This window comes from Gossypium hirsutum, chromosome A11 (assembly GCF_007990345.1).
Source record: "Gossypium hirsutum isolate 1008001.06 chromosome A11, Gossypium_hirsutum_v2.1, whole genome shotgun sequence".
Taxonomy (NCBI): domain Eukaryota; kingdom Viridiplantae; phylum Streptophyta; class Magnoliopsida; order Malvales; family Malvaceae; genus Gossypium; species Gossypium hirsutum.
In genome coordinates, this window is record NC_053434.1 from 95,731,112 (window position 1) to 95,802,168 (window position 71,057).

General features: G+C 32.9%; 6 protein-coding genes, 1 non-coding gene and 1 pseudogene across 13 annotated transcripts; 4 read left to right on the plus strand and 4 right to left on the minus strand.

Annotated features, from left to right (window-relative positions):
• Window positions 1-16,613: 16,613 nt before the first annotated feature.
• Window positions 16,614-20,534, plus strand: LOC107891673 (beta-glucosidase BoGH3B-like; annotated as a pseudogene).
• Window positions 20,535-24,132: 3,598 nt separating this feature from the next.
• LOC107891680 (beta-glucosidase BoGH3B) lies at window positions 24,133-27,431 on the plus strand. Its single transcript, XM_016816538.2, has 10 exons — window positions 24,133-24,291; window positions 24,685-24,937; window positions 25,029-25,233; window positions 25,306-25,396; window positions 25,479-25,624; window positions 25,717-25,960; window positions 26,033-26,137; window positions 26,211-26,393; window positions 26,482-26,686; window positions 26,774-27,431. The coding sequence occupies exons 2-10, from the start codon at window positions 24,706-24,708 to the stop codon at window positions 27,259-27,261; spliced, it is 1,899 nt and encodes a 632-aa protein (XP_016672027.1). The 5' UTR covers window positions 24,133-24,291; window positions 24,685-24,705; the 3' UTR covers window positions 27,262-27,431.
• On the minus strand, window positions 26,688-30,459 carry LOC107891689 (uncharacterized). 2 transcript variants are annotated; one of them, XM_041081735.1, is made up of 4 exons: window positions 30,307-30,459; window positions 29,690-29,803; window positions 27,784-29,283; window positions 26,688-27,152 (listed from the first exon to the last, which is right to left on the minus strand). In XM_041081735.1, the coding sequence occupies exons 1-3, from the start codon at window positions 30,396-30,398 to the stop codon at window positions 28,965-28,967; spliced, it is 525 nt and encodes a 174-aa protein (XP_040937669.1). In that variant the 5' UTR covers window positions 30,399-30,459; the 3' UTR covers window positions 26,688-27,152; window positions 27,784-28,964. The 2 variants fall into 2 exon arrangements, 1 of the variants encoding a protein (XP_040937669.1); XR_001682281.2 differs by lacking the exon at window positions 26,688-27,152 and having other exon boundaries at window positions 27,514-29,273.
• Window positions 30,460-31,127: 668 nt separating this feature from the next.
• Window positions 31,128-34,933, minus strand: LOC121209878 (DNA ligase 1). Of its 4 annotated transcripts, none has more exons than XM_041081739.1 (2): window positions 34,561-34,933; window positions 31,128-33,073 (listed from the first exon to the last, which is right to left on the minus strand). In XM_041081739.1, exon 2 carries the CDS (start codon window positions 32,978-32,980, stop codon window positions 31,358-31,360), a length of 1,623 nt encoding a protein of 540 aa, XP_040937673.1. In that variant the 5' UTR covers window positions 32,981-33,073; window positions 34,561-34,933; the 3' UTR covers window positions 31,128-31,357. The 4 variants fall into 4 exon arrangements, with proteins under 4 accessions (XP_040937673.1, XP_040937672.1, XP_040937670.1 ...); XM_041081738.1 differs by having other exon boundaries at window positions 31,128-33,129; window positions 34,561-34,850; XM_041081736.1 differs by having other exon boundaries at window positions 31,128-33,129; window positions 34,667-34,845.
• Window positions 34,934-40,271: 5,338 nt separating this feature from the next.
• LOC107957212 (nucleolar protein 58-like) lies at window positions 40,272-41,613 on the minus strand. 2 transcript variants are annotated; one of them, XM_041081741.1, is made up of 2 exons: window positions 41,439-41,613; window positions 40,272-41,042 (listed from the first exon to the last, which is right to left on the minus strand). In XM_041081741.1, the coding sequence occupies exon 2, from the start codon at window positions 40,950-40,952 to the stop codon at window positions 40,455-40,457; it is 498 nt and encodes a 165-aa protein (XP_040937675.1). In that variant the 5' UTR covers window positions 40,953-41,042; window positions 41,439-41,613; the 3' UTR covers window positions 40,272-40,454. The 2 variants fall into 2 exon arrangements, with proteins under 2 accessions (XP_040937675.1, XP_040937674.1); XM_041081740.1 differs by having other exon boundaries at window positions 40,272-41,054; window positions 41,439-41,580.
• Window positions 41,614-42,553: 940 nt separating this feature from the next.
• LOC107891693 (syntaxin-132) lies at window positions 42,554-47,276 on the plus strand. Of its 2 annotated transcripts, none has more exons than XR_001682286.2 (13): window positions 42,554-42,859; window positions 43,454-43,555; window positions 43,734-43,790; window positions 44,301-44,349; window positions 44,560-44,648; window positions 44,748-44,821; window positions 45,523-45,565; window positions 45,642-45,702; window positions 45,793-45,818; window positions 45,899-45,976; window positions 46,301-46,381; window positions 46,661-46,830; window positions 46,930-47,096. XR_001682286.2 is itself a non-coding variant. In XM_016816561.2 (13 exons), the coding sequence occupies exons 1-13, from the start codon at window positions 42,842-42,844 to the stop codon at window positions 47,113-47,115; spliced, it is 930 nt and encodes a 309-aa protein (XP_016672050.1). In that variant the 5' UTR covers window positions 42,554-42,841; the 3' UTR covers window positions 47,116-47,276. The 2 variants fall into 2 exon arrangements, 1 of the variants encoding a protein (XP_016672050.1); XM_016816561.2 differs by having other exon boundaries at window positions 46,765-46,830; window positions 46,930-47,276.
• Window positions 47,277-47,587: 311 nt separating this feature from the next.
• On the minus strand, window positions 47,588-52,974 carry LOC107891707 (protein EMBRYO SAC DEVELOPMENT ARREST 30). The gene is made up of 11 exons (XM_016816576.2): window positions 52,549-52,974; window positions 52,221-52,441; window positions 52,014-52,098; window positions 51,354-51,424; window positions 51,185-51,273; window positions 50,860-51,103; window positions 50,554-50,666; window positions 50,261-50,351; window positions 49,993-50,121; window positions 48,686-49,239; window positions 47,588-48,531 (listed from the first exon to the last, which is right to left on the minus strand). Exons 2-11 carry the CDS (start codon window positions 52,383-52,385, stop codon window positions 48,105-48,107), a joined length of 1,968 nt encoding a protein of 655 aa, XP_016672065.1. The 5' UTR covers window positions 52,386-52,441; window positions 52,549-52,974; the 3' UTR covers window positions 47,588-48,104.
• Window positions 52,975-68,502: 15,528 nt separating this feature from the next.
• On the plus strand, window positions 68,503-68,609 carry LOC121210454 (small nucleolar RNA R71). The gene has a single exon (XR_005905571.1). It is a non-coding gene; the product is annotated as a small nucleolar RNA R71 (small nucleolar RNA).
• Window positions 68,610-71,057: the final 2,448 nt, after the last annotated feature.

Consider the following 71,057-nt stretch of genomic DNA (forward strand, 5'->3'; position numbering starts at 1 on the left):
GTAGCATTTTACCGTAAAAAAGGTGAGCTTTGAGATTGTCTTTTCTCTTTTTGCACCAAACTGCTTCAGATTTAGAAAAAATATGTAAGTTTAGCATATAAAAGTTTAAAAATGGAGATTTGTTATTAATTTCTTCCATGTCTATAATTTTATAATAAAATCACAGAATTTGTTGTAGAAATACTCAAAATTTGCATGAATTACTAGTCAGAATATGCTAAAAAAGTCTATATAATTTAGATTTATCACCGACCCCACTACAAAACAGATATTTGACTGTGTGCATAACATTGCATACATTAGACTTCGTACTATCGAAGCATAATGAACCTTTCTTATGTTCTCTTTTCTTCCACTTTCTTAGGACAATCCTTCAAAGAGAGATGAAATCTCAATAAGGAAGATTGATTTACTTCTTCAAATCTATCATTGCATAATGCTCTAATATCTTGTCTATGTGATCTGCCACAAATTGATGTGGCAAATTAGGCTTTTCCGATGCACTTAAGGAGTTTTTTCTCGAACAAAGTAGCTTCTTTAGTGTAGTTTTTTTTATTTTCATATTTTAGGTTAATAAGTGGAAATGTTTCATTTTTTGATCATTTTCTAACCTAAATTGGCCAATAGTTCCATTGAGAGGCCTAACATGTCATTAAGTGATATAATGACGTGTTGGAGGTCGAAAATAAGCGAGAATGGCACCAAGGCAAAGGGTATCGCAATATCCACTCCTTGGAATCACAATACCTCAAATAGTATAGGAGAGTGAAGACTCCCTTCAGTTGTATCATGATATCCTCTTTAGGTATTGTGATAGCCACCTTCCAAGGAAGACTCCAAGGCTCAAAACTACCCAAGGTATCGCAATATCCTCTTCTGGGCACCGTGATACCACCTTTGTTAGGGAGACAAACTTGGACATAAAGGGTTGTCTTTGTCTACCCAGACCACCAACCACACAAGGCTCGTGTGGGGGCATTTTTGGCAATGAAAAGTCACCCGAATACACTTCAAAACAGTCAAAATTTACTAAGAAGGAGAGACACACAGATTAGCTTAGTTTTAGGTTTAGTTTTTTCTAGGTTTTCTTTATTTTTTTTCTCTGCACTTTTCTAGGGTTTTTATTTTTCTCTTCTTCTACCTTAGTTTAGGTTTTATTTTCTGCATTTATTACAACTAAGGTTTATTTACATTTACAGTTCATGTACTTTACTTTCAAAACTCTTAAAGCTTTAGTTTAATGTATTTCAGTTTATTTGACTTTAAATCTGTTAAAGTTTGTTCCTTTTATGTTATTTACTTCAGATTTTCTTGTTGAATGCCTTTAAGTTTTCTTGCACAAAAATCTCAACAATTATCTTTTCCTTAAGCTTTACTTTCATAGCCACTTTGTTTTCCATTTCCATATTTATTTCCTTCACTTCGAGTATGAGTATTTAAACCTTGAAGGAGGTTGGTTGATGGAAATGTGGGTAAACTAAAATCTTTGGACCAATGACTAAATCGTAATAAATTGGACTAAATCAAATAGAACTAAGAACTTAAGTAATAAATTGGACTAAATCGAATATAACTAAGAACTTAGGTAATAAATTGAACCAAGGACTAAATCGTAATAAATTGGATAAAATTTTAATAAACCAATCCCCATTAATTATTTTCTAGATAGTCCCTTAATTTTACATTTCTAGCAATTTAGTCCTTAGAATAGAATATTTAATCTTCTTGCAAATTCTTCTTGTTATGGATCGTCGTACAATAAAATCGTGCTAGTAACCGCTTAGACTCTATTGTGAATGCTAGCTATTGCTCAATTGCCTCTTCCTTTGGGTTCGAACTCTTGGAATACTTCATGTTCCATCGGAACTATAAATATTACAATTGACAATGTACATTTGCAATAAACTAGGCTTTAAAAATAGCTTTATAAATTTAGTGTTTTAATGCGTATGCGTGCTGCCAATCACTATGTATGAAGCCTGAGACAGTGCTATCACTTTTTTCTTTGGATCCCTTAGTATTTGAATGCTTAGGACAAAATTAGTTTCTCCTAAGTCCTTCATTCTAAACTGTTGGGTTAACCACAACTTAACTGATGACAATGTCCCTACATAAATTCCAATGAGTAGAATGCCATCGACATATGAACGAGAAAGACCACATTTCCATCCCCTAAACGTTTATAAACACAAGGTTTATCTACGTTTTGCTCAAATCCAAAAGTCTTGATTGCTTGATCAAATCTTTGATTCCATAAGTGGGATGCTTGCTTAAGTCCATATATGGATCTAAGTAGTTTGCAAACTTTATGCTCATTTCCTTTAGCTATATATCCGATGGATTGCATCATCTAGATGCTATCTTAAAGACAGTCATTCAGAAATGCTATCTTGACATCCATTTTCTAGATCTCGTAATTAAGAGCCACAACAATAGATAACAGTATACAGACAGACTTGAATGTGGCAACTGGAAAGAAGGTTTCTTCGTAACTGATACCTTCTTTTTTAGTATAACCTTTTGCCACAAGTCTGGCCTTATAAGTTTCCATTTTTCCATCCATATTTATTTTATTTTTATAGATCTATTTACACCCTATAGGTTTTAACCTTTTCGATAAGTCTACAAGTTCCACCACTGAGTTTGAATACGTAGAATCCATCTCAGCTTTCATAGTTATGTGCCAGATCTTGGAATTAACACTTGGCATCCCTTCATCATACTTGAGCGGGTCATCATCTTCTTGTTCGATAGACTCAATGTTAAAAACACTCCCGCCAGATTGAAAGAACTCAGGCCTACGACAGACCCTCCCACTGCAACAAGGCACCTTATGCTACTGATGTTTGCAGGTCTAATATTAGGAGTTGGTTCTGGAACTGTTTCTGTAAGGTTTTGTATATTTCTGGAAAGTTCCCCGAGTACCTCTTTAGTTCGAGGTTTGAAGTCATTCATATAACTTTCTTCAAGAAAAGTAGCATGAGTTGAAACTATTATAGTTTTCTCTTTCGGGTTATAAAACAAACCACATTTTGTTCCCTTTGGATATACTACAAATATGCATAATTTTGTCCATGAGTCCAACTTCCTTGCATTTTTGTCTGATATGTGAGCTAGGCATCCCCAAATTCTTAAGTAATAAGATTCAGCTTCTTGCTGTTCCATAATTCATATGGAGTTTTCGATATTGCCTTAGTAGGCACATCATTCAGAATATAGCAAGCCATTCGTACTGCATATCCCCAAAAAGAGATTGACAGCTTTAAATAACTTAACATCGAAGTACCACTTCTATCAATGTTTGATTCCTAATCTAGCCACGCCATTCTGTTGTGGAGCACCCGGCAAGTTCTATAAGGATAAAATCTTATTCTCTATGAGGTATCCTAAAAACTCATCGAATAAATATCCCTCACCTAAATTAGACCGAAGTACCTTTATGGGTAAACCTAGATTTTTCTCCACTTTCGTACGAACTCTTTGCATTTATCAAAGGTTTCATTCTTGTTGTGCATTAGGTACACATACCCATATTTAGAAGAATAATCAATAAATGTTACATAATATTCATAATCACTTCTTGCACTGAAACTCATAAGGCCACACAGCAGTGAGCACAAGTTCTAAGGGGTTTTATGACCCTCGTTTCTTTTGCATTAAAAGACCACTTGGTCATCTTTCCTTTCAAGCAAGATTCACATTGTGGAATTTTGATTTTTTTAAAGCAAACTTAAGTCTTTGTCTTTCAGAAGTCTAGTGATTCTTTCTTGGTTAATATGACTACGTCTCAAATGTCAAATTTACACTTCAATAGAGAGAGATTTTTCAGTTTCTTATTCGATATTCAGTCTCAAGCAGTGTGTACATCTTTGGTTTAATAAAATAGAGATTATTTGACATCCATCCATTACAGATAAGATTTCGATTTCTAAATATTGTAACATTATTAAAATTCACAATCAAGTCGCATTTATATAAACTTACAATTGAAACTAAGTTTCTTTTGAAACTTTGCTCATAGAAAATGAATTTAAAAATAATCTTCCTAAAATTATCAAAGTATAGATGTACATCTCCCACTACTTCAGCTGTCACAATTGTCCTGTTTCCAGCCCATAACGAGATATTCTTATCTCTAAGATCTTTCGTCTCTTCGAACCCCTTTGCCTTTGGTGGCTAGGTTTTCCTTCCACTTTCTACAACTGGTCTTAAGATGCCCTTTATTACTGCAAAAGAAGCATTTAGACTTAGATAAGTCTTTAAGCATTTTGGTTCTCTTCTTTCTACTTGTGGTAGCCTGGAGACCTTATTCTTTGTAGTAGCTTAGAGACCTTATTCTTTCCTCTCTTAGCGCGCTTTCCCATCCCTTTTGAGAAAGAAGCTATAGTTATATTTGCTTATGCTTTTCGAACCGACTGACTATCATTTAACATAAACTCATAGGATTGTAACTCCTTCATGAGTTGTGTAAGCATCAGATTTTTGTTGCCAAGGTTATATGCATCCCGAAAGCTAGCCAAGTCCTTGGATAAACCCTTGAACACCATCTCAATTTGAGTGTTCTGGTCTAAATTGGCCTCATTGTCCATGGCCTTAACAAAGTATCCCATAAGAGTTAGCTAAACTCCTTTGATTGCATGTTTATATTTTAGGAATTGCTTAATCACTGAATCTTTTAGGTTTGACCCTTCGAATATCTCGGTGTTCTATTAGGTAATATAAATATTAAAATTGACACCTGCATTGCTTGTTCACATAAAAACAAATAATTTTGTAAAATAATTTTAAAAAATGGTTTTAATTGCAAACGGACAGTGTCAGTTGTAATATTTATATTGTCCAATAGAACACAAGAGTGTTCCAAGGGTTAAACCTAAAAGAGTCGAAGATTAAGCAATTCATAAACTATAAACATGTAATCAAAGGAGTCTAACTAAATACTCATTAAGTACTAAATTATAATAGGCCATTCACAAGTTTAATTACACTAATTAATTACTTTAAAAACAATGAAGGACTAAATTGTAAATAAACAAAATATTAAACTAACAAATACAAAAAAAATATGATAATAGATAGTGGTTGGTTGATTTTCATGGGATTGGTTGATCTTCAAATTAGGGATCTAAATTGCTATTAGTTCTAAATTGGTTCAATTTTATCTCTACGCCTCAACTTTACCAATTTTGACAAATTAGTCTGATTTATCTCTCGACCTCACCAAACTAACCCGAGACTATCAACTTGATGCTCGATAAGATCTCCTCTCAGTCTCACTTATGTTAGTTTTCTCTAGGATCGTCAATCATAAGTTTTGAAGTCTATTCGATTTAGTTTAATTTTTACGATTTAGTCCATGAACCCAAAAATCAATTACCCATCATTTCCATCAACCATCCACTTAGGATTTAGCTGTTCATGTTTATATTTGAACTTATTAACAACAAGGAATTAAGTAGAAACACAATTAACTTAACATAAAAAAATTAATAAATACTCAAGCTTCCTTACAAAAGCTTGAGGAACACAATAATGGTAACAAAAAAGGAAAATAAAAACACCCAAGATAAGATTTTTAATAGAGGAAACGTAACAGAGCGGAATGATATTGATTTAATTGGTTAAAGTTCAAATACAAGAAAGTTTGAAGGGCTTAACAAGTAAATAAATCATAGCTACAGTAATAACTAGCTTAACTACCATAAAATAAACTAAGAAAAACAAGAGATGAACAAAAGAATAAACCCTAAGCTATGAAGAAGAAGAAATAAACCCTAAAAGATAAAGAGAAAAATGTAAAACTAGTTAATGTGAAGTGTGTTTGCTCTCTCAGCCAATTTTGGCCAAGTTTAGCATTTTTTCTAACCCAACATTTATGCCTAAAATGTCTCTTAGTGTGTTTTTTATTAGTGCTGAAGTTGGACAAGGTCTTTCCTTGCAATCATTTTTTGTCTCTTCTCATTAAGGGTATTGCGATACCCATGGTTTGGTATTGTGATACATATGTTAGAATTGACTTGGGGGAATCCTACAATACTTAACTCTTTAATTGAGTCAATTAAAGAGTTAAAGATACCCCCTTCTAGGTGATATTTTCACTCATGTTCAGGCCTTCGATGACTTTCTACAACACTTAATCAACCTTTAGGTTTCTTATGGTGCATTTGGCCAGTTCGGCCTCAAAAGTGGCATAAAACTCATTATTTCGCTTATTAAGGCAAATAAATAACACTAAATAAAAACACAAAAAAATATAAATTACTCGGAAACAAGCTCTTTCAGCGTAATGGGAGCCTAATTTGACATATCAAATTACAACATAACGAAAAACGAATATACTACACTTAGGGAACCAGATCCAACATTGAGATCATCTACAAGCAACACATTCTTCAATTGAGGCATGCCAGGAACATTCAAGATGCCTTTACCAAGTATATGACATTTCTTTCCACACCAAAAGTCACTTTTCCAACAAGATAAATCTTCAAGGTTAGTGAGATATGTCTGGTTACTTGTCATTTTTCATGAACAACCACTATCAAAATACCAAATTCCATTAAAAGTGGAATTTAAGGAACAATGAGAAACTAGCAAGCATTTAGCTTCTTTCTTCACCCATACTCTTTTTTGCACTATTCTAGTTCTAGTGCTAGGGGGAGTAGGCACTGTCTTAGGCACTAAACTCCTCCATCTTAAATCATGTAGCATCTTAAAGAAATGTGGTCCTATATGACTAGGGGCACCATAATAGTGTCAAATCACTTATGGGAATGAACATTATTCTTGGATGACTTGAATAACATTAGTTTAGAACTTTCACCATCTTCTTTTACACCAGTTTCTTCAACAAAGACTATGGGGCTTTCCATTACAACTTTTCCTTTATCAACAAAGCCTAGACCTCCCCTGCCTAAATCTCTTCTTCTTCTTACTAAAATCTCATCAAGCTTGTTGCTACTGGTAGTGAACTTTTTTTAGCATAAGCTTGGTCTCTTAAGTTTTTTTTTTATCTTCATAAGATTATCTAGCTCCATTGTAAGAAGAGCTTTTTTTAGCAATAATTTGTTTAATCAACACAATGTTTTCATCCTTTAATTTATTGTTTCTTATGATAGCTAAATGTTGATTTCATAGACTTGTCCCCATTTTCTTAATATCTCTCTATATGTCTTCAGAAATTCTTCACCTGAGCTAACATCCAAATCATTATCAAAATTGTCATCATTAATAGCACTAGCAACAAAAGCAACAAAATTGTAATGATCCTTTACTAAGTAAAATCCACTAGATGATTCCTCATCACTCTAAGATACATGTATTGACTTTTTCTTCTTTTTTAGAGTATTAACATACTCAAATTGGATATGACCATATCCTTGGCACTCAAAGCATTGCACCCCTTCTTTTTGTCCTTATCATGTTCCTCCTTGATAACTATTCCCTTTGACTTATTTTTGGGAATATTAACACTAGCTTCTAACCTATTTCTTGAAAGCCTTACTGAAATTCTTAGTAAGTAAAGCTATTTGTTCTTAAAGGTCTTCAATGGTAGCTGGTTGGGGAGTTGGCACTACCTCATTTACTTAAAGGGCAATATTTCTGTCCTCCTTTACTTTATTATGTTTAGCGTTATCAAAATTCATTTCAAAGGTTTGTAGGGAACCAATAAGCTCATCAATGGCCAACCTTTCAATATCATTAGCCTCTTCAATGGTTGTGATCTTAATGGAAAATCTCTTAGGAAGAGACCGTAATACCTTCCTAACTAGCTTGCCATTAGAATACTGTTCACCTAAGGCAAAAAGCCTGAGTCGATAAGTCGCAAAACTTAGCATATAATTCCCCAATTGTTTCTAATTCTTGTATCCTTAGGCTCTCAAACTTCAAAGTTAACATCTGCATCTTTAACTGCTTGATAGTGGATGTTCTCTTTATGTGCAATCTTTAAAATATCCCAAGTAGTCTTAGCAATTGTGTATTTTACCATTCTCTTAAACTCTTGCATGTCAATTTCACAAAATATTGCATATAAAGCTTTTGAGTTAACATTTGCCAACTTCTCTTCCTCAGTGGTCCAATGTGCTTCGAGCTTAACAACCTTCCACTTTCAATATCCATTTTGGGTAGTTCCCATCTAGTCAACATAGCACACCATGACCTATCGTCAATAGACTTAATGTGAGCCTCCATACGAGCTTTCCAATAAGCATAATTTCCAACCTCTAGCATAGAGGGTCTTAAAGTAAAAGAACCTTCTGTAGCTTGAATCTAGCAACACCAGGGATCTCCATTAACTACTTTAAGTGGCAAGCTTTGATAGCGATTGAAGCTTTAAAATCGTTGCTGAAATAAAAGCTATAAACCATGGAGGAGTGACAAGGGAATTGACACTCCTTCACCGCAGCAAGAAAAATAGTAAACAAACAAAAGACACAATAGTTGTTTACACAGTTCAGTTTTCCTACGTCCGCAGAGCCTAACTTTGTGAGAAATATCCACTATCTTTAAAACTTACAACAAGTGTGTAAAATAAAAATAAAATAAAATAAAATAAAGAACACACAGATTTTATGTGGAAACCCTTTCGGGGAAAAAACAACGGGCAGATGAGAAGAAAATTCACTATGTCGAATTCGAATAATTACAAGAGGAATAGATTGTGTCTATTTATAGGCTTCTAAAGCCATATTCTAGTAAGATTGAAACACCTTATTCTAATCAATATAAAATAGATGGAGTTTAATAAGGTTTAAAAAACCTTATTCTAAAATAAAATAAAAGAAGTGTAGTTCTATATGAATTTTTCTTTTATTTTATTTTATCACTGTATTTTATTTAAATAAAGATTCGTGTCATTTAATTCTAACAATCTCCACCTTGACACAAATTCTCAATGAACAAGTTCTTCATCGCAAACTCTTAATGAACAAGTTCTCCACCTCTTCCATACAACCCCCTAAGGGTTTAACTTCAACAATGAACACCAACCAAGTCTAAGCAATGCTTAAACTTGATTATAGGAAGTGACTTAGTCATCATATCTACAGGATTTTCATGAGTACTAATTTTGCTCACAACAATATCACTACGAGCAATAATATCACCAACAAAATGATACCGAACATCAATGTGTTTTGTTCTCTCATGAAACATTTGATCTTTTGTAAGGAAGATTATACTCTAACTATCACAAAATATTGTACTGATTTGAAGGTCTTCATTGAGTTCACTAAAGAGTCCCTTCAACCAAATAGCTTCTTTACAAGCCTTAGTAATCGCCATGTACTCAGCTTCAGTGGTAGACAAAGCGACTATAGTTTGAAAAGTGGCTTTCCAATTGATTGCACAACCTCCGATTGTAAAGACATAACCTGTAAGAGATCTTCTTCTATTAAGGTCTCTAGAAAAATCAGTATCAACATACCCTATGACTCCATCTCTAGTTATTCCAAACTGTAAGCAGACATCAGTAGTACCTCGTGCATATCTTAAAATCCACTGAACTACTTTCCAATGTTCTTTATCGGGATTCGCCATATATCTGCTAACTGTACTGACTGCATATGATAAATCTGGACGTGAACAAACCATAGCATACATGAGAGATCCCACTACACTAGAGTATGGAACATGTGACATGTACTCAATCTCATCATCTGATTGTGGAGACAAAGCCAATGAAAGTCTGAAATGGGCTGCTAAAGGAGTACTAACAGGCTTAGCACTCTGCATATTGAACCTGCAAAGAACTTTCTCAATGTACCCCTTCTAACTTAGGTAAAATTTACTTGCTTTTCTATCTCTGAGAATCTCTATACCAAGTATCTTCTTTGCTGGTCTGAAATCTTTCATCTCAAATTCTTCACTTAGTTGGCTTTTAACCTTTCTTATCTCTCCTTTATCTTTTGCTGCTATCAACATGTCATCAACATAAAGAAGTAGATACACAAAAGAACCATCACTGTTTTTCTTAAAATAAACACAACTGTCAAAACTACTTCTTTTGAAATTATGAGAAGTCATAAAGGAATCAAGCCTCTTATACCACTGTCTTGGTGACTGTTTCAAACTATAAAGGGACTTTTTCAGCAAGCAAACATAGTCCTCTTTTTCTAAAACTGTAAAACCCTCTGGTTGTTGCATGTAAATGTCCTCCTCAAGTTCTCCATGCAAAAATATAGTTTTTACATCTAACTGCTCAAGCTCCAAATCATGCATGGCCACAATATCAAGTAAAACTCGAATCGAACTATGCTTCACAACTGGGGAGAACACATCTGTGAAGTCCACTTTTGGAATTTGACTGTAACCCTTTGCAACAAGCCTTGCTTTATATCAGGGTTCTTCAGCTCCTGGAGTCCCTTCTTTCTTTTTAAATACCCATTTACAACGAACAGCCTTTTTACCTTTAGGAAGTTTCACAAGATCCCATGTTCTATTTTTGTGAAGTGATTCCATCTCCTCTTGCATAACAAACATCAACTTTTCTGAGTCTTCACAGCTAATTGCCTCAAAATAATTAGATGGCTTTCGGTTTGCATCTATATCTTTAGCCACATTTAAAGCATAAGCAACTAGATCAGCCTCGGTATACTTCTTTGGAGGTTTAATTTCTCTTCTAGTTCTATTTTTGGCAATAAAGTATTATGGTAAAGAAGCAACTCTATTCTCAATTTTTATACTGGCTTGAGGAGTTGACTCTGTATTAATCTGATGCTCCACCTGCTTTTGATTTTCTTTATTGAAAGAGTCTTTAAGAGATAAGTTAGGTAACATAACAGTTTCATCAAAAACGATAACTCTGCTAATCACAACTTTTTTATTTTCAGGATACCATAACTTATGCCTTTTTACACCGGCTTTATAACTAAGAAAAACACATTTAATAGATCTTAGTTCCAATTTTCCATTATTAACATGAGCATACGCAGGACATCGAAAGATTTTTAAGTCAGAATAATTAGCAGGATTACCAGACTATACCTCTTGTGGAGTCTTTTTCTCAATAGCAACGGATGGAGATCGGTTGATCAACAAACATGCAGTAGAGGCTGCTTCTGCCCAAAACGACTTTGGTAAGTTGGCATTTGACAACATACATCGAACCTTTTCTATGATCGTTCTGTTTATTTGTTCTGCAACACCGGTTTGCTATGGAGTATGACGAACTGTCAAGTGTCTCACGATCCCTTCTGACTTGCACAGTCTATTAAACTCATCAGAACAGAACTCTAAGCCATTGTCTGTGCTAAGGTATTTTCTTCATTTTCCCATCTGTTTTTCAATCATAGGTTTCCAAAACTTAAATGCGAAAAACACATCACTTTTCTACTTTAGGAAAAATGCCCAAACTTTTCTGGAAAAATCATCAATAAAAATTAGCATATAATTAGCTCCACCTCTCGAAGGCACTCTAGATGGCCTCCACAGATCAGAATGAATATACTCTAACGTTCCCTTCATGTTATGGATTCCTCTGGTGAATCAAACTCTCTTTTGCTTCCCAAAAACACAGTGCTCACAGAAATTCAGTTTGCAAATTCCTTACCCATCAAGAAGTTCTCTTTTGCTTAATTTTTCCATGCCATTCTCACTCATATGCCCTAGGCATCATCATTTGACAAGGAAGAGGAAGCAACAGCTACACCAGTAACAGTAGAACCCTGTAAAACATATAGGCAGTCTTTCTCTGCCCTTTCATCACGACAAGGGAACCTTTGGAAATCTTTAAAACTCCACTTTTAGCTGTATATCTGTACCCTTTTGAATCAAGAGTACTTAATAAAATTAAATTTCTCTTCAATTCTGGAACATGTCGTACGTCACTAAGTGTTTTGACAACTCCATCAAACATCATAACTTTAATTGTTCCAACACCTAGGATTTTACACGAAGCATTATTTCCCATCAAAACAACACCTTCAGACACTGTTTCGTAAGTTGTAAACTAATCCCGATTAGGACTCATGTGGAAAGTGCAGCATGAATGAAGTATCCACTCCTTGTTTACTTTAGAATCATTAACAGAAGCGACTAGAAGTTCCCATCGCTGTAGTCTTCTACAACATCAGCTTCACCGAAATTTTCTGGTTGTTTTCCCTTTTGATTCGCAACCTCCCTTTTAATCTTGTTCTGTAGCTTATAGCACTCATGTTTAATGTGCCATTTCTTCGTGCTGAAGTTACAAGTTTTACCTCTGTTTAAAGATTTACCGCGAGGATTTCGTTCCTGTGTCCTTCCACGATCATCATCAGCATTCTGATCTTGTCTCCCACAAACAATGAGACCCTCTCCCTGAGAGTCGAGTTTAACCACGAGATGCTCCATCTTATCATACGAGGTTAAAGAATCATAAACCTCATCAACTGTGAGAGACTCGCGGCTATATAAAATAGTGTCTCTAAAGGTTGAATAAGACGGGGGCAACAAACAAAATAGAATCAACCCTAGATCTTCCTTATCATATTGAACCTCCATGGCCTCCAAGTTTGAGAGAATTTCTTTAAACACTGTTAAGTGTTCGTGTACAGACGCACCTTCCTCCAAACGATGAGCATAAAGACGTTGCTTCATATGCAACTTGCTTGTTAGAGTTTTCGACATACATATTTGTTCTAGCCTCTTCCATAATGCAACGGCGGTCTTCTTCTTCATCACATCCTTCAAAATTTTGTTGGACAAATGCAGAAGTAATTGTGTTAACGCCTTTCGATCCTTACGCTTCTTCTCTTCATCTGTTAATGTTGAAGGCATCTTATCTATCCCTAGCAGGGCATCTTCTAGATCCATCTGCGCAAGAACTGCTTGCATCTTAATCTGCCCACAATGCAAATCTGGTGTTGTGATCCAACAACTGAATTTCATACTTCAAAGACGCCATTTTCGTGATCGAGATGAACTACCCGGAAGCTCGGATACCAATTTGTGAAAAATAAAAAAATAAAATAAAGAACACATAGATTTTACGTGGAAACCCTTTCGGGAAACAACAATGGGCAGATGAGAAGAAAATTTACTATGTTGAATTCAAATAATTACAAGGAATAGATTGTGTCTATTTATAGGCTTGTAAAGCCATATTCTAGTAAGATTGAAACACTTTATTCTAATCAATATAAAATAGATGGGGTTTAATAAGGTTTAAAAAACCTTATTCTAAAATAAAATAAAATAAGTGTAGTTCTATATGAATTTTACTTTTATTTTATTTTACCACTGTATTTTATTTAAATAAGGATTCGTGTTATTTAATTCTAACAACAAGTGATCCTAATCTATCACACACTAGTAACAATTTCCTCACCTTTACACATTGAAGAATGATACTCTCAAATAGCAAAAGAATAAGTTGAATACAATATAATAATAAAGTACAAAGCAAACATGAACTCTTGACAGCTAAGCAATCAGTGTTTCAACTCAATCCAATATCTATGATCCAATGGATTAAATAAAGTGATCCAATTCGATCCAATCTCCAATATATGTTTCTCCAAGTTATATGATCTTTAATAGTGGACTAGATAACATCCACATAATCAGCATAGCCCATAAATATCGTTAAATAAGTTGTCAATATTTCAAATATGAAAACTATCTTAAATAGCTCTAGTGGTAAGGGACTCGACACTCCCTTGACACTCAAATGTGATTTTCATATTTTTCAACCATTTTGCTTTTTATTAGTGATCAGATATTCGAAAATAAATAGCTTAGATTAATTTGTTTAATGTTTGATTTCTGTGGTTGATGGTTCAACGTGGATAATGTTAACAAAAGAAATCAGGTTAATATAGTGCGCAACATCACAACAATATAAAATATTTTTTCCCCCAACAAAAGAAATATATATAAATGTTAGAAAATTATGTTTCTTAAAAAGGAAGAAAAGACGTGGAGAAAAATATATAAAATATGTAAGAACATAACAAGTGGACGGATTTGATAGATCTTGAAATCAAAACGTATGGGCCAATTCTGTTTTATAATTAATTTATATTCTCCTATCACCTTGGTTGTGCATCTTAAGTTAATAACATCAATTATTTTTAAAAAATTTAATAAGTTTTTTTCTTTTTTAAGAAAAAGACCATTAATAAATTAAAAATTAATGTAATTAAAAATATTTAATTAATTTAATTATAAAAATAATTAATATTAAAATTCATCATGATTTAAATATTAAATCCAATTATTAATAATTTATTACGGATTATTTATTTTATATATATGAGATTCAATTTTTAATGTTAAAATTGTTAGTAGGAAAACGTATAGGGCGTATCAGCAATCCTGTCTACTTTTTCATTTTTTTATTTAAAAGAGACAAAGTTATGTTCATCATGTTGATCACTATTTGCATATAGTAAGAAAAGGAAAAATACAAAAGTAAGACTATGGCCAAAAATACAAAAGCAATCCTGTCTTTCCAAAAGCTAATTTGGTAATATTTTTTAAAAGTGTTTTTCAGAAGTGTTTTTAAAAAATTTAGTTTAAAATTTGAGTATTTAATATTGTTAAAAAGTATTTTTAAGAAAGAAAATATTTATTTTAAATATGTTATTATCAAGTAACAAATATGCATTTAAATAATATTTAAATTAATTAATATTATATTTTAGTAAGAATATAAAAAATTTATTATAACTTGTTGTTAATATTTTAATTTATGAAATATAAATTTGAAATATTTTTAAGCAATAAATATTAATTATTTATAAAATTTAATTAGAATATATAAATTATATTTTAAATATTTAAATATAACCATTAAATATTTATAATTAGTATTTTAAAAAATAATTTTTTATTTTTAATTATGATTTTAACACATTTGTAATTAAACACCAAGAAGAAAAAATGGTAAAATACTATGTTATCAGAGAGGTGAAAAAGTAATTAAGCACTAAAAGTGTTTTTTAAAGAGGGAAAATTAAAAATTTTAGTTTCTCCTTCTTAAAAGTGTTTTTGAAAAATACTTTTGAAAAACTAAAAATTTCAGTGAAAAGTAATTTGTTTAGCACAGCTTTTCTTGTACAAGCACTTTTAGAGTCAGAAGTATTTTTTTAAGCACTGCACAACATGCCCTAAGACAATTGGAAAAACCTCATCTATATTTCTACTTTAAGAATTTTACCAATCTATCCATCATTAATCTTTAATTAGCTATAATATACTTTTCAGAAAATCCCAGGAGCTTGTGGACTTTATCCTAAACTTAAAATGCTTGTTAGTAAAATTCTATTATTAAATGAAAATTCTTGTTATTAGATTTAGTCATAGATAACAATTATTCCTTACAATAACAATTATTTTATTTAGTTTTTCAAAAGGTTACAAATATATGTATCAATAATTACGAGTATCAAATTATTATAATACAAACAGATTAAGAATTAGAATAATCTAAACAAAAGTTGATAAATTAAACTAAACTAAAACTCACACGTGCTAAGCATATAATAACTAAATTTTGTTCAAGACTAAAAATAAATAAATAAAATCTAGTGCTTTATAATTTTCTTACAAAATATATATTTTTTTATATAATCATAGGTGTTTTCGCTCGTTTTAATGTTTGAAGCTAATCTTATTCGAGAATGAGGTAACATCTAGGTAAAGCCATTCCAACAATGACTAAAATCAACAAACTGAATTAAAACTCACATATGTCAAATAATTAAATTTTGTAAATAAATAAATAAATTAGTAAAAAGACCTTTTCAGTCCCTCTCAATTTCAAAATTAAGCAAATAGGTCCCTCTAAAAAATCGGAGCAATTTAATTCCTGTCAATTATGAAAGTGACCAAGTAAGGACAATTAATCAAGAAGCCAATGTCTTCCTTTCAATTGTACATAATTTTGATTGGTATAATAACAAATTTAGCCCTTGATGTTTACATATTTGTCAATTTAATTTTTATTCTAAAAATTAACAAAGTTAGCCTCAACATTTACACGTTTGTACAAATGGTGTGGGTTAAATTTGTTAAATCAAGACAAATTTGAAAGAACCTATAAACTTTTAAAGCTAAATTTATTATTAAACCAATCAAATTTATGTACAATCGATAAAAAATATTAATATCGTGATTAATTGCACGCTTTTAAAATTGACAATGATTAAATTGTTTAATTTTTTTTTAAAGAGGCCAATTTAGTTAATATTAAAATTGAGAGACACTAGAGTGATGATTTATCAAATAAATTTTAGCACTTCATAATTTTCTTACAAAATATATTTTGAATCATACATGTCCTCGTCCGATTTACAATTCACTTATCGTTAAAGTCACGGAAACTAAGAGAAACATAAACTATAATAGAAAATTATTTAAAAAAATTATGAAAATTTCTTAAAAGATAATGATGATGATTTGGGTTATATGATATGCTGGCGCCATTAAAATACTTTATTTTCGATTTGATTACCTGCGGTTCTGAGTCACATCTCCATTTTTCCTTTTCATGATTTCAACAATTTTTATTTATTTATTTTTATTTTCTAAGGAAATAAAAAATAAGCAACTGTTTGGAGTTTTGACTTTGATGTACGATCACATAAGATAAAAATATATTCAATGCACGAAACTGTTCAAATCCGAGTGAATTCTTAATCACTAAATATGGGAGTTGGACTTTTGATGGAGGTTGGAAGCAATCATTTTATAAATACCACCTTTTCCAAGTTTGATTTCCCAAAGAGTGAGCAACATGACATTTTGATTTGTCTCTTTCTTAATCTTTCTGTTTGTGTCTCTTTCCAAGGAGCAGAAGCCATTGGAATTCTGGGTTTTCTGTATGTTCTTCTAACTTATGAACTCTCTTCATTTTCACTTTGCATGATAATTTGTTTGCATTGTGTTTGATATTTCGCTACGCCGTCTTGTCAAAATCCAAGAAAATATTCATGTGTACTTGCAAATATTATCACATAGAAAACAACCCTCAGAACTTCAACTACTTATGATTGAATTGCTTTTGCTCAAGTCAAGATGTAGTTTCCATTGCAGTTTTTGGGTTATTTTGAGCTATTTCATAAATGGGTTCTCTGCAATTCTTGGTCCCACTGTTTCAAGTACTTATAATTGAATGTTTTGAGCTGTTCCATATATTACTTCATGGATTGATGCTTATTCTTTAATTTGCAGGAAATTGGAAGAAAATCAGAATGGCAAGATCAAGAGTTGCCATCTTAATAATGGGAGTTGTGCTTTGGTGTTGCTTGACAACCCCAGCAAAAGCAGAATATATGAAATACAAAGATCCAAAACAACCTATACCTGTTCGAATCCAGGACTTGTTGGATAGGATGACATTAGAGGAAAAAATAGGACAGATGGTCCAAATCGAACGCAAAGTTGCTTCAGCCGACGTGATGAAGGAGTATTTCATTGGTAAGCAACATCCATCACACTCTTCTTTGACAAATTGTACCAAATTAAGCAATTTTTGAGTAAGGCATACTCAAAAGTAAAAAAGGGTGTCTTTTGCTTTGACAGGAAGTGTATTGAGTGGAGGAGGGAGTGTCCCAGCTCCTCAAGCTTCTGCAGAAACTTGGATAAACATGGTCAATGACTTTCAAAGAGGTAGTTTATCAACCCGATTAGGAATTCCGATGATTTATGGGATTGATTCTGTTCATAGGAACAACAATGTTTACAAGGCAACTATTTTTCCTCACAACATTGGTCTAGGTGCAAGCAGGCATGTAGATGCACTATTGCTGTTTGGGTTTATTCTTTAATATGGTTCTACATTTCTACATCCTTGCTGAATTATTTTTCTTATAAACCAGGGACCCTGAACTAGTGAATAAAATTGGGGCTGCAACAGCACTTGAAACCAGGGCAACTGGCATTCCATATGCTTTCGCACCTTGTATAGCGGTAGCTTTCATTTGCCTTTTCCTGTTACATTTTCATCTTTGGGGATGTATGAACTTCTTATCATGGTATATAATTAAGCAAATTTAACTAGTAAACTTTGAACAGGTGTGTAGAGATCCAAGATGGGGTCGATGTTACGAAAGTTACAGTGAAGATCCCCAGATTGTTAAAGACATGACAGACATTATACCTGGATTACATGGAAACATCCCTACTGACTCTCCTAAGGGAGTTCCACTCGTTGCTGGAAAGTAAGCAATTTTCACAAACTACACATGTTCAACTCAATTTCACATTTAAGAGATCATCTTATTTTACATAGTTTACTGTATATAACAAGAAGTCATGCCTTTAACTTTCCATGCCATAAATGTCATGCCATAAATTATTGTACCTCTATTTTTGAAGGGAAAAATTAATGTTGTGTAAACTGAATTCTACTTCTGAAAAAAAGAAAACAAAAGTAGAAATATTGTGCCCACTTGCATCCACAATACAAAGTTTGAATGCATCATGTAATTAACTTGCTTGGTCTTCTTATCCACAACATATGTAGGGGGTTCCAAGCATTTATTGCTCTTTAAGAAGGAACCTATAGATACCTATACTGTCTTATTATAAGCTTTTAATGACAGATTGAAATCATTTAAATAAGAGGTTATTATGTTTTAATGTTGGTTTGTTACTTTATTTTTATGTAAAATATCATACTAACTTTCTAATTGCAGAATTTATGAGGCCTGTAAAAGTCGAAACCAATTTGTCTAAGTTTTTCTCCCTGTTTTGGTATGCAGGAACAATGTAGTGGCTTGTTCTAAGCACTATGTAGGTGATGGTGGAACAACCAAAGGCATAAATGAGAACAACACAGTGATAGACTGGCAAGGTTTGCTCAGCATTCATATGCCAGCTTACCATACTTCAATTATGAAAGGTGTTTCAACAGTCATGATCTCCTATTCAAGCTGGAATGGTATTAAAATGCATGCTAATCGTGAGTTAATCACGGGTTTCCTGAAGAACACACTTGGTTTTAAGGTATAACTGTTTCTCATAGAACCAATAAATAAAAAGTTCGAGTAACGTAGGCCCACCAACATCGCTTTTCAAAAGAACCCGGGAGCATAACATAGATTCTGCACATTGTTTCAGGGGTTTGTCATCTCGGATTGGGAAGGTCTTGATAGGATAACATATCCACCACACGCAAACTATTCATATTCAATTCAAGCTGGAATTCATGCGGGCATCGACATGGTTAGAGTTCATTTTTCTTGGGTTTTTAAAGTGTTGGATGTACTTATAATAATAATATGAACTAATCGCAGGTCATGGTTCCGTACAACTATAAAGAATTCATAGATGGGCTAACCTTCCATGTGAAAAACAATGTCATCCCCATGAGCCGCATTGATGATGCAGTGAGGAGAATTTTGCGAGTTAAGTTTGTAATGGGACTATTTGAGAACCCACTCGCTGATAATAGCTTGGTTGACCAACTGGGAAGTCAGGTTAATTTATTAGCTATGTTTAAGTGTATGGAACTGGTTATTCTTGGGGATATGCTGGACCATACAAATTATTGGCCTGGTTTTTCAGCTTTAAAGATTAAGATGATTATAATGTCGTAACTTTTCCGAACCAATTCAACAGGAACATAGAGAGTTGGCTAGGGAAGCAGTGAGAAAATCGCTTGTTTTGCTGAAGAATGGGCAATCTTTGAATCGGCCATTGCTTCCCCTACCTAAGAAGACCTCAAAAATACTAGTTGCAGGTAGCCATGCCGATAATTTGGGCTATCAATGCGGTGGATGAACAATCGAGTGGCAAGGATTTAACGGCAACAACCGTACAATTGGTATTTCTCAGTCCTGTGCCAATATATTCCTAGCTTTTATAAACCTAAAAGCATTAACCATTACAATGAATCTTGTTACTAACAGGTACAACAATCGTAGCTGCCATCAAGAACACGATTGATCCAAGCACCAATGTCGTATTCAAGGAGAATCCCAACGCAGAGTTCGTCAAGTCCAACAACTTCTCCTACGCCATTGTGGTAGTAGGGGAACATCCGTATGCAGAAACAGATGGTGATAGCATGAATTTGACAATAGCAGACCCTGGTCCAACCACGATCAGAAATGTGTGTGGAGCTCTGAAATGTGTTGTTATCATAATATCCGGTCGCCCCGTTGTAATCGAACCTTATCTTGCCTCCATAGATGCTCTTGTCGCCGCTTGGTTACCTGGTACCGAGGGACAAGGTGTTGCAGATGTTGTATTTGGTGACTATGGTTTTACAGGCAAGCTTCCTCGTACATGGTTCAAAACGGTCGATCAACTGCCGATGAACGTCGGGGATCCGCATTATGATCCTCTCTATCCATTTGGGTTTGGCATTACTACTGAACCAACTACAAGGCAAAGCGACGACAATCCATTCTTAAGTATTTCATCTTATTTCAATTAATTTTCATTTGCTATACAACTAGCTTTGAACTTCAGTAATTCTTTATATATGTTCATATATATAGTAAGATATTTTATAGGAAAAAAAAATGTAAAGTCCCAATACCATTAGTAAAGTCAGGTTTTCAACATTTGATATGTATTATTAATTAAAAAATATTTTCCTTCCATTTATTCTTTAGTATGATTAAAAAAAAGGTTTATAAGTACAAAACTGTCTTAAAAAAATTATTTACATTAAATTGAGTTAATGTGGTTAACAAAAAAAATCAATTAAATCGTTCCGTTAATGGTTTTCGTCTTTAACCATATTAATCATTAAAATCAATCGACTGGCTAATCAAATGGTGACACATGGTAGTTTATAGATTAATCTTATAGTTTTCCATTAAAAATATATAAAAAAATCATTAAAATGATTAAAAATCATAAAAATATTAAAATTTATATAATATTATAAATATTATAAAAGTTCTAATAAATTATAAATTTTTATAAAATTAATAAAACATATTTAAAATAGTTAAAATTTTATAATAAATTATAAATAAATAATAAATAATTACAAATAATAGAAATTTTTTTTAAAAAGTCATTTAAAATTCTTAAAATCATAATGAGCACATGAGATTTGACCAATCGCTATATAATGGGAATAGTCTTTAAATCGTTAAAGTCTTTTTCATGTTAATAAAATATTTTAAATCTTCCACAAATAAAACCATAATTGTGGAACTCTTCCTTTTTATTAATAATTTTTTTAAATTATCTCTAAATTTTTAAGTATAGTAGTTTGTATATTGAAAAATTGAAAATTGTTAGCTAAGTATTGTATGATATAAAAAGTGTTTTTGGTATAATTAGATCCTATCAAACCAAAATTTCATTACTTAATAATTGTAAGTATTAGCATATATCAGTATGAAATATTTTAATTAAAGTTTTCAAAACTAAATTAATTATCAAATCGGTTAGGTCCGTGGTTCATTGATTTGATCAGTTTGATTAGTCCATCCAATTCAATTAAAAAATTCATTAATTTTTTTAAAAAAATAAAAAAAATTAGAAAAATACTATTCAGTAGGTCTGTATCAATTTCTGAGTCAATCAGTCTAATAGCTTTCTCCAAATTAATACTATTACCAATTCTCAATTCAACTGGTCCAATCGATCAATCCGGTCCTATTCAAATAACATTGATTTTAACGGTTATTTCTTTTATCCAATTATTGGTCTAATGTCAGGTGTTTATTTTGATTTTAGGGGTTTAATTTTCAAAATGATGATTTAATAAATATTTTTTATAATTTTTATATATTTTTAATATCTTATAAATTTATTAAAAAAATATAACTTTATTTATAATTTATTAGAACTTATTATGATTTTTTATAAGTTTTATAATTAATGATAATTTTTATAATTTGTATGATGATTTATTATAACTTTTTAGAATTTTTATAAGCTTTTATAATATTTATAAGTTTTGATGAATTCTTTATAAGTTTTAAATATTTTAAATATTTTTCAATTTTTATTATTTTTATTATTTTTATAATTTATTAGAATTTTTATAAGTTTACATGATTTTTAAATTTTTTATGTATTTTATAAATTTTTTTAAAAAGTATAAGATTAAATCAAAAGATGCCTCACATTACAGTTTAAATGGTCTCTTAATTGATTTTAACGATCAATGTGATCAAAGGCGAATATTATTAGCAGAGGAACTTAAGTGATATTTTTTATTAACAACAAAGGCTCAATTGAGTACAAATTTAATTTAAGCTCAATTATTTTTTTTTTGTTATGGACCTTTTTATACTTGTGAGTTATTAAAAAAAATAAAAAAGGATTAATAAATGATTGTGTGTAATGGTAAGGTACATTGTACTCCCAATGGGAGGACCCCAGTTTAAATTTTGAAAATGATATTATTAAGAGGAGCAACCACTAACCCTAACCATGAGACGTAAAATAAACACAAATATAAATATACACGTTGGATTTACATCATTCTTATTTTGTCTTGTATTTTGTTTCTAAGTTTGGATGACCTCTTTAATTGACTTTGTTAATAAATGTGAAAAAGATATATTTTTTAATTTAATTCTTTTCCTTTTTTATTTTATTTTGTTTTCTATCAAACAAATTTAAAAGTCACTCTCCTTTTACTTTTCTATTATCCTCTTATCAATTTTTTTTTTTTGCCAACCTAAATTCAATCAACATTTGCCTTTTATTTGGTATCCCAACTGCAAATTTCAACAAATATTTAAAAAAAAACAAAAACGTTGCAAATGGATAAGAAAAATTGTAAATCAATACTATATATTAAAATTAAAAATTAAATTTTGGTTGGATTGATGTTACCAATAATCGGATTCCAACTTAATTAGTAGATTACTAAAAAACTTTTATTTAAAAAAAAAGGGATATGTAAAGAGGTTTTGAGAGGGCAGTTAAAAAGAAAGCATGGTAGGGAGGAATTTAGAGTTAAAAGAGGCTCATTTCATCTTCATACAAATCATAACTAAAAGTGGTTGGAATGAATAAGACGGCCATAAAGCACAGCGATGCGCTTAGTTTGTGTGTTTGGCCACACTGTTGGTTGTCTTTAAAAATGAGTGCACATATATTCATATCCTTGTACATCTCTGTGTATCTTTTATGATTATTAAGCAAAAGGAATACATTTTAAGAAATTTAAGAAATTCAATTGTTGTTTCCATGAATATACATGATTGGATACTAATTATTCATTCTAAAAGAAGGTAAAATTTTATAATTCATATTCGAGATAATTACTTTTAGATTTTTGTTGGGATTCTCAGCTTGGAAACAAAATTATTCATATGCATGTTAGTTTAATTATTTATGTATTAAATGTGTTTATAAAATTTAAATGATTTTCTTCTTTTTTCTTTCTAAAATAAATATGGTAATATTCTAATTTGAGACAATATTGAATGTCATTGTCAAGTTTCCGCCGAGACCTTCAATAATTATTTATTCAGAAAGAATATCCTTCCATAGATAAAATATTTTCTTTTTTATCATTGAGAATTATTATTAGGTTTCCCTTGGGGTTATTTTTCTTTTTTAATTTTTTATTTAGAATAAAATGATCGTACAAGAGAGAATTTCTTTTAAACATCAAAATTAAATTCAATATTTTCAAGTTAAGAATAATATATGGTTAAATGATATTGTTTTTGTTAACAAGCATTGTGAGGGTATTAATATCTTCCTTACACGTAGTTGAACTCTTGATCCCAAATTTTCTTTTTTTTAGACTAAAAAATTATCTTTTTAATCAATTTTAATTAAATTTTAAAATTTTATTAAAAGGATATGTTTTTAGGTGACCAATCACACCTAATAAAAGAAATTTTAATTTTTTTTATTTTAAAAATTGACTAGTAATAAGCATAATCTGATTTATATAAATGGAATGTTGAAAAATAATCACATGAATAAACTAGTGCTTACTTTCCACTAAATTAAATGACCAAATATAGAATTAAATCATAGACTGATATTGGTTTATGATCTGATTTAGAAATCTGTTATGTAATACTAATGCAAAAAAATCGTAATTAATTTAGTGATAAACAAATTAATTGAAGTTCGGGAAAAAAAAAATTAAGGTAAGAAAATAAATGATTGCTTATCTACCACATCATCTCTTTTAACTGGAGAATCCGTGTTATTCGCTTGTTCTTTTACACGATTTAAAGCAACTACGAAACTCAGGATGTAAGACATATTATAAATAAAAATTCTTGTTTTGTTTTCCAAACTACCCTGCTTTCTTTTTCAACATTATAATCCTTCTCTCTTTTCCAGACCACCATTTTCTGTATCTTCAAACAGTCTCTGTTTGTAGGCACTACCACACCATTATTGTATTTCTGGGATTTTCCTGTATGTTCCAGTTCTACCTTTCTTTTTCTTTTCTTGCATAATGTATGTATGAAGCTGATAAGTGCAATATCCATGGTGACATGCAAAACAAGCTTAGGATTTTTTTTATTGGTGAATTTTGGTTTTAAATCTTAGGGTGTTTTAGAAGTCTGATTTTTTATGGTGCATGTTTGGAGTCCTCCTTTTTATTTGATCTTTTGATAAAGTAGTTATGGAGTATGATATGGATATTTGGATACTTTTCTTCAATCTTTTCTTTGTTTCTCCTTTTCAATGATCTTAGGTTTACTTAATAATTTATTTTAGAATATGTCATATGAATAACATTGATTGTCATAATATAGATTTTACCCTGAAACTGGGATTGTTAATTTTCTTGTTTCAATTTTGAAGGAAAATCATTGAAAGAGTAGAATGGAAAGACCAAGAATTGTTGGCACCCTTTTGATGGGAATCCTGGTTTGGTGCTGCATGGCAACTTCAGCAAATGCAGATACAAAAATGATTTATAAAGATTCAAACCAGCCATATAATGTTAGAATCAAAGACTTGATCGGAAGGATGACATTAGAGGAAAAAATTGGACAAATGATCCAGATTGAGCGCAACGTTAGTTCACCTGAGGTCATGAGAAAGTATTTCATTGGTAAGCCTATCATCAATTTACTTTCATAATGTAATGATATTGCCCATGGACACCTCTAGACTCAAAGGGCGAATGAATTTGCATTTGGCAGGTAGTTTGTTGAGTGGAGGAGGGAGTGAGCCAACTCCACAAGCTTCACCGAAGGATTGGATCGACATGGTCAATGAATTTCAAAAGGGCTCATTATCATCCAGATTAGGAATTCCAATGATTTATGGGATTGATGCTGTTCATGGCCATAACAATGTCTACAAGGCAACCATTTTTCCACACAACATTGGTCTCGGTGCTACCAGGCAAGTTTGAATACTTTTGCTAGCCATCACCTTATCAGAAACCGGAGGAAGTTCTCATTAATTTTGAACCAGGGATCCTGAACTAGTTAGTCGGATTGGAGTTGTAACAGCTCTTGAAGTCAGAGCTACAGGCATTCACTATGTTTTTGCACCTTGTATTGAGGTAAACATTCCCGAACCACGTTAAATATTATCTCTTGTTTATAATTGGAACTTTTAAGTGAATTGCATTATATATGGGGCAGGTATGTAGAGATCCGAGATGGGGTCGATGTTATGAAAGTTACAGTGAAGATCCCAAGATTGTTCAAGACATGACTGAGATTATACCAGGATTACAAGGACAAATCCCTTCTAGTTATCCCAAGGGTGTTCCATTTGTGGGTGGAATGTAAGCAAGTAATTATAAACAAGAACAACACATAATTAAGGCATGTTTTAAGTAATATGAAAAGGTAAATTCATCTGTGTTTTGGTATCCAGGGAAAGTGTTGCCGCTTGTGCCAAGCACTATATAGGTGATGGTGGAACAACCGAAGGTATCAATGAAAACAACACAGTGATTGACAATAAAGGTTTGCTTAGCATTCATCTGCCAGGTTACGTCAGTTCAATTAGAAAAGGTGTTGCAACAGTCATGATCTCCTATTCGAGCTTGAATGGAGTTAAGATGCATGCTAATTATGAGATGGTCACCAACTTCCTTAAAAAAAACCTTCGTTTCAAGGTACCAAACCCTCTAATTTTACAACAATAAAAAGAAATCTTCTTATGCATGTATGTTGGGACCTTGTTTCAGGGCTTTGTCATCTCAGATTGGGAGGGTATTGATAGAATCACTTCTCCACCCCATGCTAACTATACATATTCTATTGAAGCTTCAGTAAATGCTGGCCTTGACATGGTTAGTTTGTTAAGCTGTTTCATGCTTTTTTTTCCCTTTAAATGCTAATGGTCATTGTTTTTTAATCCTTCAGATTATGCTTCCATACAACTACACAGAATTTATTGATGGACTAACCTACCTGGTGAAGAATAATTTTGTTCCCATGAGCCGCATTGATGATGCAGTGAAGAGAATTCTGCTAGTTAAGTTCACGATGGGTCTGTTTGAGAACCCACTAGCAGATGAAAGGTTCGTTAAGCAACTTGGATGTGAGGTTAGCCAACTAGCTTAGTTTCTTTCGATTACCAAGATGATTATAGTTTCCTGATTTTGCCTTACCAATTGCCTTACCAATTCAACAGGCACACAGAGAATTGGCTAGGGACGCAGTGAGAAAATCACTTGTGTTGCTAAAGAATGGAAAATCTGCAGATGCTCCATTACTTCCCTTGCCTAAGAAGGCATCAAATATACTAGTGGCTGGTAGCCATGCTGATAATCTGGGTTACCAATGTGGTGGATGGACAATTAAGTGGATGGGATTTAGTGGAAACAACCTCACAACCGGTAATAAAATACTTTCATATTTATCCGCTTGTTTCAATTTGCTGAAGAATCCTTAAGAATCTATGCAACTGACCTTTCCATAAACAGGTACTACAATCCTCACAGCCATCAAGAACACAGTTGATCCAACTTCTAAAGTAGTATACAATGAAAACCCTGATGCTGAGTTTGTCAAGTCCGGTGGTTTCTCATATGCAATTGTTGTAGTAGGGGAGCATCCATATGCAGAGACAAAAGGAGACAACTTAAACTTGACAATTCCTGAACCAGGGCCAAGCACAATCACAAATGTATGTGGAACTGTGAAATGCGTTGTGGTTGTAGTTTCCGGTCGTCCTGTTGTGATCCAACCTTATGTTGCCTCCATGGAAGCTCTTGTCGCTGCATGGCTGCCAGGAAGCGAGGGTCAAGGAGTTGCTGATGTGTTGTTTGGTGATTTTGGCTTTACTGGCAAGCTTTCATTCACCTGGTTCAAGACTGTTGATCAGTTGCCAATGCATGTTGGAGATCCACATTATGATCCCCTCTTCCCATTAGGATTTGGCCTCACCACTCAACCAGCCAAAGCACAGTAGCCAATCTTTTCTATAAGTTACATCTACTTTCAAGTAGTTTGAATCCATTTACAAACTTCATTTATATTTTTTTCTATCCTAGTTTTGAATTTTTTTTATCTTATTTCTATATTATATGTAATTATTTATCTTTATCTTTAATTTTATAAATAGAAGTTTTTGTTAATAAATCAAGTGGAGAGATTTCATAAGCCTCCCATTACTTCAATACAAGAGTCCAACTATAGCAACTACTATTAGTAAAACTGAATATTGAAAAATAAATCTCATCAACTTCTTCTAAAGCTACATCAAATGATCACCTTCACATCAACAATTTCCATCTATTCACATCTATTCTAACACGAACCATTCATTATTTTCATATTCTTCCAATTCCAAAGTTCCACAAGTATTTTACTGTAACTTCTAGCTGTCATCTTCATATCAGAGTGATGGATATATGAACTCCAGGGGGAATATAACATCTACGAGAGCATTAGATATATTATTATAAAGCAATACTGAAAATGTAAAACATACCAGTGCATTGTGCTATGCCATCATCAGTCCATGTCTGCAATTACAGAGCAACTTCGCCTTGTTCTCAGCTTCTTTAATCTGCCTCAGGATTTCAGATTTTTTCTCTAGTTGGGCATCTAATATGGTATTAATTTTCTCAAACTGCTGCTTTAGCTTATTAAAATCTTTGCTTTTGTTCTTCCTCTCAAAATTTCTTTTCTTTTCTCACATTCATTGTATTTATCTTCATCTTTCTTTTTGCCTCCCTTTGTTTTACCCTTTTGCTTCCCTTCTGATTCTTTCCTGATATTTTCTATTACTATCCTGGAGGCTATGCCACTCATGCTTCACAACAATTTTTCCGGCTTCCTCTTTTTTCTCCTCCTTATCTGTTTCTTTCCTCTTCTTTTTCTCTATCCTTGTGCTTTGCATCTTTATTGTCGTTTGTCTTTCTTCTTATCCTTTGTTATGGGATATAATTTGGTTGCAAATGGATTCAAAATTCCGTAATTTCTGTTATATTTTCTTTGTTTTTGTTGCTTTGTAATTAAACGCCACATTTTAGGAACATCGTTTAATGAAACGATGAGTTTTGGGGGTGAGAAGCAAACGAGGGCGTTTTGGCTACGGGTACGTTACAACCGTTTAATGAAACGGTGTGTTTCATACCTCCAGTTGGCCGTAACGGCCACTAACTGAAAATCAAACTCTCTCCCTCCTGTTTATCAGCAGAGGGAAGGGAATGGTTATGCAAACAATTATGGAATGAAAATTGCTTCTTTTTTCTTCCTCCTCATTCTCTGCCTCTTTCTTTCTCGTTTTCTTTCTTATTTTTGGAATTCATCCTTAACAAAGGTATCAGAGCTTGGCGGTTCTCATAGCCGATGAAGGGATTTCCACTCACTTGCAAAAGGAGGTGACCTATCTTCAGTAGGAGATGACCAAATTGAAAACTAAGGTCTCCCGGTGGGATACTCATTTGGAGGAACGATTCAAGGATTTGAAGGAGGATTTGAGAGTGAGTTCAAGTCAGACCTTTAGGAGTTGTTTGAATAGTACTTGGGAAAGTTGTCTGGTTCTTCAGGAGCTGGACCATCAATAGACGAAGGGAAAGGCGTATTGGAAGGGCCTCCACCATGTTTCCCCCCTAGGGAGTCATTGCCAACCCTTCATTGAGTGGAGATTGGAAGTTTGACCTCTCCTCAACGCCAAGGTAGGATGGACATTGTTTCACGATCCCACAAGCTGGAGTGCCCCCGGTTTGATGGCACTGACTTTCGAGGCTGGTGGGCCAAGTTAACGCAGTACTTCGAGACTAAAAGAGTCACAGTCAATTTAAAATGCAATTCTTCCTTCTCATGATTTGGCTCTACATCCTTCGCCTTGACTTTGAAGTGGAATTCTTCCTTCTTCACCTTTCTTTCTCCACTGATTATCAATTCAGATGTATCTTGCGACTGTGAACCCTTTGCCACAAACTCAAACTTGAATGTAAAGCCTTCCTGAGTTTTCTGCAAATTCCTTGAAAGAAACGTGACATGTAAATAAACAAGGACGAAATACAACCGTAAATGACGATGGAGTATAGGATCCATTAAAGAACACAGCAAGATGGTTGGTATATTACAACTGCCGGCATTATACATGATATCAATTCTAACACAGAACTTGTGATGGTAGCAGCAAATTGTTTCCATTTTCTAACACACGAAAACCCCGGAAATCCGTACTAATTCGATTCAACTGGAAAAAGTAACCTTACATTTCAAGCAATACAATAAAAGGAAAAAAAATGGTACTATAAAATGTGTTCATGACAAATCAATATAAGATTCTTTTCAAACCATTATAATTTTCGTACTTCCAAGAATAAGGTTACTATGGACTGGAGACATATGAATGCTTATAAGAAATGGATTTTAGATACCAGTAATATTTGTGAAACCCGGTGCGATATTGTGACCTTGCACCACTGGTAACACCATAAACAATGCTGCGATCAGATGCAGCCAACCCAGCCCCTCTCCGACCATCATGACAACTGCCACAACCAAGGACAAGCCATTACAACCCAATGTCACTGCCTCAAAATTGACCGAGCCACAATTGAGTCGACCTATGTAGTCCTTAGTACGCAAGCATGTTATTGTCATTTAGATATTCACCCCAAATTATACACTAGACAGTCCAAATCATTTTCAATATATTCATCAACATGAAATCTCTATTTATGAACCTGTAAGAATATTCAAATTATCTACAACAAGAAAAACAGCTTATGATGATGATTTAAAAGGAAAGAAACATATGCTTCCTGAAATGACCAAATTGATCATCCTCCTGAAATCTAAGCTATTATTATACAAATCAAGAAATACCCAGATACTGTTTCCCATTAAAAATTCAAAAAAAGAAATCAAAACAACAAGCAATCAATAAAAATGAAAGCTTCATCTCAGCAAGCTGCCAAAAAAGAAAAAGAAAGATCTTGAAACACCCAAAACCAAAACAAAAAAGAAGAAATGTAGAGACGTATGTATGTACCTTGAATCTGCTAAGACAAAAGAGAAGAGTAGAAAGTTGTGGATGTGTTTAGAACACCTCCACTGGGGTGTTACTTTCAATCTCACTGCCATCTCAAGTTTTAACAGGAAGTTAGAGGTCCAGCGGATAGACTGGAACCCCAAAAAAAGAATAATTCCTCCTTTAACCCCCTTCATATTTATTTTCTTTTTGAAGAATCTCTATTTTTTAATATATATAATTTTAATTATTACTTAATATAACATAATTTTAATATATATAGATATTATTTAGTATACATATATTACGATTTTTTTCCTAATAATTTGATTTCAAATATAAGATAATTGTAATTATTGTTTAATACAGCATAGTTTCTAATATATATTATAATTTAATATAAATATCATTTTAATAATTTTTAATTATAATTTAACACAAATAAATTGAAAAAATGAAAGAGGGCTCATAAGTTAGAACATAAAGAAAAGACTCAAAATTTCAATGGCTTCTGCTCCTTGAAAATATACAAACAGAAAAATTAGCAGAACAAAGAATGCGATGACAGTTGTTACTAACAATCCTGATTATTTTTGTATACTAAAGGTCTCCTTTACATTATTTAAATCTCAAAGAGTCCAACAGCGCTGTTTGACATACTGCAAACTTAACCCTCATATTCACAAGTTTATGGCTATTTGACTCTCATTTAATGGGAGTTTGCAAGTGGCTACTTGACATGTTCTAGTTCAGTTTTAAAAGAGATAATTCAATAAAGGCTCCAGGATCAACTTTTCTTCCAAGGATACATAAAATGATCATCTCCATATAACAGTTCCATCAATGCTAACTCGAACGATTCATTATTATAAGATTCTTACAATTCCAAAGTCACAAATTTTCACGCTGTAAATTTCTAGCTGTCATTTTCATATCAGAGTGATGGATATATGAACCTTTGGGGGAATCTATATTATCCATGTAAACATTATACATACTATTACAAAAAAAAAATGCGTGTGTAAAACACACTAGTGCATAGTGCTATACCACAGTCAGTCCATGTATGCAATTACACAGCAACTTCATTGGTCGTGTTCTCAGCTTCATTAATCTGCCTTAGGATGTCTGCCTTTTTCTCAAGTAGGGCATATATTTTGCTATTAATTTTCTCTAACTTCTGTTTCAGCTTGCTAATATCTTTGCTTTTGTCCTTCCCCTCAAATTTTCTCTTCTTCTCACATTTATTGTTATTATCTTTCTCTTCTTTTGCTTTACCCTTTTGCTTCTCTTGGTCTCCTTCACCTTCTGGTTCTTTCCCAGTATCTTCTATTACAATTTCCCTGGAGGTTATGCCACTCTCACCCTTCACAACATTCTTTTCCACTTTGACTTTCTTCTTTTCCTCCCCGTCGATTTCTTCCTCTTCATCCTTGTACTTACTATCTTTATCCTCTTTGTCTTTCTTCTCCTCCTCCTCTTCTTTCTCTTCACCTTCTACCTCATCCTTCTTCTTTTCTTTCTTCTTCTCCTTTGCCTCTTTGTCTTTCTTCTTTTCTTTCTTTCCCTCTTCTAATTCTTCAGCTTCTTCTACCTCATCCTTCTTCTTCTTTTCTTTCTTCTTCTCCTTTGCCTCTTTGTCTTTCTTCTTTTCTTTCTTTCCCTCTTCTGATTCTTCATCTTCATCTTCTTCTACCTCATCCTTCTTCTTCTTTTCTTTCTTCTTCTCCTTTGCCTCTTTGTCTTTCTTCTTTTCTTTCTTTCCCTCTTCTAATTCTTCATCTTCATCTTCTACCTCATCCTTGTTCTTCTTTTCTTTCTTCTTCTCCTTTGCTTCTTTGTCTTTCTTCTTTTCTTTTTTTCCCTCTTCTAATTCTTCTTCATCTTCTTCTACCTCATCCTTCTTTTCTTTCTTCTTCTCTTTTGCCTCTTTGTCTTTCTCCTTTTCTTTCTTTCCCTCTTCTAATTCTTCATCTTCATCTCCTACATCATCCTTCTTCTTCTTCTCTTTCTTCTTTTCCTTTGCTTCTTTGTCTTTCTTCTTTTCTTTCTTTCCCTCTTCTATTTCTTCATCTTCATCTCCTTCTACTTTATCCTTATTCTTTTCTTTCTTCTTCTCCTCCTTTGCCTCTTTGTCTTTCTTCTTCTCTGTCTCTGTCGCTTTCTCCTCTCCCTCTTCCTCTTCATCTTTCAGCTTCTTTTTTTTCTTTTTCTCCTTATCCTTCTCGTTTTTCTTCTCTCTAGTCTCTTCATCTTCATCTAACTCATGATCCTTATCCTTGTGCTTCTTTTCTTTACTTTTCTCCTTCTTTTTCTTCTCATCTTTCTCTTCATCTTCTTCTCCCTCAACCTGTTTCTCCTTATGCTTCTTTTCTTTTTTCTTCTTCTTCTCTTCTTTCTCTTCATCATCTTCTACCACCTCTTTATCCTCGTGTTTTCCTTCTTTCTTCATCTTCACCTCCTTGTCTTTTTTCTTTTTTTTCTTTGTGTTCTTATCATCTTCTTCATCTTTGTGCATCTTCTCCTTTTTTTCTTTCTTTTTCTCCTCTTTGTTCTTTATTTCTCCAATTTCACTATCCTCGTGTTTTTCCTTTTCCTTCTCTTTATGTTTCTCCCCCTTATCCTCCTCCACTGATTTGGTCTTCAATTCAAGTTCGACCTCAACGTTCCCTTCCTTCTCATGGTTTGGCTCCATATCCTTTACCTTCGCTTTGAAATGCAGTTCTTCCTTCTTCACCCTTTTTCCTCCGCTAACAATTGATTCAAATGTACCTTGCAACTCAGAACCCTTTGCCACAAATTGAAACTCGAATGTAAGTCTTCCCTGATTTTTCAGCAAATTCCCTTAAAAAAAATGCCAGATATAAATAAGCACGGACAAAATACAACCAAACATGAACAGACTATAAGATTCATTAAAAGACACAACATGATGTTTGGTATATTACAACTACTGGCATTACATATAAAAGCAAGTTTAGCACAAAACTTCTGATAGTAGAAGCATGATGTTCAAAATTTCAAACAGAAAAGTGATCTGGCTTTTATGCAAGGATGAATTTGTGCCCTTCAACTAACTTGATTCCGTATACTTCCACTACAATTATATGCTAATAGAAGGAAAAAACAGAAAGAGAAAAATAAACCACAACCAAACCCAAAAAAAGTTGTACTAATTTGATTCAACGGAATGAGAAAACTGACATTTCAAGCAAATATAATAGAGGGAAAAACAGTGGTAGCATAAAAGGTTTCAATGATAAATCAACACAAATTTTTCGGTACCCTTGGTATTTTCTTACTCCCTATACCTATTTTACTTCCAAGAAGAAGGTTAACATAGACTGGTGACATACGCATGCGTATAAGAAATGGATTTAGATATCAAAAACATTTGCCAAACCTGTTGCGACATTGTAAAACACACTATACTACTGCAGGGAGCAGAAACTCCACTGCTACCAGATTCAGCCAGACTCCAATCATCATTACAACCCCTAGAACCTAGAGGACAAGTCATTACAACCAGTAGCCGCTACCCTCAAGATCGACCGAGTCACAATGGAGTTGACCTTTGTAATCCTTACTCAAGCATGTTATCGTAAATTCCATGTTTAAAACAACAGACACAGATATTCACCCACATGATACACTAAACAGTCCAGATCTTAATCACTATATTCATCAACATGAAGGTCTTTAAAGAAAAACACAAGTTGTTGAAATCTATATCCATCATTTATCCAATCTGTAAGAATCCAAATGATCTAAAACAAGAACATTTGTTGTCCTAGAACAAGCTTAACTAATGCAATCCCACCCAGTAAATTACCTTTGACAGATAAGCGTTCCATTGTTTACACTTTTGCCTCCCAAGAAATTCCCAATTTCCTTATTCTCAGTGATATAACTCGAATTATTGTAAGAAGGAAGAAATTAAGAAGTTGCTCCTAGACCAATAGAAAGGAACAGTTTTATGAAGATGATTTAATGGGAATGAAAGAGAAGCACATGCTTCCTGAAATATATTGATCATCTTCCTTAAATCTAAACTATAATTATGCTATTAGCCAAAAGAATAATAGAACTTGTTATTCGTTCTAGGAGGAGTATCTACAGATCACTTCACAAACCAAGAAAAAAACCCAGATTCAATTTCGGATCAATAAAAATGGAACCTTTATACTAACAAGCAGTCAGAAAAAGAAATGGGTAGAACAGATAAACAAGAAAGATGTTGAAACATCCAAAAACCAAATCCAGAGAGATATGTACCTTGAATGGCTAAGAGCGGCAGATGCAAAGTAGTTTTATTTTTGTTGTTTAAGGACAGAAACAGAAGTGGGTGGATTTATGTAGGAAGTGGGAAAGGTTAACATACTCAATTTATAGCAGGCAGTTGGGTATAGATTGTTCCACCCGCCAAGGATCCAAAGCATAGCTGGCACACGCAATGGACACAAAGACTTAAGCCTTAAGTTGCAGATAGAAAGAGGGGTCAACTCAGTTGAAGGGATGACATGACAAAATAAAGAAATATAAAATAAACAAAAATGGAGTTATAAGCCTCAAGAGATTCCAGGTCTTCATAAATATATAAATAAAAGAGATTATACATTTTTTATAAATACTAGAATGACCGAATGAGCACCCAGCTTACGCGCGGTTCTACCTTCTTTTATATATATATTATAATTTTAATTAATTAATAGTAAATAGTTTTTATTAAATTTTTATTTTTAAAATTTAATAATATGATTATTACTATCTATGATATTTTATTAATTATAAATTAAAATAATGATTCAAAATTGGATACCAGTTTTATACTGACTTATGAATTATTCTATAGATCAATTATAGAATAAATATAAAAAAGATTAAATCATTATATAAATTAACTTATTTAAATATAACTTTTTTATACAAAGAAATTCTATGCGAATTGGCCACGCTGGATATGTACACCTCTTTAAATAAATCATTCAATTTAAATTTGAAATGAGCATAATTTTATTTTTTAATTTGTCAATAATATCTTAAATTATTATGCCAGTCAAACATACAAACCAATCTTTTTAAATGAATAGCTTGAAATTGAAATTAAATAATTATTCAAATATTTTTTCAACATTAATTTTATTATATTTATTTTTTTATATAATATTTAAAATTATTTATAGTTCCTCAGCAACTTTTAAATGAAAAGATAATATATTTCAGTGTACTCAAATTCACTGATAATAATACAAATACTAATTAAATTAAAATTTAATCAATATTTTTTAAATAGGTAATTGACCAAACTTTTTAAAAATATATAAGTAATTAAATTGAATAGATAAAAAAACCTTAAAATGTAACATGAAAATTAAAATAAATATCCATATTTAATTTTTTTTATCATTTCTTCATTTCCTCCACATTTTCTTTATTTTTCCTTTTTATTAGCCCCTCCTCTCAGTATTTTCATGTATTTACTTTTTATTAGTAGTTATAGATTTGGATGAGGTTAAAATATGTTATAAACATTTTTACTTTTTATAAATTTGAAATTTAATTTTTGTAGTTTTGTTTTTTTGGAATTTAGTTCTTTTATTTTGCTGATTTTAAAATTTAGGTTCAATTGTTAATATTGTTGAAATTATTTTATTAAATCTAAGCTTATTACAATGTCATTTTTTTAATTATATAATTACCAACTGAGTATTTTTTTTTCAAAATGTCACACTAAAATTCACAAAAAAATTAATAAAGTTAACAATTAGATCTAAATTTTAAAATTTAAAAAATAAAAAGACTAAATTCATGAAAATAAAATTATAAATACTAAATTTTAAATTTGTGAAAAGTATTAGATTTATGACATATTTTAACCTTAGGCTCTGTGGAGTTTATTAACTACTAAAATTTCATAAGTGGTTAAAAAAAAGTATAATTTTAAATGTAGTCTGTACAGCCCAAATTCTGTGTGGACTAAAACAAAACTCAAACCCCAAACTCAACCTATCCTAATCCAAAACCACCCAAACAACAAAATAAGCCCAAATGGTCCAAACTCAAACCCATTAGTCAAACTAGTGTTTTAGAAAAGTTGAAACTCTAGCTTATCTTTTGCCACCAGCCCCACCTGCCCTCTGACGCCGCCTCTGCACCGCCCCACCGTCCTCCAAGTTGCACCGTCACCTGCAAGCATTAACAAGAAAAGACAGAAAACAAGAATAATAGCAGTGTAAATGGCTATATAAGCCGAACAAAAGCAATGTAAAAGGGGATTTTTTTGAATAAAAAAATAGATTCAAACAAAAAAAAACACAGCAAGCTAATAAAAAATCGATTCATCGTGCAAAGGTCTCGATTTTTTTTAGTTTACTTTTCTCTTTATTTTCTTCCTTCGAATATATATATACATATTTCTTTTATTTTTTCTTTTTAAAAAAATAGCATATATATATAGATATATATAAAAATATAAAAGAAAATAAGAAAAAAAATATACCTTTTTAATTTTTCGGCCACCGTGTGCAATGACCGACCCGGCGGCGACCGACCGGATTCCTCGTCGAATCTCAAGCTTGCAGAGAGAAAAGAGGGGAGGGTTTTTAGTTTTTTTATTTTGGAAGGATAAAATGAATTTTTTGTTAAAAATTTTGAGTTTTATAACAATGCCCATACGACGTCGTTTTGGGCCTGATATTTAGGTGCCAAAACGGCGACGTTTTGCATTAACCCGCCTCAGGATCCGCGTGTTTTTAAGTGGAAGGGATAATTGCGCTTTTAGCCCTTTCGCTTTTTTGTTACTTTGAAATTGAGTTTTTTTTAGGTTTTAATTTAGCCCCGAATTCGCACTTGGATTTCAATCAGGTCCGACTCGATGCTGCGCGGTTTAGAGGGAGGGTTTATTGCCCGATTTGGTCCATCCTTCTTGTTCGCGCGTTCGATTTGGTCTTTTTCTTCTTTATTAATTTTCAAATTGGCCCCGAACTTTCTTTTTAGGTTCAATTTAGCCCTTTTTTTGTCATTTTCAATATTTTAATTAAATTAATTAATTTAATATATATTATTACTTACTATTTTACTATTATTGTCTAATATATTATTATTGTCACTATTATTATTACTTTACTATTGTAATTTATGGTATTATTATTATTATTATTATTATTATTATTATTAGTGACCTATTACTATTCTTATTAGCATACTATTATTTCCTATTTTATATTATTATTGTTATCAACATATATTATTATCATTAATGTATTGTTATTCCCTATTATTATTATTATTATTATTACTATTATAAATATTCTTATTATTACTACTATTTTTATTCCTTTTATTATTTATTATCAATATATTATTATTATTATTATTATTTTATTATTACTACTACTAACGTTCTTTAATTATTGTCACTATCATATCTTTTATTTAACATATTATTATTATTAATTTTTATTATCATTATTACTATCGTATTATTATTACTATTATATTTTCATTTATATAAATTTTATTGTTATTTACCTATTTATATTTCTATCTATTTATATTTTCGTTGTTATTGTATTTTAAGCATTATATCTATATTATCATTTCATTATTGTTATATTTTTCATATTATTATTATCACTACTATTACTATCATTTTTTTAATAGTTTTACATAATATTTATTTATTTACTACTAGTTCCTTTTAATTTCAATTTTTTTTTTATTTTAGCTTTTTTTTTAGCTTATTCATTTTACTCATTTGTTTTATCTTTTCTCTTATCATCATTATCGTTCACATTCATGTTTATGTTTATTCTGTTATGCCTGTAAATACCAAAATTTTTATTTGTTTACGCATTCTTTATTATCTCGTTTTATTACGAATTTATATTTTACCTAACCCAAAATTAATTCTTTTATAAAGGCAATGATCCGTATTTGGAATTTCGAGAAAATCGTGCCCTAACTTACTGGGTTTCGATTTTTCTCGTTCAACCTAAATAATGGCATATTTCTTTTTTGTAACACGAGTTTTGAATAAAATATTTATTCTCAGAAATACGAAGTGTTGTGTCCTAACTTACTGGATATGACAACTTGTCACCTCGAGATAAGATTTTTGCAAACAAAGGCAATATTTGGTATTTGGAAGTTCGGGATATCGTGCCCTAACTTACTGGGTTTCGATTTTTTCCTCGTTTACTCTAAATAATCGAATACCCTTTTAAAAAAGCTAAAATACACGAATTTTAAGTAAAGGCAAGCTCATTCTCAAAAGTTCGAGATGTTGCGTCCTAACTTACTGGATGTGACATTTTATCACTTTGAAACGAGAAGGTCTTTAACATTCGAGTGTTTTTTTTTACAAAAGAGGGATTGTATTTCAAAATCTTTCAAGTTTTTCAATTTTCGACACTAAGACATTAATTAATCAACTAGGTACCAATTTTTGGGCATTACGAGAGTGCTAATCCTTCCTCACGCATAACCGACTCCCGAACCCGTTTATCTAAATTTCGCAGGCCAAAATCGTTGTTTAAATAAATCAAAACATTTATTAAAAACAACCACTTTTACGAGGTGATCTGATCACACCTCATCAAAAAAGATTGGTGGCGACTCCCGTTTCTTTCGTTTCGTTTCCAAAATCCAGTCGACCCCGTTTTTAAAAAAATGGTTTCGACATAGTCCTCGATATTTTTTTTGGTCAATTTAGTTTTTATTAAATTTTTTTAGCTAAATTTAGCCGTTAATCTTTCAAAAAGTGTCAAATAGCTTATTTTTAACAAAAATGTCTACTAAAACATTTATTTTTTTTAACAATATTGGCATGGCAACTAACATGGCAATCAAGTGTACTTCATGCTAATATGGTACAATTTATCTTATATGTAATGTCAATAAATAACTTAAAAATTATAGTAATTTTAAAAAATAAAAAATAGCATGAAGTACATATGAATTGTCATACAAGCTGTCATGTTAAAAAATTTATATTTTATTGTATTTGATGTATTATATTTTTAATTTTTTATGTAAAAATAATATATATAAATTAATATAGACTGACAGAGCCAATCAGATTTAGCATTTTTTATCTGAGTCGAATTTGGACAAAATTTTAGACTTATTTTTTGAGTCGGGCCAGACCAATTTTATAAATTTTTGCTTTTGACCCGACCCATTATTAGGAGCTCATTTTATAGTTTAAAATATAGTAAAAATATTTCTATTTACATTTAATTATTAAAATATATCATATTAATTTTTTTTACATTTTTACTATTCCGTTGAAATATTGATCGAATGATAATTATTTTTAAAAAGATTAAAATAATATTTGGTAGCTAAATTTTTTTTGCCCACTTTGATATTAGAACTTGATTTTTTTTTTCTAATTTGGTATATAAAATTTCTTTTTGGTCTAATTTAATATCTAAACTTGTCAAATGTTATAGTAATTAACCAAAACACTAACAGTGTTAGTTTTTTTATAAGGGAATATAAATAGCTAATGTATGACTAACATGTGACAAATAACATGAAATTTAATAGCAAGAATGAATATATTTATTTGGACTTTCCTCTGTTTTGTTAAAGAATATACTCAAATTTTACATTTTATTGGGATTGAGCTTACTTTGACTATTAATGGTGAGAATGATTCAAGAGGGACCACATGCTTAAAGCATAGCCCCGCTTTCATATCATAAATACCTTAATTCAGATATCAAATACAATGTTAAGCATATGAACATGTAAATACTAAATTATGAATGATTTATTATTAGTATGAGATAATTTTTGTTATTGAGAGAAAATCTAGACTTAAGGAAGCCAAAATTTGTATTTTATTGGTTTTAGTTATGTTAAGCATTGTTAGTTGTAAATGAATTTATTTTCTTTTTCATATCATAAATTAGGAAGTTTGGTTCCAATAATTTAGAGTTTAATAGGGCAAACAAGCTTCATGATCAAATTACATAACCTTAAATCATTAATAAAAATATTTATTAAGTTTCAACTGAAAATAGTGTCTCAACCCCCATAGTTGAAGCTAAACTACATGCATATATGTTTGCTTTCTCTTAAGTTTCTTCTTCTTCTTCTTCTTCTTTTCTTTTACCTCTTTGTCTTTCTTTTTCTCTTCTATTTCTTCATCATCCTTTGCCTCATTGTCTTTCTTCCTCTTCACCTTTCAACTTCTTTTCTTTCTTTTTCTCCTTAACCTCCTTGTCTTTCTTCTTTTTCTTCTCATCTTCTTCTATGCCATGCTTCTTTTCTTTATTTTTCTCTTTCTCTTCCTTGTCTTTCTTCTTCTTTTTCTTCTCATCTTTCTCTTCGCCTTCTTCTATGATCCCTTCTTTCTTCATCTCCATTTCCTTATCTTTTTTATTTTTCTTCTCATTGTTCACACCAGCTTCATCATCTTTGTGAATCGTCTCCTTCTTAACTTTTTTCTCTTCTGATGTATTCTTCATCTCTCCAACTTCATTATCCTCGTCTTCTTCTCTATATTTCTCTTTCTTCTTCTTCTTTTCTTTCTCCTTCTTCGATTTGTCCTTATCCTTCTCTTTATGTTTCTCTCCCTTTTCCTCCTTATGCATTAGCTTTTCCTTCTCCATTGATTTGGTCTTTAGCTTCTCTTCCTTCTCATGGCTTGGCTCCATATCCTTTGCCTTTGACTTTGAAATACACTTCTTTCTTCTCCAAACTCGAATGTAAACCTTTCCTATGTTTTATTTTTTATTACAAATTCCCTGAAAGAAATGCTGCATATAAATAAGCAAGTACAGAGTACAATTAAACTTAACTGTGTAAGGAATGGTTGATACATTACAACATGTAACAATATTCAAAATATCTGAAACAAGAAAAACAGTTCCCCAATGCAACCCCAGCACTAAATTACCTTTGACAGACACACAAGACTATCAAGATCTTATATATTCAACATACAATATTCATCAACATGGATGATTATCTCTACATCATTTCACAAGCCAAGAAAAGAAACCCAGATTCATTTTCCCCAGATAAACGATCAAAACAATTGATCACTAAAAATCAAACCCTTCATATTAACAAGCTTTCAGAAAAATGAAATAAAGATCCAAAGGCAACATAATTAAAATGAAATCTAGAGATGTATGTACCTTTGACTTGCTAAGACAGGCAGATGCAAAGGTTTTTTTTAAGACAGAAGTAGAGTTATGTGGGAAATGGGGAAGGTTCAATTGCTTTATATAAAGGGGTAAGTTGGGTATTGAATATTTGATTGAATCAGCCCGCCAATGATCCAAGGTAGTTGAAGGGATGAAAATGTTGAACGTTGAATAAGAGAAAATAATAAGTAAATAAAAAGTTTGAGCCAGAGGATGAAAAACCCCCTTCTAGATCTTGATAAGAAAAATATTACTTTAAAAATACATTATTATATATTATATTTTTACTTAATAGTTTTTATTTGTAAAATAAAAAAATTTCTACTATTAATATACTAAATAGTAAATAATATGTTTTTTAACTCAAAAATAATATAATTTTTTTGCAAAAATATACGTTTAAAAATTCTAACTACGAAAATTATCTGTCAGTATAATTTTAAAAAATTCCAATAAAATCAGTCAAATAATATATAATATATAATATATTTTATAATTTTTTATTTTTATTTTTATTTTTATCAATTTTTAATAATTTATATTGTAATATCAAATTCTAACAAAAAAATATTTATTAATCTAAATAAAAGTCGATAAAGGAAATTGAGTATAGTTATGCGTATTATACTTCAAACAATAAAATGATTTTTTAAATAAAAAGAAAAAAAACCCACACCACTTGGTCATATATTTATAAACATTATCCTTCATATATGTGCAATATTAAATATATTTTATAAATAATGTAATTATAATTATAATAAAGGTTATAAAAATATTAAATAAAATTTATGTTTAAAATGGGTTGAAAAAACAACCTTGTGTAGCTGTAGCCTTTGCTCCAACGTGGCGCCGCCCACAAATGAAGGTAACAAGGACAAATGTGTAAACTAAAAAGAATCATTTTCAGACAAGGAAAGCCAAAGTTTCGAGTTTCCGCGGCCTAAACTCTAAAAGAGAAAGAATGTTCCTCATCTGAAACCGTGTCTAATCAACAATGACCGTTAATCATCCATCAAACCAGGGACCTACAAATTTCAACGCCTATGATTAAATAATTTCCCTACAATTCACCGTACTTGATAATCTGTCTCCACGCTTTTTTGAAGTTTGCTTTTGCCATTCTTCTGAAACGGATCCCCACCTCTTTTGTTTCTCCCTTTTCTCTCTTAAAAATTCACAGGGAAAATAAAAAGGAAAAAAAAAGTTGAAACCTTAAAATTTAAAAAAAGACCTGGTTTTTTTAAATGTAAAAAAAAAAACCAGGTCTTATCAACAATTATAATAGTTATAGTGTTATTATTAATTAAAATTAATAATAATATCGTTTTAGCTTTCTCCATTTTTTGTTTCTTCTCTTTGAAGCTTCGTTTAGTCTTGTTCATCTTTCCACAATGAACAACCTTTTAACGGTAACATTTTGCAACTTTCGAATTGTTTCTACTCATTTATTTGTTTGCCTGTGTTGGTTTTTGTTTCGATTTAAGTTTTTCTTTATTATTTTTATTGATGAGGATAGCTGCATTTTGTATATTTTATTTGGATCCTGATTAAAAGAACAGAAAATTAACGTTATTGGAAAATGATTGTTAGGAGACTAGTGAGCTAATTTTTCTTATAAGACGAAGGTTAATATAAATTGCTGTTAATTCAGTAGGAATTGAATCAATTTAGAAGTTTATCAAGCTAATTAATTAATTAGTCTTAGGAGTTGAAAACTAGATCAAAAGAACTTATAACTTAAGCTTGTAAAGGAATGTAATCAGCATTCGTTGAATTTAAAAGGAAAAAAAAACTAAGCATGAACTTGTGTTATGTAATTTTTAAATTTTGTGTGGATAGAAAAATGTTTTTAGGTATAATTAAGATATTTTCAGAAGGCTCTCTTTGTAAATTCTTGGTCTGTTTAGAATAAGCAGATGAGCTTGTCTGCCTTGAATTATGCTTTAGTAAATTTTATCTTGGGTTGGTATAAACTAGTTGCACTCGTGCTCTATTTCTTGCAGGAGTCCTGTGAATTCCCTAGAGGTGGATCCCAAGGTAGAGATGTCGAGTTAGGAGCTCCAATGAACTCTGGAGAACTCTGCCTTCAAGAATTCTTTGTAAAGGTGCTATAGACTTCTTGATGTAATAATTATCCTCTGTAAGCTAAGCTGCAATATATTGGATTCGTAACTGCAATTGCAACTTTTCTTCGTGTTCATCTCTTTAGGTGGAATTAAATTTCTTTATGGAATAAGCTATGGCTTGAATCACTGATCTCCTGCTATGTTTTGTCTTTTCCAGGTTCAAGAGATAGATAAACAATATGAGAAGCTGGATAAGCTACTCAAAATGCTTCAGGTATCTTATTTAATATATTTCCCGATTCCTTGTATGATACCGAAGCTTCAAGATATCTGCCTTCAATATTTTCCTTACTAGTATGAATTTTAGGAATTGTTGGATGTAATTCATCTAAAACTGACTGAAACCTTGAGGATTCCTCAGTTTTTAATACTGATATGGAAGAAGAGCAAAAATTTTGGCTTGGATCTTTCCTGAGCTTTGACATTACTTAATCTTTCATCCCTTCCTGATGTTAAAGTTCGTTCAGCTTTAGTATTGTTTTTATGATTTTCAAGACTGCAGTTTGAAAGCAATAGCATCCCGCTCTCTCTCTAGCCATAAAACCTATAGTGAAGAAATCTATTTAGGTTGCTAAATTCCAAGTTTTTCCATTTAGTGTTTCGTGAATCCAAGGCCAAGATATATACTTGCTGGATGATTTGTGAGTGATGAATCTTGTGAGCGACATCATTGGCTATTGATTAAGATGTTCGGATGCCATTTTCATTCAAATATTTTATGCAGGATGCACATGAGGAATCAAGGGCAGTAACTAAGGCTCCTGACATGAAATGTAAGCAATATTCTGTTTCATGTTTCTCTTACATTCATAGTTTCAGTGAAAGCTGCAGGGAAAACAAATGATGAGGTCTGTGCTTGTATCTTTTCATTTATCACTTTGATGTTGAAAATATATGAAATAAAAGCCTATTCTTAATTAACTGAATCTTGGTTACCCTGTTTTGAACTTAAAGCTCATGATGGATGCTATTATCATCTGTAGCTATCAAACAGCGAATGGAGAAAGACATTGATGAAGTTTTAAGAGTTGCTCGATTTATAAAGGGGAAAATTGATGAACTGGATAAAGATGTAAGACTAATTACTGCTTTTATTTTGTTTATTGCTGCCTGATTGATTTATCATTTCTTTTTTTTTTATTCTTTTATTCTTTTTTTTGATGTTGGACAGAATTTAGCCAATAGGCAGAAGCGTGGATGCGGAAAGGGATCAGGTGTTGACCGGTCAAGGGTTGCAACAACTCTGTAATATACCATCCTTTTTGTTATTTTATTTTAGTCCCTTTTAATACATGATCGAAACTGTTATGAGTACTTGTAATGTGGATCTAAAATATGATAAGCAGAAGTCAGTTTATTTGGCTTTTGCTGCCATGATTAGTTTGATGAAATCTGACACAGGTTCTAAGGATCCATGACTGCTTACTATTTTGTTGATACTTCAAAAATAAAATGATTGGTTCTGCTTAATTTCTTGCAACGCGTATGACTGGTGATAGTATAAATTGTTATTTCATTTTATTTGTTAAACATACTAGAAGTATAAAACAAAAAGCTAAAATTTAATTGTATTCATTGCTGGAGCAGCAGAGCTATAATGGCAAAGCTTTCCATAATGTTGGAACATGTGTTGTTAGCATATTATATTGAAAGCCTTTTTATAGCTTTTGTTGGAAGTAACTTATGGATTGACTGTACTCTTCAGTTCCTGAAGCTTGTTTTTGTGCCATATTTCTTTATGATTACACTTGTCATGGTGTTTCAAATAGTCACTACATCCGGTTCATGATTAGGGCTGTATAAGAAAGAGCAGTGACTGTTTCTTAACTTGTAGTTTAATATAGTCCAACATATTAATGATTTCGATGCTATACCCTCCAAGTCCAGTCCTAAAGTAGAAAAGAAACTATGAATTTAACCCCATAACAGCCATGTTTTTGCTGCAGTGCCGTGAAAAAGAAGTTGAAAGACAAAATGGCCGAGTTTCAGGTAGGTCAGATTTCGATGCTTTAAGATGTTATTTGTTGAACCGGTATTTCTAAGTTCTTCCTACATGCTATTGCAGATTCTTAAGGAGAGAATCCAGCAAGAGTACCGAGAGGTTATTGAGCGACGTGTTTTCACAGGTTAAGATGTTCACCTGATACTTATTAACTGCTACAATATTGCATGATATGCAGCTAATATTTATCTGCACTGGTTATTATGATTTCCAGTGACAGGCACAAGGCCAGATGAAGAGGTATGATAAGCTTCACTCCTTGTATTATGAATAACTCTCTATCCTGTTCAGAGCATGTCTGATTGTTGCACATGGTACAGACAATTGACAGATTGATAGATACTGGAGATAGCGAACAAATATTCCAGAAAGCAATTCAGCAGCAAGGGCGAGGCCAGGTTTGTCTTACTTTTCCTTATTTCTTCCTTTACTAGTATAGCTTCTTACTTCAGCAATTTCACAAAGATAATACTTATTGTTCATTTCTAGAGCCTTCTTTTGTTTTGTGGAATTTATTGGAAGGATAATGATTTATACTATTATAAGAGTTCCAAAATCAAACATTCATTTGACAGCTTGAGGACTGATTTTCAGTATTCTCTTGTATGCCATCTCATGTTGCAGTGACACAATCCATATTGGACTTAGTTGGACTGTGGTTTGGTGAAATATAAGTGACTAGAAATTGGTTATGGCTAAATTAAATTTGGGTGCGTTTGCAGATCATGAGCACTGTGTCCGAAATTCAAGAGCGCCATGATGCAGTAAAAGATATGGAGAAAAAGCTTCTTGATTTACAGCAGGTACTTAATCAGCTTGTTGCCTTGAGGGGCATTGGTTTCATCAAAATAATAATAAAAATTCGGGACCATGCCTGTACTTGCAAAAAAAGTATCTTAATAGTCATATTCATAGGCGTTTTTGCTTTTAATGTCATGGTAAAAAGCATATAAACTACCTATACGGACTATCCTTGTCCTATGTGTGTATGCGGGTTTATTATCAGATCTTTTGAATTTGTGGTTTTGGAGCAATTCCCTTCGGATATGTTTTAAATATGTACAGTTGTTCAATATGAGCAGATGCATGAAAATACAGATCACCATAGGACTGAAGTTGCATTGAAGATCACATATGGCAGAGGACGTATTTTTGGAATACATTATCAGTAATGTTCCTTATGCAGGTATTTTTGGATATGGCGGTTCTGGTTAACGCACAAGGAGACATGCTAGATGACATAGAAACGCAGGTAGCTGAACCCTTCCATAGAATCTTTGATCAAAGACATCAGCAATCTAGATAATCCTTAGAAGAACCTTTTTTCCCCTTGCCATTTCGAAATTTCCAGGTCTCGAATGCAGTTGATCACGTGCAGTCGGGGCATAAGGTGTTGGTAAAGGCGAGGGAGAAACAGAAGAGCAACAGGAAGTGGAGGTGCATTGCAGTTATACTCGTTCTCATAATTTTTGTAATTATTGCACTTGCTGTGCTCAAGCCCTGGAACAGCAAAAAAGAAAAAGAAAAAGCTGCTTAGATTGTGTTGTGTGCAATTAATTTGTATGTATGTATGTATGTGTGTAAATATATGTGTGAATTGGGTCAACATTGCGGCCCCATTTCTCTTTGTTGGTTGATAAATTTGAAAATTTTATATAATATTCCTTTGATATAAAAATAGAATATAATGTTATGGTATTGATTGATTTATATAGAGATATGTTTTAATAATGGAAATGTATTGAAAGTTGTCAAATTGATAGTAGTTGTATATTTTGTGGGATATTAGCATCAATAGTTAAAATAGAGGAAAGTAAATTATTTATATTTGTCTTATCAAAATGTTGGAAAAAACAATTCCAATGATTAAGATTTTATATTAAATTGATTTTATTTTAAACTTAAAGCATTGAACTTAAAATGATTAAAAAGCTCATGTGTTATAACTTGAAATGAAACTAAATTTACTTCAATTCTCAGCAACCCAGTTCTTTTAATCTTTAACAATATTTGCCTTTAATCACCATATAAAAAATTTAATAAATTTCAATTAATCCATAATAAAAGAATGATCATAACAATACAAATTTACACTTTTAACAATAAAAAAAGGGCACAACAGGAAATGTTGCACCATTTCAAAGATCACAAAGGATTTCAGCTTCTGAAGGAGAAAAGAATCTTTTTCTTCTTTTTTTTTTCGACACAGGCTGTAATTCATCACTGCATATCAAATCTTTCCACTGTTCTCATGTTAGAAAACTTTGATGTGTAAGCCATATAAATAAAATCTTTGGTTTTCTATGACCGGATAACTTTGAAAGAATCTACTCAAAAAGACAAAATTTGACTACCTTATTTGTCTCAAAATACTATAGGGGAACTATGAAATGAAAGAATGGTTTCGGTTGTTACCCTCCAAGTCACGAAAATTTTCATTACGGAAGAATTTCACCGTATGCTCAATTCTGCCAGGTGGTGCTATAAAAGAGGAAATTGCGTTATCTACTCATCTGTATAATCCAGTTAGTCATTAGGATCCCATTCTTCATCATGATCGATCATAGAGGTTAAGTTAGTCGTGAAATCAGGGCCATTGCGTTCTTGCTGTTCAACCACATCATTATCATCTTCAGCTGATTCAATGTCGTCATTTTGGACCCCTACAGCCTCAGCTGACTGCATCCATTTGGGGCACTCATGTTCATCTCCATATAAAACCCTGCCGTCTTTGCCTTCTGTTTGTTTTGTTATTTCGAGAGAAGAAATTCTACAAGAGCATTCAGGAAGTGGATGCGATAGGAAAGAGTTTGGCTTTGACAACAGCGATTGCCGGATGAGGCCTTCTTCGCTCAAACTTTTGTTGAGATGTTCCTTGACAGAGAGTGTCCAGTCATGCTTGGGATGGTACATATTATCACGGGTAATGTCAAAAAGCGCAGCAATAGTTTTCCTGTCCAAACAAAATACAAAGGATGGTGTTACAGGAAAATTGTGCAACTTACGAAATTCTTCTCTCTTACCATTAAAGGAAAAAGGAATAAGGGGGGATAAAATACTGCTTTAATTAATTCAAAAATATTAATGAATGCATCTGCATATCAAACCTGTCTGGTCGATAAGTTCTAGAAGAAGCCCTCTCGTACAACCTCTGTCCCATAACCAATCCTGAGAAATCCGGCCATCCACTACCATCGTTGTTAAAACCAGGAAAGAATGCATCTGCTTCCACAGATATTATATAATCAAGGGCATCCCAAAGTAACCGGTGAGCCTGCATCTTAAGATCCCTTGGTGATGGGTTTGGTTCTTTGTCTGTCTCAGTAATCCAGCCATACCAGCCTTCTTTTTCATGTGGATATATGAGCCTCTCAGGAGGTGGAGGAAGGGGCCGGGGCCGTGGACCAGCCCTGTTCCACTCTTCTTTAAGTTCCGACTCACTTTTAGGACGAGGTAGTTGAAAAATATCAGAAGGAAGAGGTGTTTCAGGACCAACCAAGTCTGACAACTCCGTCTTGCTGCACAATGAAGTCCGATCTACTAGGTTTGCAAACATAGCACGTAGAGGGATCAGAAGACGTTGACCACCAAAAGTTTGAGAACCTGCCAAGTATATAATTGTTTTAGAAGGATAGCCCATTGCACGAAGAAGAAGACCAACCTGCAAAAATTAGGGAATAGGCAAATATAAGTGAAGAATATCACTAAACATCCTTATGTCTTCTCGATGATGGACTACCTTAAGCCCTTTTTAGGCTATACTTTGAAAAAGGTTAGATTAGATTTCCTATTTCATTAAGGTAATGTGCTACAATAGTATTTGATCATTCGAATCAATTTGTTTCCAACTTGTTCTCTATTTCCACCCCTCTCGTTTTCTCTCCTGGTTTTCCATCTCTTTCAGTCCTGTTTTTTCTCTCCATTGTATTTTTCCAGCCCTATGTAGCATTTATCATCACCGAATATGTATGTGGTTCCAAGGCTGTTGCCACATATGCTAATAAAGCAAAAGATTTCAATCAATTAGCACTTCTCTGTTTCAAAGCTGTTTCCCTCATTTTTAGCAGCGCTAGCTTAGAGCTTTCTTAAGTGGTTACTGAGTCTTTGCTAATCACCATTTTTTCGAAACAAATTAGAATTCAGAACCAATAAAGACTGCATTAGAATCCACATTTTATCATAGTTCGCTCTCATTATTAGGAGAACCAATAAAAACTTAACAATATTTATTGGAAAAAAAAACCCTCAATAATTAGTGCATATAAACCTTGATATTTAATTTTCAATCAGAAGAACTTCAAAAAGGAGAGAAACAAGGAATTGTTGGGACTATCAAGGAATAGTACACAAATAATCACATACAAAGCATTAGCATGACCCAGGACTGCAACAGTGAATTCAATTTGTAGCATACCTCTTCAGGAATGAGAGGACACGAACCATTTTCTCTGTGCAAGTGGGAGTCAACGTTTAGTTTGTCACTAATGATCCCTTGCCTGATCATCTGTGCCCTTCGGTATTGTATAAGTTCTGTATGAACATCCTACAACAAACACCAACGCTAAAGATGAATGAAAAATGCAGAAAGTTGGACAAATATGTCAATCAAATGCTTGAAAAGAAAAGATGCAACCTAGGCTAGACAAAAAGGATGGCGGAAAGAAGAGGTGTAAACAGCAGACCTGGAAAAGTTCAGCACAGCCATGATATGCCAAGGTATCCCTTACTAAACCAGGATGATATGATAAGAACGGTTGTCCCCACGCTCGTAGCCTGCAGGAAGGTTACAAAGCTCGGATTCATCAAAAGCAGGCATTCAATAGTTGTGTGGTTATAGTTCCAGACATGTTAACAAGAAAAGACAAGTAGCACAAGGAATCAGATAAATCTCGAGCTCAATGGATCAGTTTCATGTATTTCACACTCGCAGTCTCATTTCTTAAGGCTTTAGCAAAAAGGCAAATGAAAATTATACCTCTCTACCATCTGTCGACCAAGGGTCTGAATTTCAGAACGAAACTGGAGTGCATGAAAAGCAACCCTGCATCTAAGCCTCTGAAACTCGGATATACTAGGTGGAAGAATCGACTGAAAGGTAACGTTACTGCTTTAATATTAATCTTATATATTGACATATAATCAGAAAGCATGAAAATCACCAGAAACAGTGAACATTTTTCAAAAAACAAATATTTAACGTATACACATCATGCTTGCTTGAACCCTTTTTTTCGCAGTTCTGATACATATGTTTATGTACAATTATAAGACTTTCATCTACCTGTAGGCATCCTCCTTCTGTAATAATCAACCCAACAACCTTGGCTTTCTTTAAGTTTGGTAATATTTCCTTGATGTAAAAATTTGGAGAAGCTGAATTTTTGGGCTTGAAAATAGGGAACTCATTGCTTCTTCTTGCAGCCTTCAAATGCTCAGGCAGGCTTCTTACGATATTCACATCATTTTTAAGTGAGGCAATGAATTGCTCCTCGTCATAAAGATAGGAGAAACTCTTGAATTTATAACTGTATAATAACGAAAGGGGATAAGAATATATTTCATATTGGGCCTAAAAATGAATAACAAAAATCAGTAAGTGACTATACCTGATTTGTTTTGAACGAGTGCTTTCTTGTATCTCTGGAATTACAAGAGTAGCATTTAGAAGCCTGGATATGGTGACAAGATCACATATCTAAAAATTTAACAAAAATGTTATGAACGGCCAACAAAGTATAGTACTAAGATAAATTTAGTGGATCTAATAGATCATACCGAAGATCTTATCTTCTCGAATCCACCAAAGATCTTTGCAAAGATGAAACCATTAGTATTTTCATTAGGAACTGTTAAAAGAGAGATAATCAGTCGCTAACAGACCAAACAAATTATCAAGCAACAAGGACAAAAAAAAAAAAAAAACAGATTACATGGACTTTTCTCCAAATAGTTCTTTTCAGACTACACTATCGTAGAAAATCTCAATCTTTCCTTGTTCTTATAGGAAACCTATTAACAGTTCGTAGTTAGCAACTCTTTAGATTGCCTGCCTCTATTACAAACCAGTTCTATCAGACTTAAACAAACTACAATAAATGTAATCTGTATCTTTCATCTTTATCATCAAAACGAAACTCCTCATTCACGTTTTAATATTGACAGTGCTATGACATTCTTGAAACTTCAGCTATCAGCATCTTTCCATCTTTTTTCAATTAATCACGAATTTCCATTCAGATATCGATTCAGGCAATGTGATACTTAAGAATGCTAAAAATACGATCCAAAGTGCAAGATACATCCATCATTATTCCATTCCAAAATCATATCAATTGAACAAAGTTACTCGATGAAATAGATGGGAATGTTAAGTTAAATATTGGCACTAAATAAGCATAAATACATAATTACGAGGTTTAATAAAAAATCCAATACCAGGATAGCTGTTTCTTGGGTTTGCATATGGCTGCAAAGACTCCAAGGACCTGACAGTACCCCATAGTCTCTTATTTCTGATGACCTTTCATCAACATAAAAGAACAAAATAAAGATTATCAAATCAACATTATTACAGGCAAACAAATGAAGATAGAACATTTAAAATCTGAATCCAAATCCGCAAAAAAAAAAAAAAGAACTTACAGGCGATACAATGTTAGGAAAATCATGGCTTAAAGCATCTTTTGCGCTATACTGGATTAAATTCATACTTGAAAACTTTGTCATTGAAAGATGAGCCACCATTGATCCCAATGATAAAGTCAAAACTAATAATGCAACCCATTTAATCTTGGATTTGAACACCATCTTAGCTCATAAAAGAAAGTTACTTGTTGGATGTTGAATTTAACACCCAATTCCCCCTATTGTCCAGAAATCCAATAAACATATCAACCTTCCAAATTTAAAAGGACACTCAAACAAATCAAACAAAAGTATAATTAAAAAAAAAACTACAGTTTTTTGTTACCTGGAATGTAGTATAAGCTCCCAGTGAAGAGAACCCAATTCTCGAAATCCAAGATTTAAACTTTTTTCCCCCTTTGATTTGTACAGGAAAATAGAGAACTGGAAATGGGTAGAGTTCAAATCTGAAAAAGAAACAAAGGATCTAAGGCTAAACTTGAAGGACCCAGATTAAGATTTAAAACAGATTTGTCTCTTTGGAAAGGGAAACTAAAAAAAAAAAGGGAAATTCCAGGAAAGTGACAAAAGAGAAAAATAAATAAATAAAATGTAAGGAGGGTTAAGTGGTATATACGGAAGCGTAAATCAGAAAGGAAGGTCGTTGTTTTTGATAACTGGGGGTGTCAGCGAAGTGTGAAAGCAACAGAAGAGAGGAATAGAAGTGATTCAAGTGGTATCTTTTACTAGAAGTACCAACCAAATCTATTCTTTAACCCCCTTCTTTTTTGTCTTTTTTTTTTCTCAGTTCTTCACTTCTAAATTTTTATAGAAAAATGGGTAAAATAGTTTTTGAGTGTATTACTATTAATTTATTTAATTATTTTTTAAAAGTTTGACCAAAAAAACTATTACAAACAAAATTTTATGAGTTTGAAAATCAGGCGTTTAAAAATAACATAAATAAATAATAAAATATATTGTTTAAAATTAATAAATAATGCCATGTAAAATATTTACAAACTTAAAATTAAAAAAAATTAGATTAAAATGTGAGTAAATCGAACTTTAAACACATAAATAAATCAGATTAAGAATATTAAATGAATGCAATTATTTATAATGGTGTTATCATCATTCCTAAGTTACTATTGAGTTAATTTATGACACTAACTTAATTAACAACATTATTAGAAATAGATTTTATCACACCCACGATATGGGTGAGTGGAAATGTTTTATATTAAAACATATATTTCTAAAAGTATTTTAACAAATTATTATTGGTGGAGTGATAAGAGATTTTCACTTGAATTTGTCGGTACTGTGTTTGATCCTTAAATAATATTTGTTAGCTTTGATGTCACAAGTTTTTAATATAGCAATATTTAAGATAATTTTTTTATTTATATTTCCTAATTCATTTGGTGAAAATAATTATTAAAAATTTTGTTAAATATTTTCAAAGCATTTCAAAGACTTGTAAAACTACTCTAAAACATGTTTTAAATGTGTTATAATTTATCTAAATGCTTTTTGGTCAATCCAAAATATTTTTAAGTGTTTTAAACTCACTTTATATAAGTATGAGAAATTGCATTGATACTTAGAGGAAGCTCTACCGATAAAAGCAAGTTAGAGAGAACCCCAAGCATTCCTCCAAACTTTTATTGATACTTGGGACATCTACCGGTACAAGTCCACTTCCATTCATACAAATCCACTTCAATTTGTAACACCTCAATACCCAACCCGATCGTCGAGTTCGAGTTCAATTTGTCACATTCATTGTCAAAGCAACTACAATCAATAATATCCAATTCAATGTCAATATATATTTAAATACAAGTAATTCATGTTAAATATACAATGCATTATCAATTATGGGCTTTAGACAAGCCTACGAAAGCTCTTTTATTAAATTAGGATCGAATTATAAATGTTACAAAATTTTAAGTTGATGTGGAGACTTTGGGGGTTTTCTCGTTGTGATGTGACTTTTTGACTAGGGCTTGTTGTGACCTAAAGGCTACATCGTCGTAAGTGAGCCCTAAACTAATTCTTGTCACGAAATTGGGGGTATGTCATCGCGACGTAATCCCTACAACTCAAAAACTTCAAATTGGTACCTAAATGAACCTTACCAAAACATCATCAACCACGTATTACAAATCTCAAGACTTCAATTTCAACCATTCCTCATTAAAACAAGCCTAAAACGCCATGTTCAACATTACCACATCTTTTATAAGCATATACACTAATCAATTCACATAATTAACACATGCATTTACAACTTAACCATTTGTGACATTAAACAAAATGTCCCTAACAACATGCCAAAATACCAAAATGAAACGCTCTATACAAACTTTGTTGGGTCAGAAACGGTACTGTAGATGCTGACTTCAAATCTTGGGACTTTAAGAAACACCTGAACTTGCACATAGAAAAAATAAACCGTCTACTGAGCAATAATGCTCAGTGGTACATTTTTTATTCAAGATATATATAACAAGCATTAACAATACATCTCAAGATAAAACATGCTTATATGCACTTAATATTCAACCAATTCATGTGCCAAAGTGACAAGCAATTTTCTATCATCAGTTTGCATATGTAACATACCTATAACAAGTCCAAAACAACTTTACAAACATTTTTACATATATATCTTCAACTTATTAAACCATTAACAATCATTCAATTCATACCAATTCCATACCATTCCATGATTAAGCATTCATTTATGCATTTATACAATATGTCAATAAGATCATATCATTTATGTACCATGATATTAATCTCTTTTGCTTTGGTTTTTATACCATTCTGCTCATTTCTGGAGTCTGGTGACTCATCGTATTCATTTAAGCCCTTAGGGCTCATTTTTAATTGTTAATCCAAGCTTTATTTGATAAAATATTTTGATATAACAAATTAAAGTGTTTTTGAATAAAATTTAAAATTGAACAAAATTGACAAAATGATTTTTCAATTTAAATTCTAAGAGAATTTTTTTTGCATATTTACTTTTAACTCTTAGAAAATTTTTGAAACAACTTTAAAATCAAGTTAAAATGATTTTAACAAATAAAACTGTTTTTCAAACAAATCAGAATTGCTCCAAGCCAAAAAGTATCGATACCTTTTTGGCCAAGTATTAATAATTTTGAAATATTGATACCCTTTAAATAAATGATACAAAAATGGCGTTATGTTTTTAACAAAATCAACAAAGTATTGATACGGTATTGATACCATTTCATAAAGTATAGACAAAAATTGTTTTGGTATCGATCGTTAAACTCCAACGGTAATTGAATTTAGCATTTATTGCAAAAAATATCAATAAATTTTTATCTGGTCTCGATACTCGTTGTTACAAGTGTATTAAATGCTTTAGTTTTCACATCCCCAACGACTCTATTGACTACCACAACAACCTCAAAAGTTTGAAATCAATTAGAGGGTATAAATAACAACTTCAAAATACCCTACAACAATTAAAGAGATTATCAAAGCTTAAAGATCAATCAAACAACCTTTGTGCTCAATTCTTTTGTAATAGCCCATTTTCAGTCAAATTGGAACAGTGGTTTCAGGACCAAAAATTTGAAGTCAAAATAATTATTTTATTATTATTTTAATATTTACAGCATGATATTATGATTGTGTGAAAATTTAGTTAAGAATTTTTATCGTTTGAGTGTTTAATTTGATAAAAAGGACTAAATCGCGTAAAATGTAAAACTTGTGTTCTATTAGTTAAAGGTGTCTAACATCTATGGAATATTAAGGTGGAGATCTTTATGTTGTAATTAGACCAATTTTTTAGTTGGTGGACATTTATGGACATTTTTATCAAGTGTTTTAATGTTAATAGTTAAGTTTAGTTTAGTAATTTAATGAATTGAATTAAGTAAAATAACAAAAACAAAGCCATCATCTTCCTTAGTATATTTCCTCCACCGAAAATTCAACCTAAATTAGCCATGGGAGAAGCTTGATATTCGGCCAAGAAAATTTTCATGCATGTAAGTTCAATTTTGTCTCGTTTTTAATGATTTCTATGTTTTTGAGATTATTGCAGCTTAATTAGCTAGCCTAGGGACTATTTTGCAAAACTGTTAAAGGTTTAGGGTTTTTTCCATTGATGAATCTATGGGTATTTTGGTGTTTAATGATAGAAAATGCATGCTTGTTACTAGATAAATAATATTTGTAAAGTGATTTTTGGCAAAATTGTCAATTAGGGGTTAAATTGTAAAATGTGTAAAATTCATGGTTAAAGTGTGAAATAAATAAAAAATATGGACTGATAGGGACCTAATTGAAATTTTGATAGCATGGGTTTTGGTTGAATTGCATGAATTTGTGATTTTATGAAATAAGGACTAAATTGTAAAAATGTTAAAATGTTAGGGGCAAAAATGTAAAAATTCCTTATTGTGTGTTTTTGAATTAAATTGAATAGAGTGACTATTAAATAAGTTAATTTTGATTATATTTAGGTCAAGAAGTCGAATTACGAATTTAGATTAGGGAAAGAATAAGGTTTCGGATTAATCAACTTAATTCATCGTTTTTACATTCGAGGTAAGTTTGTATGTAATAAGCTTTGTTATAATTGTGTTTTAAATGCTTTGATATTGCATAAATTGTGAGTACGACTCTACGGACATGTTCGACGATGAACCGGTAAGTGAGAAAATCTCGGTTGAACCTTAGGAATAGATTAGGATACGAATGACGTGCCATTAGGGATTATTATTGTTTTGGGTGCTGGTTCGTACGTTCTACTGGTGGCTGAGTTATCCAGCATGTGTTGCAGATTCTCGTCAGCTTATGTGAGCAGCACTGTGTAGTTATGTCATGACCATCAACTTATTTGAGCAGACCCGTTGATAGCTCGAAAGTGAACATTATTGAGATATGATATTGAGATAACTTCAGCTATGTATTGGCACTTTGGTGCAAGATTTATTGAGATAGCTTCGACTATAAATATTGGCACTTAGGGTGCGAGATTCCTGAGTATCATGTATTATTCCAAATGGTTCAACCGATATATCGAAGATATGAAATAGTGAGAATAGATACATATCAGAACAGGTATGTACAGAAACTGTACATACATCGAACATATGAAAGAAGTGAGCTCATGATTATATAGATGATTGAATACATGTTAACATTGTGGTTAATTATTTTGTGGTATGTTATATGCATATTTTGAATGGTAAATTAAATGGTGAGTATTGCTTAATATCTTCATACGAGCTTACTAAGCTTTATAGTTTAAATTGTTTAATTTTCCATGTCTTATAGTGAATTCAAAGCTAGCTCAGATTCGAGGACCATCGAAGACTTCATCACACTATCCAACTATCTCTTTAGTACATTTGAAATTAAGTATTTTAAGTATATGGCATGTATAGGAACTTTGGTCATTTTGATATAAGTGTTGGCAATGAATTTAGCCATTTGAATTGGCTTGTAAATGTCTAAGGTTTGGTTTTGTAAATAACCATGGGAGTTGGCTTATTTTGGTATCTTTGATCATGTATATAAATGTGTATATGGTTTGTGTGATGTGTTGGACGAGGTATATGTGATACTTGTTGATATTAAGTATTATGGATAGCAAATGGTTGAGTAATGAATATTGTTATGCTAGTGAATCTAGGCAAATAATGCATATTTGAGATTGGTTATTTTTAATGTTTTGTGAAAGTAAGTTTTGGTATGGAATTGGATGGCATTTCGTGATAATGTATGCCTTGTAATTGTTGGTGTTAGAAATGGTATGCTTGGTTGAGGTTGATTGAATGTCTATTATATGCTATGTTTGGTTCCAATTGGGTTGATTTAGGTATAAGCAAGATTGGGTGGTAAAATGGCTTGGTAAATAACCTATTTTTGTCTACACAGGTAGAGACACAGGTGTGTGTGATGGGTCACGAAATTAACTAATATTTCGACTAAGGCAAACGCACCTATCAATTAGTAGTATAGCTATGGTGAGTCCGAAATATCATATCCACGAGGACTAAAAGTACTAGTAATAACTATCTTTCTATTATTTAGCCTAATAATTGAAGGTGTTTTAATCTAAAATTAAACTAATTAACTATGGACACGACAGAGATCAAATTGGGAAAATACTTAAGAAAACCAATGAGAGAGACAATACCCAGGAAAGAATCCACCTAGACTTCACTTATTATTATGACTCTGAATCAAACGATTTATTCACTTGTCTTGATCCATAGAAATCCCTAAATTATGTTAATATCTCTTTCGAGACTAAGAACAACTGACTCTAGGTTGATTACTTGAAATTTCTTTCTAATTAAAATCCCTATCGTCGCATTAACTCGATCTATGGATTTCCCTATTAGATTTGACTCTAATCCAGTAGATTTATGTCGCCCTATTTCTAGGGTTGCATGCAACTCCACTCAATTATGCTAGATCTACTCTTAAACAGGGACTTTTGCTCCACTGAATAAGCACATCAAACTTGGATTAATATCCTAAAAATATTAAGGCAATAATTAAGAACACATAATTAAGAACAAGAACAAGTATTTATCATATAATTCAGATAATTAAATAATAAGATCCATCGTAGGTTTCATCTTCCCTAGGTATTTAGGAAGTTAGTTCATAATGTAAAAGGAAAACATCTCAAATTTAGAAAAACAAGACCTAAAAAAACCCAAATAAACTTTAAGACAAATTTGAATGGAGATCTTCAATCTTGTAGTGGATCTGCTTCCGAAATGATTCCAACGGCTTCCTTCGAGTAATTTCTACTTTTTACTCTGTGTGTTTTTTTAGGTTTTTTTCTAGTGTGTTTATATAGACTTTAGAATGCTCAGAAACCCTAAAAATTGGCTTTTTCCGCGTATTTGGGAAACAGGGAGCGATATCGACACGGGCTACCACATGGGCATGTGGCTAGCCCATGTGGCTCACACGGGCGTGTGCTCAAACCGTGTGGATCCTTAAATCAGCCCGTTTTGTCCGTTTTTTGCCTGTTTTCTGCTCATTTTGTTCCCCTATTCTCTCCTAAGTATAAAATATGAAATTAAAAGATTAAGAGCATCAAATTCACTAAATTAGATAATAAATTATCCAAAAACATGCTAAGCATGAGATTAAAACATGTTATATTTATGGTTTATCAAATATCCCCACACTTAAGCGTTTGCTTGTCCTCAAGCAAAATCCTCAACCCACAATTAAAATTAAACTTCCTCAATTCATAATTCTCATCAATAATGTTTTATCATAATTCACAGATAATCACACATCGATAATTCAACTAAAAGAGCACTAAATGCACAAGCAATCCAAGTCTAGCATTTTTAAAAAACATGAAAACATAGGTATTTCCCCTTATTTAATTATTTACCTTTAATTCGAAACCGACAAGATTTGACCTCCTCACTAAGGATTCACTGAAATCACTCAAAGTGTTTAAGGTTCAAAAATTAAGCACTCAAAAGTCAAACAAGAAATTTTATTATCATAGGCTTGCATGAAAATCAAATCTCCACCACTGTAAAATGAGATGATATACAAATCAAAAGGTCTTTAAAGGGTTGTAATGGGGCTTGGGTTAAAGGTGTGGATAAAGGCTAAACAAGAAGGTTAGAATCGAGATTGAATTGATAAATTACCTAAATAGAAAAACTAAACTAATACTGAATAATTACATCAATCGAAATAATTGAAGAATAAAACGAGCTTCTTCTCAGAATATGAAATTAACTACTTAAGCTCAAACCAAAGAACAAGAAATAATCAACATAAATGTATAATAAATTTTTTTGACTTTTTTTTTGAAGGAATAATAAGAGAAAATGAGACAACTGAATTAAAAGAACATAGTTAAGCAACTAACCCAATCAAATCTCAACAAAAAAGGAGTCAATAAACTAGGGAAAATTCTCAACGAATCAAAAATGAGTTATGGGTAAATATTAATGGTAAATTAAGAAACGGTTTGTTAGGCTCAAAGGGGTTCACTAAGGGTTAATTATTAAGGTAGGCTTTTTATAGGATAAGTGGGTTAAAACCTAGGTGCCTTTATCATCTTAGTATATCAAATCAAAGGTATGGTCTCAACATGTATAATCGAAGCAAGTTTTAGAATAACAATTCAATATTGACACACTCAAAACCGATAATAAAGTGAGCAAGAAAAATGTATACTCTAAAGACTCAAAATCTCACAAAAATTATGGTTTTTGATGTCAATCTTGCAAATTTCAAACTTCAAGGTAATACCCCAATTTAGGGAAACAACCTAAAAATTTTAATTTTGAAAATAGACTTCTTATGCTTAATTCTCTAATGTCTTAAAGTTTAAACAATCAATACACAATTACCTATGAATTTAATCTAAAACACATGAATGATTTTCATAAATCGATAATAATTCATTCTAATAGTAATATGAGAAAATCATTTAAACACAAGGCATAATTCAGGGATTTTCAAATAATCCTATAAATAACCTCCCCACACTTAAGATGTACATTGTCCTTAATGTACAAACAAATATAATCTAATAGAACCAGAATATCATAAGAGAGGGAGAGAATTGAAGCTGCCCTGACTGTTGGATGAAATTCTCAAAATAGTGAAAAGCAAAATTGTAGATAAATGTAGAGGGAGTGCAAAATTCTGAGCAACTGGCAAGAAGATAAACACAATACTGAAGAGGATTAAGAGGGTTACTTGATTAGAAACAACCATGATAATTAAAATAAAGTTCAAAATAAAAAAAAACAAAAAATAAAAAAATAAAAATAAAAATAAAGATAAAAATAAAAATAAACATAAAGATAAATGGACTCAATGGTCCTCATCACCAGAGACGTCAACATCGTGAGTCGTCAGTGTTGAAGATGAAATATGAAGGTGTTGACATATTTGCTACAGAGTGGCATTGATATTGTCGAACCTCTGAAAACACTATTGCTCGAATCTAGTAAATCACTCCGAGAGGTCCGCAAGGGTAGCAACAAAATGAGTGGGGCAATGACTCGAAGGTGGTAGTGGTGGAGGTGGATCTTTGTGGTAGGGAGGAACATCATTAGTGAAGTCCTTTGGGTCATGCTGAACATTAGACTGAAATAGTCTGTACTGAGGAGGGTCCACTTCACGTCGCCGCTCGATCATCCTCATGTGGATCATGCTCGAGATACCCTGAGGGGACATCTGGCCAATAAGGGTAAATGTCAAGGACTGCTCCGATGTGTCGAGTAGACTAAAATGTTGAGTGAGACGAGTCACGTAAGGGCTGAGACAGATGGGGTCTTTCTTGTGGCGCTCAGTTTGATGGTGACAGGCGAACGCGATGAAGTACGCCAAATCAAAAACATGGCCGATAGCCATGCTCCACAGAAAATAGGCGTCATAAGCACTAACCACTCCTGTGCTCTCTCCCCAACTTGTCAACTTATGAGCTAGAAGAGCGTGAAGGTATCGTAGGGCCGGTAGGAGAGACGTCGCCTTCGAGTGACTCGCATAATAATTTTTCAGGTCTCTCGTGAGATCAGTCCAATAGCATGAAGGTGAGTGATGAATATGCCGATGAAGCTGAAGAAAGTCTTCGGCTCTCATGAATTCCTTTGTGTAGAGTTCTAAAGCAGCAACGAACTCTAGAACACTCATATGTCACTCTAAACCACTGAGACGAAAGGTGATGGTGCTTGTCTCGTCATGGACCGACATGACCTGCTGGACCAAAAATGTGGCATCAAACTCTCAGATGAGCTCCATGTAGGTGGGCTCGATGATGGTGAAAAATCGATCCCACAGAGCTCCAGCAATAATCGCGCGCACAGTATCAGCTAATCGGACTAGTTCTAACGCAGCCCAATCAACACAACAGCCCAGACCGAGTGGTTGCACTTGATGAAGCCGGTACAGATCCTCTTAGGGGCTCACCGCAAATCAGAGGTAGGGGTGGCGAGCCTCGACAGATGCGCTCAAGGAGGAGGTCCCAAGGGACCCTTTCACTTTTTCGAAGCGGGGACAGAAACTTTAGACTTTTCTCAAGTATTTGTCATAATGAGTCTGAAATAAAGCGCTCAAATAAGTCAATTTGGCGAACCATATAATAGGAATAACCTGATAAGAAATATTAATTCTAATTAAATCGCATCAAATGGTTAAGAAAGAAAGTGACTATGAACATAGCAAGCTAGACACCAAACAAGAGTGTAGTATTTATAATTAAACTGGTAGGAATAAAGAATGTAAAATGAATAATTAAATACTAACAAGAGAGGAATCAACAATGGAGTCAACTAAAATAAATGTAAAATCCTACTGAATAAGATAATATAGCTAGTATCGAGCATCAACTAGGGCAATAACGAAATCAAGAATCATCCAAATTTCATCAGTAAACTCAAATTCATATACAAGGGTGAATAAGTCAAATAAGCAGTAATAACTGATAAGCATAAATTAATAATAGAACTAATGAAAATAAGAACAAAAGACAATAATAATAATAATAATAATAATAATAATATGGACCAATAATAGATAATAATAATAATAACAAAGAAAAATAAAATAAATAACTAAAAATGGGGGAAAAAAGGAAAACCGATGGTGGTGACCAGAGCTCAAAGAAACAATGGGAACACGATGGTTGAAGCGGGGGAGAAGTGATGGTCGGAATGGTGGGTGCTGAATGGAGATGAAACAAAAGGAAAAAGGGAGAATGTGAGAAAAAGAAAGAAAGAGGAAGAGGGGAAAGGGAGAAGGGAGAAGGTATGGTGGCCGGTCGACGGACTGTGAGAAGGAGGAAGGAGTGGCGGCAGCTAGGGTTCTTAAGTGATTTGGAGAAGATGACGCCCGTGTGGCCTTTGTATAGCCCGTGTGCAATTAAATTTCTAAGCCCAGTCTTCACAAGGCCTTGGACACACCCGTGTGTCTAGACTGTGTGGTTCACACGGCCGTACCACATGGCCGTGTGCAATGTTGTTAGCTTCTCCCATGCCCGTGTGGTCTCCCACACACCCATGTGTCTGAACACACGGCCGTGTGCCTCGCCCGTGTAGCTCTCTAACTTGTTTTAAATTTGAAAAATTAAGCTTCAGTTTTCACACGGCCTAGGACATGTCCATGTGTCCAGGCCGTGTAGTCCACACAGTCGTGTCACATGGCCGTGTGGATTCTTTTAACCTGTGTCTCTGTCAATTTTTGGGGATTTAAGCTTCAGGGCTCACACGGCCGAGGACACGTCCGTGTGTACTAGCCGTGTGGGTTACACGGCTGTGTCGCATGGCCGTGTAACTCACTGTCAATTTCCTTGAAAAAATAAAGACTAAGTCCCAAGATCCACAAGGCCAAAGACGCGCCCGTGTGTCTAGGCCGTGTGGTATATACGGTCATATCGCACGGCCATGAAACTTGTTATCGCACCCATGTTAAGTCACACGGCCTAGGACACACCCGTGTGTCTAAGCCATGTGGGTCAAAAACCTTCATTTTAATGTTTCGTTAATTTTGAAGAAAAAATATGAAGTAAAAATGAGGAAATTAGCAATGTTAGTACTAGGGTTGCCTCCCGAGAAGTACTTATTTAAAGTCTTAAGCTAGACTTACCTTGTGCTCTCAATTACGAAGGTTCACGGAGCTGAAGCTCCTCTCTATCATCTCTAAAGTCCTTACCATTATACAGTTTAAGTCGATGACCATTTACCTTGAATGTGCCGTACGTTGGGTGAGTTACATCTATTGTGCCGTAGGGAAAGACGATTTGGACTACAAATGGACCTAACCATATTGATTTCAGCTTTCCAGGAAACAATTTTAGCTTTGAATTGTATAGCAAAACAAGATCTCCGGCTGCAAATTGTTTGGGCTACTTTAAACGAGCATTATGGTGTCACTTTGTTGTTTTTTTATATAGTCGTGAGTTCTAATAAGCATTCATTTGCCATTCATCTAACTCGTTCAACTGCATCAATCTCTTCTCACCTGCAAGTTTGAGATCATAATTTAGGAATTTTAAAGCCCAAAATGCTTTGTGCTCTAACTCAAATGGTAAATGACAACTTTTCCCATAAACAAGTTTGTAAGGAGATGTTCCTATGGGAGTTTTAAAAGCGTTTCTATAGGCCCATAAAGTGTCGTCTACTTTTACCGCCCAACCTTTCTTATTCGATTCTACGGTTTTCTCTAGAATACGTTTGAGCTCTTGGTTTGCCACTTCAACTTGTCCACTAGTTTGAGGATGATAAAGGGTAGTTGTTCTATGGTGTTAAGGACGTTTTCGAATTGAGCATTACAAAAATGAGTACCCCTATCACTAATGATCGTTCTAGGTGTTCTGAATTGAGAGAAGAGCTTCTTAAGAAATCTCACTACCACTCTGGCATCATTAGTAGGTAAAGCTTGAGCTTCCACCCATTTTGACATGTACTCAACTGGTACTAAGATGTATTTATACCCAAAGGAGCTAGGGAACGGACTCAGACAATCAATGCTCCATACATCAAATATTTCACATAATAGTATATATATTTGAGGCATTTCATCTCGTTTAGAGATATTACCTGTTCTCTGGCATCTATCACAAGAAGTGACATACCTGTTAGCGTCTTTGAATAGTGGGGGCCAATAAAACCTGATTCAAGCATTTTATGTGTTGTTCTAGTCCCACTATAATGTCCTCCCGTTGGTCCTGAATGGCAGTGTTCTAGGATTTTGCTTGCCTCTAACTTTGTAACACATCTTCGAATTACTTGATCTGCACATATACGAAAAAAAAAGGATCATCTCAAAAATAAATTTTCACATCAGCAAAAAGTCGCTTCTTTTGATGATGTGTCAACTCTTTTGGTAGGATGTTAGCAGCTAAATAATTCCCGATATCTACAAACCAAGGTACCTCAAAGTCAGATATAACCAAGAGTTCTTCCTTAAGAAATAAGTCATTTATCTCACTCTCATCGAGCTATTTGATATGTGGATTTTCAAGCCTAGAAAGGTGGTTTGCTGCAAGGTTTTCAACTTCTTTCTTATCCTGAATTTCTAAATCAAATTCCTATAAAAGTAGAATCCATCTTATGAGTCAAGGTTTTGCATCAGACTTAGTTATGAGATAACAAAGAGCTGAATGGTCGGTGTAAACAACAACTTTAGATAATAGGAGATATGATATAAATTTATCGAATGCAAAAACCACAACTAGTAATTCTTTCTCAGTGGTAGTGTAGTTTTCTTGTGCAGTTGTTAAAGTCTTGCTAGTATAATAAATCGGTTGAAAATGCTTGTCTTTTCGCTGTCCAAGAACTGCACCTACTGTAAAATCACTTGCATCACAAATTAGTTCAAAGGGAAAATTCCAATCAGGTGCAATTACAATTGGAGTATTTATTAATTTATCTTTGAGAGTATTAAATGCTTTTAAAGATTCCTGATCAAAATTGAAAGGTATGTCTTTTTCTAGTAGTTTTGTTAAATGTTTGGCTATTTTAGAAAAATCTTCAATAAATCTTCTATAAAACTCAGCATGTCCTAAAAAGCTTCTAATAGCCTAACTGAACTTGGAGGAGGTAATTTTTCTATGGTCTCAATTTTTGCTTTATCAACCTCAATCCCTTTATTAGAAATTTTGTGACCTAATACAATCCCTTCTTGAACGATGAAGTGACAGTTTTCCAAATTAAGCACAAGGTTCATCTCCTCACATGTCATTAGAACTCGTTTTAAATTTTTAAGGCAAATATGGAAAGAATTACCGAATACCGAGAAGTTGTCCATAAATACCTCCATAATGTCTTTTACAAGTTCATCAAAGATAACTAACATGCAGCACTGAAACGTGGCAAAAGCATTACATAATCCAAAAGGTATTCTACAATAAGAAAACATACTGTATGAACATGTAAATGTTGTCTTCTATTGATCCTCAGGAGCTATCAGAATTTGAAAGTAGCCAGAGAGTCCGTCTAGGAAACAATAAAACATATGCCCAGATAATCTTTCCAACATTTGATCAATGAATGGTAAGGGAAAGTGATCTTTTTTCGTGGCATCATTCAATTTCCTGTAGTCAATGCAAACTCTCCAACCTGTGACTGTTCTTGTTGGAATTAAGTCATTCTTCTCATTGGCTACAACAGTCATGCCTCCCTTCTTTGGAACAACCTGCACAAGACTTACCCAAGTACTGTCAGAAATAGGATAAATAATACCAGCATCTAGAAGTTTAATTACATCGACTTTAACAACTTCTTTCATGTTGGGATTCAGTCATCTTTGAGCTTGCAAGCACGGTTTATATTCATCTTCCATTAAAATTTTGTGGGTGCAGAACGAAGGGCTGATCCCTTTAATTTTAGAAATCTTCCAAGCTATGGCTCTTTTATGCTCCCTCAGTACTTGTAATAACTCATTTTTCTCATTGGGTTGCAAGTTGGAAGCAATAATCACTGGTAGTGTCAAATTGTCTCCGAAGAACGCATACTCTAGGTGATCTGGTAATTGCGTCAGTTCCAATTTGGGAGGTTTTTCAATAGAGGGTTTTTGTTTTAGTTCGACGTTTATTTCAATACCATCATAATTCTTTTGCCTTGGGGAAGACTCGTTAAAGTTTAAATTAATTTTTATCTTCCCTATCTCAGTGGTATCGTCATCAGCCTCCTCTTATTCGACAAGACACAGTTCCAGTATGTCTTTATGAATGATTTCCTGAAGAGAATTTTGAAAGAATGGTTAATAGAGTCAATAAAGTAACAGGAATCATCTTGTTCTCTAGAGAATCGTATGACATCATAAATTTTAAAAATAATCTCTTCGTCACCTACCCTAAGCACAGGTTTACCGTCACCTACATCAATGATAGCTTTAGCAGTAGCTAAGAATAGACGACCTAAAATTAAAGGTACCTCAACATCCTCATCCATGTCAAGCACAACAAAATCAACAAGGAATATGAATTTATCTACTTTCACAAGGACATCCTTAATAGTACCCCTAGGATACTTAACAGATCTATGAGCTAATTGAATACTCATCCTAGTTGGTTTTGGTTCCCCAAGACCAAGCTGCTTGAACATTTTATAAGGTATCAAACTAATACTGGCACCTAAATCAGCTAATTCTTTCTTAATATTCAAACTACCAATCAAACAGGGAATAGTGAAACTTTCTGGGTCTTTCAATTTGGTTGGTAGCTTGTTTTGAAGAATAGCTGAACATTTGTTTTGAAGAATAGCTGAACATTCCTTGTTGAGTTCCACAGTAGATAGCTCATCAAACTTTCTTTTATTTGTTAGAAGCTCCCTTAGAAATTTAGCGTTTGTAGGCATCTGCGAAATAGCTTCAACAAAAGGTAAGTTAATATGTAGCTGTTTAAAAAGTTCAAGAAATTTACCAAATTGTGCATCCATATGGTCTTTCTTCAACTTTGCTAGATGTGAGATCGGTGGTTTATATTCTTTAAGCACCGGTGTTACGCTCACTTCGGGTTTTACCTCCTCGTCATTTTCTTTATCAGATTCTTGTGGCAATTTCTTTTCAGGTTCAGTTAACACTTTCCCATTCCTCAATGTAACCACTTTTACATGCTCTCTTGGGTTGGGTTCAGTGTTACTAGGCAAACTACCCTGTTGCCTTTCCGAAACTAATTTAGCAAGTTGCCCCATTTGATTTTCGAGCCTTTGAACCGATGCTTGTTGATTTTTCAAAGCAGTCTCGGTGTTTTGGAAATGAGTTTCTGACATCGAAATAAAATTTTCAAACATCTCTTCAAGGTTCGGTTTCATTTCTTACTGATAAGGTTACTGCTGAAAACCCGAAGAGGGTGGTGGTGGTCTTTGATTTCCTTGACCTCCCCATGAGAAATTTGGGTGATTCCTCCAACCTGCATTGTAAGTATTACTATAAGGATTATTTTGAGGTTTACGATTATTACCCATATAACTCATTTTCTCATTTTCCATGATAGGACCGTAGGGTAAGTTTTCTGAATTGCTCATTCCTCCTCTACTCGTGTCACACTACGTCACTGGATGTACCTTCGTAGAATCACATAAACCATCAATCTTTATATTTAAAATTTCTACAAGCTTTTGTCGGCTTTGTCCTCATGACTTGCCACTGTTAATTATTCAGTGGCATTTCCTCTACGAACTCATAAGCCTTCTCAGGTGTTTTATTATTTATGGTACCACCAGCGGCTACATCGATCCTCTGCCTAGTTGAGGGGTTCAAACCATTATGAAAAGTCTGAACTTGTAACCATAGAGGTAACCGATGGTGAGGGCACCTTCTCAATAAGTCCTTATATCTCTCTCATGCATCATATAAAGTCTCTAAATCCATTTGCACGAAGGACGAGATATCGTTCCTCAACTTAGCTATCTTTACTAGTGGAAAATATTTTAATAAAAATTTCTCAGTCATTTGATCCTAAGTAGTGATGGAACCTCGTGGTAAGGAGTTCAACCATTGCTTAGCCTTATTTCTCGATGAGAAAGGAAATAATCGTAGGCCAATGGTGTCGTCAGAAACGTCATTTATCTTGAAAGTATCACAAAACTCTAAGAAATTGGCCAAATGAGTATTTGGCTCTTCATTCTACAAACTATCAAACTGAACAAATTGTTGAATCATTTAAATAGTGTTAGGTTTCAGTTCAAATTTATTTGCAGCAATGACAGGTCTAACCATACTCGATTCAACCCCAGTGAGAGTGGGCTTAACATAATCGTACATAGTACGCGGAACAGGATTCTGATTTACAGGATTCGTAGCAACCACAGGAGGTAGCGAAATTATTTCGATTTTCAGTTATCTCTTCGGTAATATTGGTATCATCCTTGTGCTCTTCCTCTATATATTGTAGACTCTGCCTTATTTCTCTATGATTTCTATGAGCTATGCTTTCAATTTCACTGTCGAATACAAGAGGTCCTGACGGGTTTCTTCTAGTCATAGACTAAAGGAACCTGCCAGAAGCAAATAAAAGAAAAGTTAGTAAATTAAAGTAAAAAAAAAATAAAATGCAATAAAAATAAGAAAAAGGCTAAATTAATAAAAATTAAGTGTTTCTAATAATTTAGTCCCCGACAATGGTGCCAAACACTTGATGGGTCACGAAACTAACTAATATTTCGACTAAGGCAAAAGCATCTATCGATTAGTAATATAGCTATGGAGTATAGAATATCGTATCCATGAGGACTAAAAGTACTAATAATAACTATCTTTCTATTATTTAGCTTAATAATTAAATGAAGTTTTTAATTTAAAATTAAACTAATTAACTATGGACACGATAGAGATTGAATTGGGAAAATACTTAAGAAAACCAATGAGAGAGACAATACCCAGGAAAGAATCCACCTAGACTTCACTTATTATTATGACTCTGAGTCAAACGATTTATTCACTTGTCTTGATCCATAGAAATCCCTAAATTATGTTAATATCTCTTTCGAGACTAAGAACAATTGACTCTAGGTTGATTACTTGAAATTTCTTTCTAATTAAAACCCCTATCGTCGCATTAACTCGATCTATGGATTTCCCTATTAGATTTGACTCTAATCCAGTAGATTTATGTCGCCCTACTTCTAGGGTTGCATGCAACTCCACTCAATTATGCTAGATCTACTCTTAAACAGGGACTTTTGCTCCACTGAATAAGCACATCAAACTTGGATTAATATCCTAAAAATATTAAGGCAATAATTAAGAACACATAATTAAGAACAAGAACAAGTATTTATCATATAATTCAGATAATTAAATAATAAGATCCATCGTAGGTTTCATCTTCCCTAGGTATTTAGGAATTTAGTTCATAATGTAAAAGGAAAACATCTCAAATTTAGAAAAACAAGACCTAAAAAAACCCAAATAAACTTCAAGAGAAATTTGAATAGAGATCTTCAATCTTTAAGTGGATCTGCTTCCGAGATGATTCCAACGACTTCCTTCGAGTAATTTCTGCTTTCTACTCTGTGTGTTTTTTTAGGTCTTCTTCTAGTGTGTTTATATAGACTTTAGAATGCTCAAAAACCTAAAAATTGGCCTTTTCCGCGTGTTTGGGAAACAAGGAGCGATATTGACATGGGCTGGCACATGGGCGTGTGGCTAGCCCGTGTGGCTCACACGGGCATGTGCTCCGACCGTGTGGAAATGGTCTTGGCCATGTGGATCCTTAAATCAGCCCGTTTTGTCTGTTTTTAGCCCGTTTGCTGCTCCTTTTGTTCCGCTATGCTCTCCTAAGCATAAAACCTGAAACTAAAGGATTAATAGCATCAAATTCACTAAATTAGATAATAAATCATCCAAGAACATGTGAAGCATGAGACTAAAACATGTTATATTTATGGTTTATCAGTGTGTCTAAGCCGTGTGTGACATACGGTTACGTTACACGATCGTGTGTCCCTTAGTGCTGAAATTGAAATCAAGTTAGTATGCTCCACACAGCCCAGCACACAAGCGTGTGTCTTGGCCGTATGACATAAATCAGTATACCCTACAGGTTTGGCACGGCCTAGCACACGGCGTGGTACATGGGCTAGCCACACAGGCGTGTGTGTTGGCCGTGTGATCTAAGTCAGAGAGTTACACGAGATAAGACATGGGCTGGGACATGGCCATGTGCTTCCATTTCGAATGTGCACATAGCTTATGACACGGACGTGTCTTTGGCCCTGTGAGACACTCGGCTGGGCCACACGGGCATGTGTCCCATGTATTTTGGAAAACTTTCTAAGTGTTTCAAAAATTTCTTGAGCTATCAGCTTAGTCTCGAACCACTTCTAATTCATGTTTAGGGCCTCGTAGGCT

Excerpts from the sequence above, each read along its gene's own strand:
- LOC107891680 (XM_016816538.2), top strand. The coding sequence starts at position 24,706 with ATGGAAAGACCAAGAATTGTTGGCACCCTTTTGATGGGAATCCTGGTT. Across the intron at positions 25,397-25,478 it reads TTTTTGCACCTTGTATTGAG|GTATGTAGAGATCCGAGATG; the intron begins GTAAACATTCCC and ends TATATGGGGCAG. Across the intron at positions 25,961-26,032 it reads AAAAAAACCTTCGTTTCAAG|GGCTTTGTCATCTCAGATTG; the intron begins GTACCAAACCCT and ends ACCTTGTTTCAG.
- LOC107891689 (XM_041081735.1), bottom strand. The coding sequence starts at position 30,398 with ATGGCAGTGAGATTGAAAGTAACACCCCAGTGGAGGTGTTCTAAACAC. Across the intron at positions 29,804-30,306 it reads TTTGTCTTAGCAGATTCAAG|TTGTCATGATGGTCGGAGAG; the intron begins GTACATACATAC and ends TGGTTGTGGCAG. Across the intron at positions 29,284-29,689 it reads GGGTTTCACAAATATTACTG|GAATTTGCAGAAAACTCAGG; the intron begins GTATCTAAAATC and ends GTTTCTTTCAAG.
- LOC121209878 (XM_041081736.1), bottom strand. The coding sequence starts at position 34,724 with ATGCTTTGGATCCTTGGCGGGTGGAACAATCTATACCCAACTGCCTGC. Across the intron at positions 33,130-34,666 it reads AACTGCCTGCTATAAATTGA|GGAATTTGCTGAAAAATCAG; the intron begins GTATGTTAACCT and ends ATTTTTTTTAAG.
- LOC107957212 (XM_041081741.1), bottom strand. The coding sequence starts at position 40,952 with ATGGAGCCAAGCCATGAGAAGGAAGAGAAGCTAAAGACCAAATCAATG.
- LOC107891693 (XM_016816561.2), top strand. Across the intron at positions 45,819-45,898 it reads GCACAAGGCCAGATGAAGAG|ACAATTGACAGATTGATAGA; the intron begins GTATGATAAGCT and ends CACATGGTACAG. Across the intron at positions 45,977-46,300 it reads AGCAGCAAGGGCGAGGCCAG|ATCATGAGCACTGTGTCCGA; the intron begins GTTTGTCTTACT and ends GTGCGTTTGCAG.
- LOC107891707 (XM_016816576.2), bottom strand. The coding sequence starts at position 52,385 with ATGGTGTTCAAATCCAAGATTAAATGGGTTGCATTATTAGTTTTGACT. Across the intron at positions 51,104-51,184 it reads ACTCGTTCAAAACAAATCAG|TTATAAATTCAAGAGTTTCT; the intron begins GTATAGTCACTT and ends GTTATTATACAG. Across the intron at positions 48,532-48,685 it reads AGAACTTATCGACCAGACAG|GAAAACTATTGCTGCGCTTT; the intron begins GTTTGATATGCA and ends TTGTTTGGACAG.